We start from the raw sequence: 62,744 nt of genomic DNA, 5'->3' as shown, positions 1-62,744 counted from the left end.
AACAATAGGCAAAAACTTTGAGTGTGCCAGGATTGTATGTGATCGCACTGGGTAAAAACAGGGTATAAAGTCACCCTGAATACAAAAGCAGGGGGATCCCCAGACCAGAGCAATGTTGTTGATGCTTTATGGAGGTAAAAGATGACCAACATGAATATATCCCAGTGGCTCCTGGCATAGGTGGAAGTGAGCCAGCCACTTGTTATTGGAACAGCCATGGAGTTGGTTTTATATTACTGAAAGGCAGGGAGCTTAGTGAGGAAATCCATTATGAAGGTGGCCCAGGGAAACTGAATGCTTGGCAGTGGGCACAAAAAGTCTTTGGCTTGCCTCTCCCAGCAGGTGTTTGTTCTTGCATATGTGTTGTATATCGTTTCACTGTTTGACCCGCGGTTATCAAAAGTCATGAGTTAAGGTAAATAGAACCTTAAGTTGGCTGAAGGTAACAAATGAGCAGAGGGCAGAATTCAAGTTAATTTTCTATGACATGCGCGTGATTTGCGAGAGACTTCTTTCTGAGGCCAAGTAGAGGATTTACTTGGTCTCTTCACATATTATTTGACATTTCAGGATGAGAGACAAGAGGTCCAATACAAGCTAGAACAGAAGATGAAACATTGTGGTGTCACAGAACCCTGTGCCCAATGGAGGTGGTGAATCAGATTGTTGAAAACAAGGAGGGGAAGCATTTGCCAGGTACTGGCAGAAGGGACTGGTATATGGATTCTGTACAGTATCTAAGAAGCAAGTGTTATTTCTGCAGAAAGAGCTATTTGCAAAATGGCATTGCCTGGTCATATTTTAATGTGGGGTTGCTATAGCAGAAAACAGCGTTGACCTTAAAAGTGGATAGAGCTAAAAATGCAAGCACTTAAGTGGATGCTGGTGTGGAGAGGTAATAATGATTAAGAATCAGATAGGATATGGGTGCCTGTCCAGCTCAGTTGGAAGAGCGTGAGACTCTTGATCTCAAGGTCACAAGTTTGAGCCTGACATTGGGTGTAGAGATTACTAAAAAGTAAAATCAATCAATCAATCAATCAATAAATCAATAAAACTTGGATAGGGTAATGTACATTTCAGCAGCTTTCAATTATAGCACTTTAATTCCTCCTGGAACCTTGTTGAGAATTCTTAGAATTGCATAAAGAGTTCAGTGAACAAGAAATGCTCCTGATAATTTTAAAAGTCATTTTGAAAATGCAGGCAAATATTAAAGTTTGAATGGCACAGGGTTTGAAACCAAAATCCAATCAGCACCATGTAAAATGCTGACTTCTGTTTCCCATAAAACAATGGCATTTCCTGAGCACCTGGGTGGCTCAGTCGGTTGAGTGGTTGAGCGTCTCACTTCAGCTCAGGTCATGATCTCTCGTTTTGCGAGTTTGAGCCCCGCGTCCAGCTTTGTGCTGACAGCTCCGGAGCCTGGAGCCTCCTTCGGATTCTGTGTCTCCCTCTTTCTCTCTGCCCCTCCGCCCTCCCCACCCATGCACACTCTGTCTCTCAAAAATGAAAACACGTTAAAAAAAATAGTAATAATGGCATTTCCTCAAGCCATCCACAAAATTTATCAGACTTCATTTTATTGCACACCTATTTTCATCAGGAGTTTATTCGGCAATTTCAAAATAGCTACTGAACAGCTGAAAGAGAGAGAGAAAATTATAGGCCATTAAACTGTTAAATTGGAGCTCTGCAGGAATCTTGTTACACCCATTATACCCTGCCTATAGGCATGATGTTTCAAGATAACAAGATCTTGGTAAGAATCTTATTACAGCAACTGATAAGGATGGCAACCTGTACAATCAAATGTGAGATAAGGACACATCTTCAAAAGGAAGAATTTTAAAATCAATTTAGAGATAAGAGCAGAATACGAAAAAGAAAGAGATTGGGACTTTATAAATTTGGGCGTAAAAAGGGTATGTTAAAAATAAATTGCATAGATGCTAAGAAATTTGATACCCACTGTTTATAAAGATAACACTTTCCGTTCTAATGCAGTACTGATTATTTTCCCCTTTATACTTGAACCCAAATCCACACCCTTCCCTCTGGAAGAACCAAAGTCTAAGACATTTTTGTCTTAGTGGTTTGTCTAGCCCAAACCAGAGATAGTGGGCTACTTTGGAGTTCTTGAGGATTGGCTCTGAGGAATGCCACTCTGTCCTGCAGAAGGCTGATGTCACAAGCTCCATTGCGGGGAAGGGGAGCCAATTTGTTCAAGGTTGATCCCAGGAAACCCAAAACAAATAGGAATCAACGTTAGTATGGGGCTAGACTAGACATCTCTAGCATGGTTCAATGACTTAAAACCCCAAGTAGAATAAAGCCTAGGAAGAATTTAAGGTATCTTAAAAGTCCTGCTACTTTAGGGCCTAGATTTTTATCACAACGTTTAATGCTTCCTGGACCATAAATAGGCATGCAATCAATATTCATGCTTCGCATGCATGAGTATTACCTACTTTTAAAGATCTAATCACATAAGGACATTTCGGCTGAATTTCGTGTGAGTTAACTAATAAATAAGGATGTTCTTATCTGCATGTTAATATTTCCTTTGAAAAGCAAAGCAGCCAAGCAACAAGGAATGATAGACCCAGGAACAACTTGTTCTAGGATCTGCTTTATCTTGTCGTAGGTTTATGACACTATTCAAAGGACTTTCCTGGCCCTTTAGATACCTAATCCAGGAGAAGTTATCAAATATCTTTTTTTAAGTAGTTAGCATGTATACTGTTGGCTCACATGAAGAGGAAGTGTATTTCATCTTTGCAAAAGACATTTCTGAAAAGTTATGTATAATGTTTTTTTGCAAATTAAAGCATTTTTCCATTTGCTTATACTAAGTGCATCTGAAATGTTTGATTACATTTGTGCTTCTTTGAATTGGAAACGTCAAACATAAGCTTTTTAAAAAAGTTATTTAAGTAATCTTTACACCCAATGTGGGGCTCAAACTCATGACCCCAAGATCAAGTCACATACTCCTCCGACTGAACCAGTCAGGCACCCCTATAATGAAAGCTTTTTATAAAACTTTGTGCTTCTATTTTATAATTAACTCTGTATCAAACCATTTAAAATCAGTCGGGCAATGGTATCTTTAAGACTTTCTAATGAAGTAATTACATTTATGAATGATTATTTGTTTTTGAATTTCAGACAAGAACGTATTACATTTTCCTAAAAGATAGTACAGAAGTAGTATTTTATTTATTGGAAGTTGAGTCAGTAATTTAGTTATGACAATGATGATTTAAATCAGAAGACTCAAGGGCGCCTGGGTGGCTCAGCTGGTTAAGCGTGTGACTCTTGGTTTCAGCTCAGGTCATGATCTCATGGTTCTTGAGTTCTAAGCTGGTGCTGGGCTCTGTGCTGACCGCGTGGATACTGCTGAGGATTCTCTGCCTCTCCTTCACTCATGTGCTCGCTCTCTCTCTCTCTCTCTCCAAAAATAAATAAATAATCTTAAAAAAGAAAGGAAGACTCATTTTACTCTAGTACAATATATAATAGCAGTCAACTTTATTTTGCTCATTCAGAAGTCCAATTTGGAGTGGCACTTCTAAATTATCATCTGTACTATTTGCTAATAATTATAGTCATGATTTTAGAAGTCATTGGGCATTTAATGAAGACCTACAATATATGAAGCCATTACTAGGTATTATGTTATAATGGTTCAGATGTGTTTCTGTTCTTCAAGAGATTCACTACAAAAGAATTAGGTAAGTATGTAAGTTAAAAGGCATATCAGATTGTGGTATAATATACATACTTTTAAAACAAAGGCTTGATGAGATACTTTAGCTTTTTTTTTTTTAAAGCTTATTTGAGAGAGAGAGAGAACAGGTGTGCACAGGGATGGGTTGGAGGGGTGGGTGGGCAGGGGAGGGGGGAGGGGAAGAGAGAGAGGGAGAGAGAATCCCAAGCAGGATCTCTGCTGTCAGTGCAGAGCCCAACCCACCCCAGGGCTTGATCTCACAAACCCTGAGACCATGACCTGAGCCAAAATCAAGAATTGGAAGCTTAACCAACTGAGCCAGCCAGGCACCCCAAGGTACTTTATGTTTCAAATTTGAAAAGCATTTTTATATGTTTAAATGGCTGATGAAATTATAATGTCCACAGTTTTCCACTTCCAGTATGTTTTACATTGGTTTATTAACTACTATTAAATAATGTATGTAAATCACCCACCAAAAGAGGTGGTCTGCTCCATTATCTTTTCCTGTATTTTCCAGTGTTCTACATAATGAGTGTATATTAATTTATTACCACAAAAAAACAAAATCCAAAAACTGAGCAATGTGAAAAGAAAAGGACTTGACTTCTCTCTCTTACAAGAACTGCCAGCTGGGGCCATCACTCAGGCAGGAAACAGGAATTCGGCAAGTGGGCCAAAGGGAGACCTAAGCTTTCAAACAGGAAGCGACATGGAATCTGCTTCTGGCTGTCAGAGATTGCTAGTGTAAAGCTCCGGGGGAAAGCCGATGCCTGCCTTTGTAGTCTAAAGGTCATTAGGGGCATTAAGCTGAGAGGCTAGTTTTGTATAGGTGGAACCAGACTAAACCAGCTAATTTTAGTCTAAATGGTGGCATTTAGTGCCCCTATGTGATCTAGAACAGTTCATTGGAACTTGCTGGGCCAAATTTCTTTCCTGTGCATATAATCCAAATGTCTTGGCTCCGTTAGACTATGCAAACAGATGAAAGTAACATTTCCGTTAAATAGCAAAATTACATTGGAGGAGACACTGCCAACTTGATTACTAGAAATTAGCTCACTAAAATGTCCCCTGGGGACACGTGAGACATTTCTTGCTCCTTGGTACAATCTTAGGTGCACTTAGACAAAGCCTGTGTTCTCTGACTGGTCACACACTGCCTTGGCTCCTTAGTACTGGTCTTCCCCTCTCCACATCACCTTGTGTAGGGAGCATGGGAAGGGGACACTTGTGGCCCCTCCTACACCATCCCAGGCCTAGAACAAGCTTTCCATTAATTCCTCTTATAACAGGACAGATTTGGTTTATACCATTTATCAAGACTTTACTGAAGATTCCTAGTATTAAAAAATGATTAAAGGAAACAACTTAGGTGATACAAATAAACTTTATTTCACACTTCCTTAAGTGGACAGTTTCCTTTGGAGAACTGCAAAATGGGGCAGAAGTCGGGAAGCTTTTATAGACTAAAGAAAAAAGAACAGGGAAAAGGAAAAGTGGGAAATATCTGGTTGGGGCCACATTGTCAACTTTGTTTGCTTGTTTTTAATTTTTTAATGTTTATTTATTTCCAAGGCAGAGAGACAGAGCATGAGTGGGGGAGGGGCAGAGAGAGAGAGGGAGACACAGAATCCAAAGCAGACTCCAGGCTCTGAGCTGTTGGCACAGAGCCCGATGCGGGGCTTGAACTCACAAAACCATGAGATCATGACCTGAGCCGAAGTCGCATGCTCAACCGACTGAGCCACCCAGGCACCCCAGCTTTGTTTGGAGTGAGAAGAAACAAATAAGCATAGAGCCTAGAGTTGGCTTGGTTTGGGGGGACTGGCTGACTGGATATACTGTGTTTTTGGTCTAGTGGAGCATTTACACAGACACAAAAGTTATTTAAGCTTTGGTTTGCTGAGGTGGCATCCTGGGCGGGAGCAGCTCCATCTTGGGCCTAGAAACTTATTTCAACACTAGCAAGGGAAGGAAAAATAGAACACAGAATAAGCTGTGAAGATACCTCCCTTCCCCCCTCCCCTTCTTTTTCCTTCCTTCCTTCCTTCCTTCCTTCCTTCCTTCCTTCCATCCTTTCAATGAATAGATAACAAGTAATGAATAACACTTACTATGTGCCAGGCATGTGTAAGTAAAAATAGATGTGGTTCCTGCTCATGGATTCTACGGTCTAGCAGAGGAGAAAGACCAAATAATCACTCAAATCAAAATCATTCTAAGTTGCTAAATGCACTGGAGAAAAAGTAGAGTCCAGATGGGGAGGAGCTTACCTAGTCTGGGGAATTAGTACAAGAGTTCTTGAGTTCTTGAGAGTACAGCTGAATGCTGAGGGATTCTCAGGCATGCAGAGGCTAAGGGTGGACAGAGAACACTCAGTGCTGAAGGAAGATCTCGTGGGAAGGCTCCAAAGCAGAGAGGATCTGGCCCTATTTTGAGGAAGTGGAAAAAAAAAAAGACTTTCTGAGAGAGAGAGAACAACAGAAGAGAGTAAGAAAGATCATTGGTGGAATCATAAGAAGCCACTGAAGCCTTTTAAGCAGGGGGATGACACTGTCAGATCTGAGCTGCCAGAGTAGAAATGCCAGCCCTGTGGGGGAAGAGAGCACACAGTTCAAACAGCAGGCAAGAAAGACAAAGCCAGGAGCCAAGTAACCGTGCTAGGAAAAGAAATATAGACTTTGTAAACTGGGTACGTTTTATCTTTTAAAGTATTAAAAAAGAATAACAAATGTCCACACAAAACTTAGACACAAATGCTCAAAGCAGCACTATTCCCAAGAGTCCCAAAGTGGACACAACCCACATGTCTATTAACTGATAAACGGAATACAATGGAATCATCATTTGGCAATAAAAATAAATGAAGTACTTATACAGGCTACAGCATGGATGACCCTTGAAAACATTTAGCTAAGTGAATGAAGCTGACACCAATGACCACATAGTGTACAATTCCATTTATACGAAGTGTCCAGAACAGGCAAAGGTAGGGACATAAAGGAGATCAGTGGTTGCTTCGGGCTGGGGAGGAGGTGGGGATCGACTGCTAATGACTGTAGAGTTTCTTTTAGCGGGACAAAATCGTTCTAAAATTAGATTTTGGTGATGACTGCACAGCTCTGGGAATATACCGAAATATATTGAATTGTACTCGTCAAGTGGATGAATTGTATGGCATGTGGATTATATCTCAATAAAGCTGCTAAAGCAAAATAATTTTAAAAAGAATCCAGGAACTAGGGACATCTGTAGAAATGGATCTCAATCCTAAATTTCTTCTCCCTTCATGTTCGTTGTACTCTGACTAATTGTAGCTAGCAAAAGATACCACAAAGACTGTCTTGCTAAGGGTGAGTTGGGAGGATTTATGGCTCTATTAATACATGTTAGAATGACAGAGTTGAGCCCGTTGTTCATCTAAATTAGCAGTACTACGCAGCTGGTTCGGTTAATCATCATGACTGCAAACAGCACTCAAGAGTGCTCCATTTTTTCAACATTTTCAAAGAATGGTCTTAATTTGTTAAAATAAGAACTTTTCTCTTTTTAGCATTTTTCCTTTTAAAAAAGAACCCTGTAATGTTCCTTGAAATCTTATTTTCATTAAAATTAAAGTGCTAGCCTAACTTTAAAATGTTGCCTCAGATCTCTTAAATATTTTCCATTCCTTCAGTCTTGATTAGGTACATGTGAACCATTATTTATTAAATAGTACATAGGTTCAAAATAGCTACAGGGAATATGAGGTTGAGCAGGTGGCAATGCTTCCGTTTTCACACTCTGAGAAGGCCAAGATTTCTTAGGGAAGCATTCCTGGTATCTGTATTAATCAGTTTCATAGCTCCTCAGCTGGTGTGTGTGTGTGTGTGTGTGTGTGTGTGTGTGTGTGGTGTATGCGCACACAAATCCAATTTCATTTGTCTTGTGCTACGGACCCTCTTAGATTTTATACAAATTTATCACATTTCCCTTTCCAGCTTCCGTGTTACTGGTGCGTGCATGCCAAAGTGTAATTCAGGCTTAACCACTTTGTGTGTAGGCTAGTTAAATTGCCTTGTTTTATGTATGAGGAAGTTGAGACTCAAGAATGATAAGGAACCTTGATTTGGTTGCTTTAGCAGTTAATGAGAGGTCTTCCAGTTCAAACTTGTTCCTGATTTCTGTTTTTTAGTGAAATACCTTCATTTTCTAGCCTTCAACTTCTATCTGTTTAAATCTGATACCCAGGAATAAATATCTACATTGAACATCACTTTATGTTTGTTTTTCTTAGATCTGGCTTTAGGAATAGACAGAAGAGGTGGTTATCTGTGTGGTATAAATGGATGAGAAAAAAAATCAAATGTGACTTTCTTTTCAGGACATTCATGTGCCCAAGTAACAAAAAATTTCCATTTATTTCTTTTACTGTCATTAAATAGCAGTAAATGAAGATGTAGCCAGATGTTTTTAACAGAAGGCATTAAATGGCACCAATGCTCTGACCAAATGGATAATGTCAAGGTCATTGGGAACGAAGTCTTTCAGGATTGTGTCTGTCTTGGACTACAAGTCTCAATCTCCTTGCTTCCTCTGAAACCTAAAAGGTTCTGAAATCAGTTCAGATTCTAAAAGGTTCAGAACCTAAAATCAGTTCTCTGCAGGGAAGAGCTTTAAAGATAAAAGTACAGCATAGGTATCTCTTCCCTCTTTAGAATTCTCCACCGCTTTCCATTGCATTTAAATTCCCAACAATTACTTTCCTAGCTTACAAAATCTTACAGGATCTGGCACATATTTATTTACTTCTCCGACCTTATTTCTTCTTACTTTCTCATCTTTTCCCCTCAAATCCAATTTAAGGCCTTTGAATTAGCTGTTTCCTTTGCCTAGAAGGCTCTTCCCTCTGATGTTTGCCTGCCTCTTAGGCAAATCACTGCTTACCATCTCCTCCAAAGGTCGGCCCCTCTAGCAGCCACCCAATCACAATCACCATCACATCATTTACTGTATTTTCTTTGCATTGAGCTTAAGGCAAACAAATAGTTTTTCTTTCTGCCTCCCCCCATAAGCTCCCTAGAACCTAGACTCATTTGTCTTCATCACTGCTCAGAAGACAGATGGAGTAGTGTCTAACATTTGTACTAGCTCAACAAAAACTTATTGAAGGAAGAAATAAAGTATGTATGCACCCTTTGTTCCCTGTCCCCCTCTCCCAAACAGTCCAAAACTCATAATGAGGATATACTTCAAAATGCCTTTCTCATCTATCAGGTATTTCCACCTTTTAATAGATGTCCATGAGGAGACGGTGCAACTTGACTGGACCAGCCCTTCCGATTGCAAATGTAAATAATCACACATTAGATTTTCATCTAGGGCTTGGTTTCTCCGTGGCCAATGCTTTACTTCCTGATTCCGATGCCGCGTAAATTGGTAAGGGTGAGCACTAGGGCCCGGAGATCCCTTGATGCCAATTGTTGAGGTTCGGATAGGGCCGTGGGCCTGAAGCGCTGTGAGTGGTCCTCCCTAGAGATGCTGGAGAGAAGGGGCGGAGCCACCCCCAAAGGATGAGCCTTACTTGGGCCGTCAGATCTGGTGGGGCTGCCGCTTTGGGAAGAACCACGGCGATTAGAACAAAGCGAGGCTAGCCTGTGGCGAAGAAGCAGCCCAGCTGACCCCAGGGGTAAGACCAAGGGTTCGAAAGAGAGGAGTAAGGGCCTGAAACCAAACCTGCAGAGCCAGCCACAGCTTGGGTATTTTGCCAGAGGAAAGGGTTAAACCGTTTCCATGGTAACGGATCAGGAAGCGCGCAAGACGTTCGCCGCAGGTTCGTAGGTCAGCCTGGAGTTTAAAGCTCCCACGGCGGAGCGGATCCTGGCCAATAGAGCGGCCGCTTGGACGTCACGAGACGCGCGGGGCCGATCCGCTAGCCGCCCCAGAGCACGTGGGAAGGTTTTTCCTGTTCGTTCTTTCATTTTTTAAAAGCCCACCCACTTTTGCGCGGGCTTGGTCACAGAGTTCTTCTCGCGAGAGGCGCCGCACCCTCTCGCGAGAGTGAGTGGGAGGTGTGGGGATTAGGTGGTGTTGCGGACTGGAACTGCGGCGGCGGAAGCCGGGGGTGGGCAGGGCGGGGGCGGGCCCGCGGGGCGGGGAGGCGGGGAGGGGGGAGGGCCGGGGGCTGGTGCGGGAGGGGGCGCCCGCCTGCTCGGCGGCTCGCGCGACTGGTCGTTGCGGGCCGGTGACATGCCTGTGAGCTGCGGAGGCTGCGGCCCCCAGGTGAGGCGGGTGCGGATCCGCCCGCAGCAAAAGCCGCGCGTTGGCCGGGGTGGCGGCGTGGTGCGGGGCCGCGGTGGATGGGGCGGCCCGGCTCGGGCGCCCCAGCCTCTCTGTCTGCAGTCCCTACTCTGATTGCGGGGCTGCCCAGAGCTGCGCCTTCGCTCGGCGGTGGGAGGAGAGCGGGAGGAGCGGGGCGGAGGGAGGAATCCCATGGCACCGGGCCTCGGGGGGAGGGGGCATCCTCGGGCTCGAGACGGGGCTTGTGGGTCCGGAGCGTGGGGGCCGAGTTGCATGCAGCCCCTTTGAATGACAAGCTCAGTTTCCATCCCCAGAATGGTCTTCCCAGCCGGGTCTTTTCGGTGCGTAGCGGTGTGTGTGCTTAGTTTGTGTTCGTGGTGCGCGCACAGGAGCGTATACCGGAGGAGGAGGACGTTGCACTTTGTCCCCGAGCAGCATCCTTCACTGTCAGAACCTCCGAGCGTTGGAACCAGGCGCAACCCAAGTCTTGTGACAGAAACGGAAGGCGTCAAGCAGCTCCTCGGAGTGTTGATGTTTGGATTTGCTGTCAAAATTTCTCCGAGGCTGTTTGTTGATGGTTTAAATGCTGGCCATCCATATTGCGAATGGATTTGGTGTACTTTTATAACTCCAGGCACCTACCTCGCTTTACACAAAAATAGGTAGATGTGACCGAAGTATTAAAAAACGTTCGTAAAATGGCAGTGGCAGTAGAATCTAAACCACTACCGTGGTACAGCTTGGTAACAGTTCTGCTTTCCCTCTCCTCTAAAACCTTATTAAACTGGAAGTGGTTTAGGCTTAAGATGTTCAGGATGAGAAATACAGCTGACACATACATACCTGATGGTATTAGTGCAAACCAGAGTTAAAAATTTTGGTTCTCTTTTCAGCATCATAATTATTCAGTCCCTTGCAAAACATACAAGCTTTTCTTAGCTTCTTTCCACTTTGTTAGGGATGTTCCATTGATTCATAGTGATTTTTAAATGTCAGGGAAATGTATAGAAAATACAGAGTATTCAAAATATAAGGCACTCAGTAATGCAGAAGTGATTTTAAGGTCTTGTTTATGATTTTAGAGTAAATGACAGCACAGTTCCCAGCACGATTAGTGTCAGTTAAAATAGTGCAATTTAACGCATCTTTTTAAACACCTAGTCCCCTTTTCAAGTAGTAACATGATTTTTCTTACTTTCTTATGTTCTTTTTGGCAGAACTACCCAGGGTTGACCTGGAATTTCACTGTTGGTTGTGGCTGTAACAGCTTGGTTTATGAGAGATCAAAGAATGTAAGGCAGTCAGAAAAACGGATTCCCAGGCTGAACTGGTAACTAGTGATTAGTGTATATACCTAAGTAACTGCACTATTGCTGAGGGCCTACAGGTATACTCCTGGGCTAGTGATATTTCTCGGTTGTTGAGGATAGGGGACCTCCTGAAGACCCTGAACCACAGTGAGAGCTTCTTTAGCTTCTAAATTCCTGGGATAAATCTAGAATCTGAAGAATCTCCTTTACCTTTAGAGATTGGAAGAAGGATAGTACACTTTTTTTTTTTTTTTTTAATTCCAGGAACATACTGTCTGGAAAAAGAAATCAGATCAAATCAGATGATACATTTTGGTCATTTTTAGGGAAATTTCCACTTGTAAATCGGCAGTGGAGTTCTGTTCCATGCTTGGAGAAAATGTGAAAAACTTAATGGGCAAAAGAGACTGGTCTAGATTTTATTTTATTGTTTCATTTTTTAAAAACATTTATTTATTATTGAGAGACAGAGAGAGACAGAGCATGAGCAAGGGAGGGGCCGAGAGACGGGGGGGGGGGGGGGGGGGGGGGGGGGGGGGGGGGGGGGGGGGGGGGGGGGGGGGGGGGGGGGGGGGGGGGACACAGGATCAGAAGCAGGCTCCAGGCTCTGAGCTGTCAGCACAGAGCCAGTCGCGGGGCTTGAACTCACAAACTGAGAGATCATGACCTGAGCCGAAGTCGGACATTTAACCGATGGAGCCACCCAGGCGCCCCGAGACTGGTCTAGATTTTAAAAGACCTCCCATTCCTCTTGGCAAACTGGTTTTCAAGGACAGAAAAATAAATTTTTTTTCCTAGTCTTTATATCCTTTTGGTAAGGGTTTCAAGCTTTTAGGATGTAGATATTTGTTTTGTCTTGCCTTTGAAAAATAATTGAAGTCGTTTTGGGTAGGGTAATTATTTAGGCAAGCCAAATTTGTCCTTTTTCTGTCAAGTGGCCTGCATTTTAGTAATAGAGTCAGTCATTTGGAGGGAATGAAAGTGGAACGAGTCCAGGAAGAGATCTACACTTAGCTCGGGCTTGACTTAAGGCTGTACCAACTGGTAAATTTGGGAAAGGAAAAAAAAATACTGTATCAGTTCAGAAGCAGACCCAACAGATTCAAATGCCTTCATGCTGCCACTCCTCTTTGCATATGAAAGTTCATTTTATTGTTAAATACTTAACTAGAGTAAAGATGTTTGAAATGAATAGATTAGAAACTGAACAGGTTAAAAGGAGAAAGGTTAACATTTTTGGCTTAATCCGAGAATGTTTCATGGGAAAAAGTAAGGTAAATAAATGGTGTGGTGGTCTGGAACAGATTGGATGGAACTAGAATGAAAGTGAGACAAAATAGAAAGAGTTTGGGTTTTGGTGTCAGGCAAATCTGTTACTTAATATAGCTGAGTCTCTATTTCCTCATCCCTGATGGTGAGAGTCAAAATACCTCAAGGTTATTTTGAAGCTTATAGTAGCTGCTTAGTCAATGTTTTTCCTTTGACCTTTTTAACGGCTTGAGGGTTATTTGGCTGCAAGGGTCACAAACCCGTTTGAATGAACTTAGTTAAAAAAGGCGTTTGTCAGGGGCGCCTGGGCGACTCAGTTGGTTAAGCTTCCAACTCTTCCTTTTGCCTCAGGTCCCCATCTCCTGGTTCCTGAGTTCCAGCCCTGTGTGGGGCTGTGCTCTGGCAGTGCGGATCCTGCTTGGGATTCTCTCTCTCCCTCTCTCTCTGCTCCTCCCCTACTGGCACTGTCTCTGTCTCTCTCAAAATAAATAAATAAACAAAAAAGTATTTGTCAACACATTTGGTGGGTTGCTTCTGAAGCCCATTGCATGAAGTCCAACTTAGGGTCCTGGGAACTAGAAAATCTTCAGACAGTTAACTCTTCCAGTTTTTCTCTGGGAGCACATTGTCTTCTGTGTCTGCTCCTCCGTTCTTTGGCACTCTGGACGCTATTATGTCTTTTGAAGCAATTCCTTTTCGATTGGCTCTCTTTAAGGCTCTTGGTTTCTGCTTCCCCCTGGCTTTGGCTTGCATGAAACTTTGGTTTGCTGTGGTGCCAACACCAGACTCACTTTGCTTTTGTAGCATGAGTCTCAACGAGTATCTGCATCTCTTAATTCTGAATTTCTAGAAGGATAATCCTGTGGGTCGAGTATGCACTCGTAGTCCAGTTGGCTGAGGACCGGCGAAGAGGAGAATGGTAAATGGATGAGGAGGAGACTTAGGTGCGTCTCACAGTTTGTACTTTGTTATACTGAGTACCGCAAGTTCTTGAATAAAGAGGGGATGGACAGGGAGGAATGACGGGAACCTCTGGTGTCCATTAACATCCTGCGGTTGGCATTTTCCCCTCTAGTACTGCATTGAACTCTCTCTCAGTAATGGTCTCTTTCAGGATGGATTCTTCTAGGTTTCTGAATGAAGGCAAATTATGTAAATGCTTCGTGCCTCAGTCTCTCTATATGTAAGATGGGTATATTAACAGCAACTTCTGTTGTGAGAAATGTGAGTTCTGTTCAACAGCAATTAAGCAGTACCTCACGGGCACAGTGTAAGGATGTAGTATGATTACTACTAAGTGCATTCTGTGTAGCAGGTGCCACGATATGGACTCCTGCAGCATTCAGAGATGAAAGGAGTGTCATTTCTACCCTCAGGAGTTTAGTATAAGCTTAATGCTGACCACTCTAGACATAAAACTGTCTCTTGACTCCAGTGACACTAAAGTTTTCTAAATCTCTACCTTGCCTCCTTTTCAAACTGCCACTTGTTTGTGGTTCTTTGTTTACCTGCCCGGCAACCTTTTATCATGGTTGCCCCCTAAGATTCTTTCTTGATCTTCTCTGTGCTTTCCCAGTCTCTAGGATCAGCTTTCAAGCTCTGTATATATAGATGACTCCTGGAGTAACATCACTAGTTCTGACCTCCCCAACTAAATGTATATATTTTAGGTGACTTTGGATGTTACATTGACATAAACACTGTCTTCCAGTTACCCTGTAATTGGCAAAGGCTCCACTTTTCTTCCACATCCCCAAGCTTGAAACCTTAAAATTATCTTTCACGTTCTTTTTTTTTAATGCCTTATATATCCTATCGGTTGATAGGTTCTGCACAGGTTTTTAGAATGCCTCGTTATGTGCCAACCACTGGGCCATTTGCAAAGCAGATCCATTCACTCATTTCTGCTACTGGTGGGTTAGGGTGGAGTTTTATCACTATTTGCAAGAGCTACATAAATGTCTTTTCAGCAGTACAACTCTTTGAGTCATGGCAGAATAGATGTCACTGATAAAGAGAAATGTTTTCCTAGGTTAAAATTCTGAACATATTTTTTGTTAAAGTAATCTTGTAGATGGGGGTTATGTAGAAGATTAAGAATATTGCTTCAACTTCTAAGCTGTGTATTCACACTGAAAGCACAGCCTGAAGATTTTAGGGTTTTTTTTTTAGCTGTATTTATTGTTGGTGTGCAGGAAATTAGAGAAGCAAATATCTTAGTAGATAGTCATTTAGGTCAAACACAAATTAGGTCTTTTTATATGATTGATTATTGTTTTGAAAGGAAAAACAAAATAGTAACTGATAGCCGTGGTATTTTTAGATATTATAAGCTAAACAGCAAGTCTGTTCCTAAGAAAGAAGCAAACGTTTGAATTCCCACTATATCAATTCCTGCTATATCAGGTACTGTTTTTACATATATTATGTAATTGCACTCTTAGAGAATCTTGTGAAGATTAGCCTTAGCTTCCTGATTTTTGCAGAAAGGAGAGATGCTTCACCCTAATGCCACTGTTGGCCTGTCAGGTGTTATTGTTTTGTTTTTAATGGTTGCTCTGGGGTTTACAAGATAACTTTAACTTATCAGTATCACTTTTGGTATACTGAAGGAACAGCATTTTTCTAACTCCAGCCTGCCACACTCCGTTTTATTTGTAATGCATTTTACTTGTGTATGTTGTAAACCCCATTCATACATTGTTATCACTTTTAGTTTAAATAGTTTTTTTTTTAAGGGATTAAACAAAAAGAAAATAGCTCTGAAACAGCTTTTATATTACCCTCATATTTACCCTTTCAGGCATTCTAAACTTATTGTTTAGATTCAGACTTCTGTCTGGTATTGTTTTTTGTTTTTTGTTTTTTGCCCATAGAATTTCTTTTAACGTTTATTCCACTGATGGTTGGCGGGTGGTGAGTTCTCACGGCTTTTTTTTTTTTTTTTTTTTTTAGCGCAAATAAACTTATTTTGCCTTAATTTTTAAAAGATACTTTTCTGTGGGTATAGATATCTCAGTTGACACATTTTTTTAGATGTTGCTCGGTTTTATTTATGGCTCCGCATAGTTTCTGACAAGAAGTCTGCTGTCTTTCTTTGTTCCTCTTTATGTAATATATACTTTTCTCTCTGGTTGCTTTTAAGAATTCTCTATCCCTAGTTTTCAGAAACTGGGTTATGATGTACCTTGGTGTGGTTTTCTTTATGTTCATTTTTCTTAGGATTTGTCGATCTCTCTTGTATCTGTCAGTTTATGGTTTTCATCAACTTTTGGAAATTCTGAGCCATTTTATCTTCATAGATTACTCCTGTCCCCCACCTTTTTGGGGATTCCAGTTACTCACCTTTCACAGTGAGTCACTGATGCTGTCTTGTTTGTTTGTAGGCTTCTCTCTGTGCTTCAGTTTTGATTGCTTCTTTTGCTATGTCTTGAAGTTCACTTTCTGTTGCAGTGTTTAATCTGCTGTTGATTGCACCCAGTATGGTTTTATTTTAGATTTATTTTTAACTCTAGAGGTTTGGTTTGGGTCTCTTATATTTTCTGTTCTCTCCTTATGATCATGTTTTCCTCTTCCCTTTTGAGTATATGGAACATGCTCGTAGTATAATTTTGACATCTTTTCTGTTCATTCCATTTGTCATTTCTGGGTCTGCACTACTTGCCTTGTTTCCTCCTGCTTAGGGGTCATATTTTTCTCCTCCACGGGTAATTTTTGACTGTGTGCTGGCCGTTCAGGTTTATGCTATTGCTTGCTCGATTTTGTTGTGTGTGTGTGTGGTTTTTTTTTCAGTTTTGTTGTATTTTTTAAGTGTTGGGTTTAGTTGGGGTTCATGGTTGTTTGGAATCTGTCGGATTGTTTTGAGGCTTGCTTTTGAGCTTTGTTAGTGCGCCTGCAGAAAAGCCTCACTGTAGTGCTCCCTTAGTCCCCCAGCTAAGGTAAATTCCGTCTGAGGAGCCCATCCATTGCCTGATATATTACACAGCTTTTTTTTCCACTCCGGTTGGTGGGGGTGCAGATTATTCCAAGCCCTGTCTGGCTCCAGGTATTGTTTGGCCTGCTGCTGTTTGGTGGTTATTTCCCCAACTTCTGACACTTGGCATAGATCAGTATTTGACCAAGGTCCCTAGAAGAACCCATCTGCAACTCTCTGATGCTCTCAGTCTTTGTGAGCTCTCTCTCCAGTGCTGTACCCTGAGCGTTCTAGCCACCTTGGCCTTCCCAGACTCTCATCTCTGCCTCTGCAACTTGCTGAGAACATCAGAACACTTGGCTTTCTCCTGTCTGTGCTGTGACCTGAAAGTAGCCAGCGGCCAGTGTTTCCCTTCTTTCGGCAGTCATAGGCCTGGGTTACCTGTTGCCTAATGTTTGAAAACTAATGTTTCACGTATTTTGCCCTGCCTTGTTGTATTTATATTTAACAGAATATTAATTTTAACACTTGGCCATTTGGAATTCGGCCAACACGTGTTTTTGGAGCATTTACTGTGTTATCAAATATTGTAAAATTAGAAATTATTGGAAGCTGATAATGATTCATTAAATGTAGAAGTACCCATTGAAACATTTGAAGGTATACTTGCCTCTTCAAAGACTTTTTATTTATTCAGCAGATGTTTGATTTGCCTTCTGTGTTAGAATGTAAATACAATAAAACATTTTTGTCCTCCAGAAATTCACAAAAGGAAGGAAGCAGGAAAAAAATGGACTGGGACAACCCACCTTGGGAGAGCACAGAGGTGGTGGCTACTGTTTGGGCAAGGAGGGATTGGTAAGATGAGCCAAGTCTTCCTCAAGGAGGGAGGTCCTTCAACTGATGCATGAAGAGTAAATGACAGTTTAGCTGATGGAAGAGAGGGTAGGTTTGAGGGAAGCTTAGGAGGGTGACAGGTCAGGATTTGGTGACTGACTAGATGTGGTAGTCTATAGGGATTGAGGGAAAAGCCAGTTTCCAGCTTAGCCTGCTGGCTCAGTTGGTTTACTGGCTCTACGGAGAGAAATTGTTTAGAGAGAAAGTTTTATTCAGTTTTTGGACGTACCAATTTTGGAGTAACTGGGATATTTAGTTAGAAGTATTGAATAGAAAATTGGACCCAAGGAACTGAAACACAGGTACAGGAGTTGAACTGGAGATAGACATTAGGGACTTATTTGCACAGTTAAAATCAGAGGTAGAGATTGAATATCCTTGGAAAACTAGGTAGACTGAATACCACAAAGGACAAGGATGAAGGTTAGAAATATTAGCGTTTGAGTAACAAGTTGTGAAAAAATTTAGAGGAGACTAATGTAGTACCTAGAGAGAGAGAAATGTTCTCATTCAGAAATCACAGAGGGTACTTGTTAAAGGTATAGATTTCAGGATTCCATGTAGACCTCCTGAATCTGGACCTTCCGGGGTGGAATCGGTTAGAAATAAGCTGATCCACACCTGTACTGAAGTTTGAGAACCAGTGCCATAGGAAGAGAGTCAAGATGGGACGATAGTGTTGATAGAAGACAAGGAAGGGGTTTCAGAGACTCCTTGGTTTGGTTAACTCCTGCTATAAAAAGGTCAGGAAATAGATGATGCCAACTTGAAAATTTCTTCGGCCAGAGGAGAGGAGGAAAGACGTGGGAAGTACTTATTTTCTGATTATAAAAGAACTTCTATACATCCAGAAGAATAAAACCGGCATCATTGCATCTACTTAGGTAAAAAAACAATGTTTGTACCCATCTAGTACATGTTCTCTTTTATGTCGCATATACAAATAACACACGTGCAGTTATACAGATTTTACCCAAAAATGGGATACTGTGAACATGTGGAAACTTATTTTACTTAACAGTGTATCATCTTCCCATATTATAGGTATGTGACATTTCATAACATTAAAAAAAAGTCCCAGTTGTCATGAATGACCACTATCATGAGTTTAGTCTATATCCATTATGGTATTTCCGAGGCCTGTACAAATATACACACAGAGTTGGCACATGTAATTTTTTTTTTTTAATGACAAGTAAAGAGCGTACTGTTTACACTGTTCCGCAATTTGCTTTTCCCCTTAATATTTTGTGGTAATGCTGTCACATCAGTGTGTATTCATCTAATTCCAACAGCTGGTAAAAATCAGTCATATGAATGCAGTATAATTTATTTGAATTGATGGGCTTCTAGATTATTTTTAGTTTTTTTTTTTGTTTTAGTGACTATTCTTTCACATATATATTTATGAATTTTGTGCAAGTGTATATGTAGGATAAATTTTAAGAAGGGGAATCACAGGATCCTAAGATAAGTGTAATTTATTCAAAGTGCCCCATATGTGTGTTTTCTGTACTCTTCATAATTGTTCTCCAATGCTTTCATCTGTTTGTATTCTGTGATATTCCTTAAGATTCCCTCGGTGTTCCGATGTCTTTAGCAATATCCATTCTGCCTTTTGGTTGCTTCTGGGGGGATTTTGATTATTTCATGGTATTGTCTATATCCTGTGTCCTCAGTGAGCTGTAGCAGCTTACTTTTCAGTTGTCTGCCCTATCTGTCTGTACTTTCTTCTCTCTGATCTGCTTTCAAAAAATGGTCTGGATCACTCTAATTTCTTTGTAGAGAAACACACTTAGTTATTCCCTGCTTAGGACTCTTGTTTATTTACCTGTGATAGGGCGCAAATCAAAAAAGCATTCAGTGAAAAGTTTATCATCATAACACAAAGGTGTTTAGGGGAAAACACTGTAGTTTTGCTCCTCTTGTGAAATCTGGCTAAAACTGCATTCCCTCGAATTATATAAGGTGGTGAAGAAACCGTGCTCTGTTGCTTTTCCCCCCATCTGTCTTCACATCATTTCCAAAGATACATTTTTTTTTTCTTTGCTTTACCAGAGGTATGAGTCACACTGTCTCACGTTGGATTCACTTGGATAGGCTGTTGCAAAGATTATTCTCTGATAGGTTTTTCCCTTAGTGAGATAATATTTTACTCATGTGTTACGTTAAATACAAAGAGATGGAGTAGGGTTCAGAAAATGAGTGAAGATACAGAACTAAATATGGTGTCTTTTTTATTAATATAAATTCTGAGGTAGTGGTCTGAAAATAGATTATATGGGTTTTGGGTGACATGATTATATTTGTCTGGGCTTTTTTTTTTTTTTTGTCTTTAGTGTATTTTTACTTTTTTATTTTATGTTTTTAATGTTCCTTCATAGGTCTGTTAAATACTGGATTCTATTTGCTTTAGTACTGCACTGTGAAAAGAGTGTTCTGCCCCAGTCTGCTATTCAGGAGTATTATAGGTAGAGCACTGGGGTAATTAGAGGTGTCAAATCCGGGATGTTGTCTCAGAGCACCCTGGCCTCCCCCAACCTCCTTGTCAGGGGCCTGGCATGTCACATCACCTGCCGGTAAGCGGCTCATCTAGATAACCAGTCACCTTCTTTCCTGAGTGTGTAATCTTTGCTCATTATTGACTTTGGTTAGCAGCTGCAAAGGTGATTGCTTTTTCCCATCTCTTTCCCCAACTCCGCCCTTTCAGGAGTCAGAAGGGGAAGATGCCTTGTGCACTGTTCCTCTGTCCTTCAGTGTTGTAGTTATTTAGGAAGAGATGTGTTTTTTTTACACTTTTGTTTTTAATGTTTATTTTTGAGAGAGAGAGCGGCAGAGAGGGAGACAGAAAATCCAGAGCAGGCTCTGAGCTGTCAGCAGAGTCTGACGTGGGGCTTGAACCCGTGAACTAGGGGATCATGACCTGAGCCGAAGTCAGACGCTTAACCAACTGAGCCATCCAGGCACCCCCTTCAGTGTTATTTTTAACATGATTGCATCAACAGGGAATGCATCTCAGTTACTCAGTCACTCTCCCGTCTAGCATCTAGAGTGTTTCTTATTTCTCTCCAGTATAAAGTGTGTTTGAATACCTTTTCAGACCTTAATACTGGTGTTTGAACACCTTTTCAAACATTTATACTGGTTAAGACCCGGGGTGCTAGAGTTTGAAGGTTTGGATTTGAATCTCAGCTTTCCTGCTTACTGTGTGGGCCTGCACGAGTTGCTTAACTCATCCTTGCCTCAGTTTTTTTCATTGTAAAACTGGAGTAGTACTACTGTACCAGTCCTAAGGATTAAATGAGATCTTCATGTAAATCTCTTAGTAAAGCACTTGGAGCCTTAGAAGCTCTCGCTAGGACCCTAGATGCTCTAGGATCATTGTTTTCTTTGATGAGTTCCCAAAAGTAGAATTATTGTATCATAGCACAGGAATATTTTCAGAGTTTAGATTTGCATTACACTTTTGCCCACCAGAAAGATGCTAGTTGACTCAGGCGCCGTGTTTGAGAATTTTCCTTTTCTGGAACCCTTGTGTTGGCCTTTGTATTTTATATGGTACTTAAGGCAAGTCCCTTTGCCTCTGAGGGTTTCTGGCAGTTGAAGAGAACTCTGTGGGTAAAGAGGAGTAAAAAGGATTATTGTCTTGCCTTGGCCACATAAACTTTTATGTTTATACCTCATTTTGAGAATTTGACCCCCTTGATCATTTTGGCCTGTAAGTAAATATTTTAATTTTTTCTTTTAGCTATTATTTATAGTTTCCAAAATGCCTCCTATAAATTATTTTCCATTTCATTCTTACAATAAACTTCTCCAGTAAGTAAGTTGATATGTACATTGAGGAAATAGATCCAAAGATACTTCAATTTACCGGAGGAAACAAAGCTAATGAGAGGAAGAACAAGGACACAAATGGTACTCTTCTGAGTCCTGGTATGTTGCTCTTTATCTTGTACTGTCGAGACCTCCCTTGCCTTTCTCACAGTCCTACTTCAATTCTAGTCATTAATCACATTTTATTATTAAAGAGACCACTAGGATTTATCCTAGTTCAGAATAGAATAGCATCATAATTCTTTATTAAGAAATTAGAACCTAGAGGCACCTGGGTGGCTAAGTTGGTTAAGCGTGGGATATTGGCTCAGATCATGATCTCATGGTTTGTGGGTTCGAGTCCCAGATTGGGAGATTCTCTTTCTCCCTCTCTCTCTACCCCTCCCCCACTTGCACACCCTCTCTCTCTAAATAAATAAACTTAAAAAAAATTAGAATCTATGCGCATGCATACACACTTTGGTTTTATCTCTACGGTGAAAGAGTATAAAATTATAACTCCACTGAAATTTAGGGGGTTTTTTTTGCAGTTCTGATGGAAACTAGTTGATGTTTGATTTTGTGTATAAATCTTTTCATAGTGTAAACTTAACATTAATGAGATGCCTTGAAAACCTCAACTAGGTTAATTCTTGGTAAGGCCAGTTTGGTTGAAACTAACCATTTCTTAAGTCTTTATTGATTCAAATTTTTTAGTTATTTAATGATTTAGAATTCACTTCCTATTCTCATTCTCTACTATAATAAAATGTTTTTCTTCCAATGCTCTAAACCCAAAGGCCATATTGCATAGCATCGAGTCCAAGTAGATTTTAAATGAACAAGGTACTGTGGTCAGATGTGAATTTTGAATGGTTAATGCCCAAGTTGATTTAAACTCTCAAAGGTACTGCCTTAAAACATTGATAAAAAGTTTAAGTCCTTTAGTTTCAGAGTTTCTTCCAAGAGGGGTGTGTGTGTGTGTGTGTGTGTGTATGTGTCTGTATGTGTATACACGTGTACATGTGTTGTAAGTACTCTTAATCATTTAACTTGGATTTTTTTTTAACTCTAGTCATTGGTATGCTGTTAAGATGGCTAAATAAGGAATTTGTTATTGTTTATGTGATTTTATTTTATCTACACAGATTTCATATTCTCATTTGTATATTATCAAATATTTCTACCCAAGAAATAAGAAGGTGTAAAAAACATTCACACATTCACGGTTGCTGTAGGGTTAGAGTGACTTTTGGGAGACAAGAAGGCTCGGATTTTTTTGTAATCTTCACTATTTTAGATTTTAAAAGGTTTTCTAAACACTTCTTATTAAGACTTTCAAGTATTTTTGTATTTGTAAAAACACAAAAATAAAAAAACAAAAAAAACCTCACAAAGGCAGTGAGATTGAATAAATAAGGGTAAACTACTTTATAATAATTGTTTATGTCTCAGAATTTTTGTTTGTTTTAATTTTTTAAATGACTGAATTTAAAGACCTTATTTTAGGACAAAATGCTTGCCTGAATCACTGAAATCAGTAGTTTTCTTTTAATGTGTTTTCTTTAGGTGTTTTATGGACTAATTCTTCATTGATTACACAGAAAAGCAATATAGTTATGGCAGCCGTCCAGACTTCGAGAAACAGTCACGTGAAGACTAGAGCATCTGTCAGAAAAGTAAGTTCACTGTGTTAGATTTCTTTTAGTGATAGTTTTAATAAAAATGTTGATCATTTTTTAAAATCTCGTTAAGCAGCTGTATGATATTCTTATTTTTAAACGAATCTCAATATTGTAATTAGTAATATTAAAATCTTGCAGAATTGGCATATATGAAAATAGTGTTATGAGGTAATGGAGACAGTCAACTTTATTTCCCAGAGATTGCAATGCCTTCCCATTTCTTCCCAACAGATAGTTTTCTGTTTTTTATTTTCTCAAGATCTTCCATCTTTTAGGAATGTAAACATCAGCTATAAGTTTTCTTACGTACCTTTACCTTTGCCCCAAAATATTACCATTTACTCATTCATTCAGCAAATGTAAATTTGAGTGTTTATTATATTCCAGGCGCTGTGCTAGGTATTGGATAATCAGTAGTGAGCAAAATAAATATGATTCCTGATCCTTTGTTTGTAGTTGGTGGAAGAACCCTCCTTTTTCCTCTTAAGACAGTTTGGTTACTCTTCCATTTCTTGACCTTTTTTTCCCCTAACATTTTATTATGAAAAATTTCAAGCATAAAGAAGAGTTAAATTCATAGCACACCTACACATAAACTTTCATACGAATCAACCATATTCAACAGTTATTAATAAAGTAAACATTGAACAATTTCAGAGTTAGGAGCATCAACCTCTGTGCAGTCAGAAATCATGTACAAATTTTGGTTCCCCAGAAACTTAACCACTAACAGCCTACTCTTGATGTGAAGCCTTAACAATAACTTAAACAGTTGATCGACCCATATTTTGTATATGTATTATATTCTGTGTTCTTAAAGTAAATTCTAGAGAAAAGGAAATATTAAGAAAATCATAAGGAGGAGAAAATACATATACGGTATCGTACCATGTTCATTGAAAAAAATCCACATGTAAGTGTACCCATGCAATTCAAACCATGTTGTTCAAGGGTCAGTTGTATTTTGTTTTATTTACTCTGTGTGTGTGTGTGTGCGCGCGCGCACGTGTGTGTGTGTGTGTGTGTGTGTGTGTGTTTGTGTGTACACGCATGTGTCTACTTTGTGGCAGAACCAACTTGAAAGTTATGGTCTTAATGTCTCTTCACTCCTGTATACTTGAGTGTGCTTCTCCCAGGGATCACAGTATCCTCCCACATAACAATAATACAGTTATTGTATAAAAGTAGTGCGAGGATCACATTCAAGAAAATTCAGTATAATTCCCTACCATCCAATACCCAGATGTACTCAGATTTCCTTTATTATCCTTGAAATCTCTTTTGCAGTCCTCCTCACCCCCAGTTTGGATTCAGTCTAGGCTTCTAGGCCTTAAGTTGCACTCGATAATTATGACTTATTTATATTACTTTTGGTCTGAGAGTTTCCCCTCTTTTTTTTTTTTTTTATTTATTAAAATTCAAGACTGACTTCTTGAACAGGCTGGACCAGTTTCTTCTATAATGTCCCACATTTTGGATCTGTCTGGTTGTTTTCTCACAGTGGTATTTAACTTATTCCTCTTTCTTCTCCATTTCATAGATTCTAGAAGTTAGGTGTAAATGCTTGATTAGATTCAGGTTAAACATTTTTGGCAAGAATAATTTGTAGAATGATGTGAAGACAGAATTTCAGGTTTTCCTGTGATCAGTGATACAAAAATTGATCAGTTGATGAAGGTAATCACTCTGCCAGAACTGTCCATTTTAAAATTTTTTTTTTTTTCAACGTTTATTTATTTTTGGGACAGAGAGAGGCAGAGCATGAACGGGGGAGGGGCAGAGAGAGAGGGAGACACAGAATCGGAAACTGGCTCCAGGCTCTGAGCCATCAGCCCAGAGCCTGACGCGGGGCTCGAACTCCCGGACCGCGAGATCGTGACCTGGCTGAAGTCGGACGCTTAACCGACTGCGCCACCCAGGCGCCCCCGGAACTGTCCATTTTAAAAGTATATTTTATATTTTCTAGTTATCACATAATCTGTGAGGGTGATACTTGGCTCTGTGCAAGTATCTTGTTTTTTCCAGCAACCTTTTGTCTAATATATTTGGCATCCTTGATGACCCTTTCCAGAATCTTATTTCCTGGAAGCTGCAAAATGATGATTTTCCAAATGTTATCATTCCTTTTACATTTATTAGCTAGAATTCTTTTATTTTTTTTTTTAGCTTTTTGAAATGTTTATTATTTATTTTTGAGAGAGAGAGAGAGATAGAGAGAGAGAGAGACAGAGCATGAGGTGGGGAGGGGCAGAGAGAGAGGGAGACACAGAATCCGAAGCAGGCTCCAGGCTCAGCTGTCAGCACAGAAGCCGATGCGGGGCTCCAGCTCACAAACTGTGAGATCATGATCTGAGCAAGTCAGATGCTTAACTCACTGTGCCATCCAGGCTCCCCAGTTAGCGAGAATTCTTAAAGAAAAACTTTCTCTCATTAAGGTTAAATGAACTACAGTATCACCTAAAAAGACATGGTAAATGCCCTTGAATTACCAATTTTCAGATTAGTGATTTGGTGTAATATGCAAGTGAGTTTATTCTCATTCCTTCATTCATTCATTTGTATTGCTCGACGCATGGATTTAAAAATTCTCTATTTTCCAATCTTTTATTTATAGTCATTTATTCATTTACTTATTAATTTAAGTTGCTCAGAGGGTCTCTAACTTGGTCCCTGGGAGTCCCTCTAAGCTGGTGCCTGTGTCCTTTTGTCTCAGGCTCTTAATTCTTTGATTGCTTCCCTACTTTCTAGTATAACAGAGTGACCCAGTTTCACCATCTACTTACCCTTCCTCAGACCTGAAATTGGCTATTTTCCCAAAAAACCCTGAATAGTATTTAGGAACCAAGTACCCTGGGTACTAGGAGTACTCATTGTCCTTTCAGTGTCATGAATTTATATCAATAGTTCAGGTTCAGATTTCAGATTTTTTTCTTTTTTTGAGTTGTTTGTACATTATCCTGAAAACCTCCACTCATTAATGAAAACAGAATCATTTAAAACTTAGAATATTTTTTAAAGTTTATTTTTACTTATTTTGAGAGAGAGAAAGAGAGAGCAGGAGAGAGGCAGATAGAGCAAGAGAGAGAGAATCTACACTGCCAGTGTAGAGCCTGATGTGGGCCTCGATCTCACAAACCACAAGATCATGACCTGAGCCAAAATCAAGAGTTGGATGCTTAACCGACTGAGCCACCCGGGCGCCACATAGAATATTTTTAAGCCCATAGAAAAGCTGAGGAAAAAAAAATCAGTACAATGAACACTATACATACTCTTCACTTAGGTTCACCCTCTGTTAACATTTTGCCAACCCATTCTGTTTGTGTGTGTATATAAATACACGTGCACACACAAACGTACTTCCCTTTTGAAACCATGTGAGAGTATGCTGCAGGCATCTCTTAGGAACATCAGCATCATGAGAGCCCCTCAGAAAATTATTAATTCCGTAGCATCATCTAACATGCAGTTCATATACAAATTTCCCTAATTGTCTCAGATATCCTTGATATTTTTACTTTGTTCTTCATCTAAGTAGGATCCAGTCAAGATTCACACTTATTTGGGTATTGTGTCTCTTTGGTCTTCCCCCAGTATCACCAGATATCACCAATATAAAGACATGTATCCTTTGTAATTAGTACAGTTAAGTAATCTGTAGGATGATGCTGAGAGAGAGTATCCTGTTCTCCAGTAGCTTTTAACCCAGTGATTAAGATACATTGATAATTTTTCCCTAAATCACTAATTACTTTGGGAGTTACAAATGGCATTTTTAAATTTTGTTATTCTTTCCATATTTGTCATTCAGCCTTCTTATATATACACATATTTTCCCCCAACCCCCATCCTTTTATCTGTCTCTTTTAATGGATTCATAGATTTTTTTTTTTTTAATCCAGTTGTTATGATCCATTAACTATTTTTATTCTTTAGATGCCCAAGTTTGGCCAGTAGGAATTCCTTCAAGTTGGCTTCTGTTTTCTTTTTTTAATTCCAGTGTATGTATGTATGTACATACACTGGAATTAAAAAGGAATTAAAAAGTAACATACAGTGTTATATTAGTTTCGGGTACACAATATAGTGATTCAACAATTCTTTGCATCACTCAGTGCTTCTCACAACAAGTGTGCTCTTAATCCCCTTCACCTATTGCTTCTGTGTTCTTTTGAAATGACCCATTTAGTCCCTGAGGTCTTCATTGCTTTCTGTCACAATTAAAATGTTCCATCCATACATCATGTTTTCTCTGCCTCCATCTTGGAACCAGCCATTTTCCTAAGGAGCTCTAGTTCTTTTATTAGCAACTGGTATTTAGAAACCAAAATCTGGGTGCTGGGTATGCTCATTACTACTGAGGGTCATTGCTTCTGTGATCTTTTTTTCTTTTTTAATGAATTTATTTATTTAGAGAGAGGGACGGCACGAGTCTGGGAGGGGCAGTGAGAGAGGAAAGAGAGAATCCCAAGCAGGCTCCTCACTGCCAGCTTAGAGCCCATTGTGGGGCTGGAACCCACGAATCTGCAAGACCATGACCTGAGCCGAAACCAAGAACCAGACCCTTAAACAACTGAGCCACCCAGGCACCCTGCTTCTGTGATCTTTTAATGGAAAAATGTAGTACATGTGTTTAAAGAATCATGAGTTCATATTGATAATTCGTATTCAAATTTAACATTACGTTATTTTCTTGACTGCTTTGGTTTCATATTACGTGTATCTCTTAAACCGAAGATTTCCACTAATTTCTAATTTATTAAAATTAGCAAACATTTATTGAGTTCATATAGTACGTGAGGTACTGAAATCTGAGGAAACATTGAATAAAATGTAGTCTCTGACCTTAATAATTTAGTTTAATGGTAGGAAAGACAAGTACATGTAGAGACAGTAATGGTGATGTGTTATGATATGGACTTCATGATCTCAGTGTGCAGACAATACAATAGAAACTTTGATAATGACTAAGGGGTGAGAAAATCTTTATAGGTCTTGGACTGGGTAGGATTTCTACAGGGGAAGATTAGAGAGTAAGGACATTTCTGATAGAAGAGCAGATCAACAAATCAGTGGAAGGAGAATATGGTAGAAGGAAATTAACGTTCTCTTTATGTCTGACTATCATACTCATTATTTTCTTTATATAAATTTTTCTTCCATCTGTTCCTTTGCACTTGTGACCTTTCTTCTACCAAATCTGGAAAGCCTTATCATCTAGTTGTGTTAAGACCCTGAAAAGCCTTAGTTCAGGTTACTCTCTTTCTTTTCCATCTCCAACTTTGTTATGAGAATAATCACTTTTGTTAGCATGCCTTATTACAGTTTCCACATCATCTCACTCCTTATATAAATTGTTGCTTCTGTTCTGCCAATGACTAGGAAATCAGGCATGTAGTCTGTTGGGTTTTAGTGTAGGGTAAGAGTAAGTGTACCCATTGTGAGGGCCTCATGAGCTTCTAATAGGTCGAATGCCTGGGCTGTGGTGTGTGTGTGTTTTGATCACTTGGAACTCTACTTAAATAAGCCTTTTGTGTTCTTTCTTCCTCTCAGCTCTATTGAATTCTGTAGATATTCTGTAGATATCAAATGCATATTAATTGGAGAGTTAGTGACTGTACACTTAAAAGTAGAATATCTCCAGGATCTTTTACCTTGTCTTAGAATTAACTAAATTAAGAGTATCTTTTATTTTCAGAGTTTCAGTGAAGATGTGTTCCAGTCAGTCAAGTCTTTATTACAGAGTGAGAAGGAACTATGCAGTGTATCAGCGGAGGACTGTTTAAAGCAGGAGGAACATGCCAATTTGACTGAGGTTTGACATAATACTTTCTATATCTTTTCCTAATAAAACACAGTGTATCTTCATGCTATTTTGTAATACTTTCTATATCTTTTCATAATAAAACACATGGTACTTTTGTGTGTTTTCATCCTTTGTAAAGCTGCAACGTCTATTTTTAAATTGTTTAAAATCTCTCTATATTAATTCAGTATGAGAAGTACCTGTTTTAAATATCCACCAACATAATTGTCTTAGTGTATTATAACGAGCACATTTAATTCAGTGCATAGACATTGTTGATCACTTATTGGACATTCAGCACTATGTTAGATGATTCCTGCTGTACTCTGAAACATGAAATATATACCATTTTCGTATATTCATTTTTTTGGCTATTGTTAGTTTTCTTGGTTATTTAAATTCAGCACTTTGATACAAAATGAAAAAGCAGTGATAAATTTATTTTGAAATTACTATATATACTAAAGATATACTAACTACTTGCTCACCTATTTCTGTGCTACATCAGTGTTTCCAGTCTTTGTTTGGATTTATTACTGTGAAAAGAAGTAAATTTTTTCTTGCATTACAGCTGTAGTTAATCAACACATTCATGTTACCAATGTTACCAAATGAGAGAAGTAAGATATTAGGTTATTCAAGCTCAAAGATGATAAGTATGTTAGTTAAAAAAAATTTTTTTTGAAACCAAGGATCTAATAAAAAATAGGGATTTTCTTATATATACATATATATATATATGTATATATATATGTATGTGTGTGTGTGTATATATATGTGTGTGTGTGTATGTATACATATATATACATGTATATGTATATACATATATATTTATTTATATATATATAAAATTTATTGTCAAATGGATTTTCTTATTTTGGGGAATGCTTTTCTTCCATACTCCTTGAGAAACTATACTTAAGATAGTTCCACAGGCTGATGAGCATACCTTTTAGGCCTAGTGTTCTCTGACCCAAGCCTTTTCTATTTGTGTCTGCTAATTTCTGTGGCTCTTGCCTGTTATCTTCTTTGTTATCCCTCCTGCTTTACTTTAGTAAAGCCCAGCCACCCTTAATCTCTTCAGTTGTTGCCAAGTGTGACAGGTCTCCTGTGTCCTTCTGCCCTCAGTTTTCCAGCCTGTTTTCTCTAGCTGCTGACGTAGTGCCTTTCCGAGCCCACATTCCTTGGCAAGGCCTTCCTTGGTCAATGGGAAATATAAAACTACTGGCATCTTCAAAACCCCATGTCAACTTATTTTCTTTTTTGTATACAGTAAAAGGAAACTTGAAAGAATAGCAGGAATTTCTGTCTCACTTGAGGGTGTGCGTAGCTCAAAGTATTTTTTCGAAGAAAGGAAGTTTGTTTTTAAGTGTCTCTTTGTTACTGAGTGCCTGTGCTGTGCCAGGCACTTTCCTCCACATTGTGTTGTTAACCCTCCCAACCGTGGAAGAGGAGTTGTATTGCTTTAAGTTTTATAGATGAGGAGACTGGCTCTTGGAGCCAAACAGTGTACCTAGAAACCTGGAATTAACTGAACACTTTTGGGAAGTAATAACCATATCAGAATAAGGATCCCGGGGTAATAGAATATTGTGACTTGGTTATAACTCATCAGAAAGGGATCAAAAGTACATTGAGTGTTGCTTTCTGTTTTAACTATGCTGCTTTCCCATAATTCTTGAGAATTGATTATCCATATTGCTGTCATTTAAGTATTTCATATTTTTAGTCACAGTACTTGTTTAGTAGATTTTTGTCTTCAAATGGAAAATTTTGCTTCCTATGATGTGGCAGACCTAAAGATAATATAAATTTTAAAAATAATACTTTTTTGGGGTTACAAAAGTAGTATGTAATGCTTATAGAAAATTAAGAAATACTGAAATCATGAAAAAGAATGCCTGTAATTAATCTTACGAATTCAGGGAAAAGAAAAACATGGTGAAAAAAAGTAGCAAAAAATAAGAACACTTATATAATTCTACCATCTAGAGTTAATCACTGCTTACTTGGTGTGTCGCCTTCCAGTATTGTTTTTCATGTGTATGTTTTTAAAAATAAGGTTGAAATTGTGTATATACCTGTGTCATCTTTTCTGTAACTTGTCCTTTTTACGTAATGTGACATTTTCTCATGCCATTAGATATTCTTTAGGAATTCAATTTATATAAACTTTTGCAGAGAAATCTCTATTATATGGGTGTTGAAGGAAACAAGTGATAATATCACAGGGAGTCAGTAAGGAGTCTTGGGGCCTACCCAGGGAAGGCCTCTCTGAGGGGTGACATTTAAGTTGGCTCTTGAAGAATGAGGAGGAGCGAGGCATGTAAACATCCGAGGAGCAGTGATCCAGGTTGAGGGGGCATTACTGCAAAGCCCTTAGGCATGTTCTAGACCCAGAAAGGGGACCCATGTGTATGACTGTAAGCAAGGAAAGGTTGAAAGCACCAGCTAACCCAGAACCTTGGAGCCTCAGTTAGGACTTTGCAGTGGGAGGTGTGGAAGGGTTTTGACAAGGAGGTGACATCATTCCTGAGACCGGGTGGGACAGGACTGTAGTCATGCAGGGAAGTGGTGGCAGGGGCATGGAGAGAAGTGGACGTATAGGAGATGGGTGTGTGGAGTAGAACTGATTGAATTTGCGAATGGAGTGGACGTGGGGAAGGTTGAAGAGCTGCATTATGGAGCCACATCTTTGGTAAAAATCCTTTGTGGTGATCTTTGAAAATTTGAATCATTTTGTCCATGACATCATTTAAAAAATGTTTTTAATTGAGGTATAATCAATCTGTAGCATAATCAGTTTCAGGTATATTACAGAATGATTCAACATTTGTATATAGCAGTCAGCATTTTAACATTTTATGTGCTTTTTTCTATTTCTCAGCTCTGTCAATAATTGAGATAAGACTTAAAAACTCAATGGAGATTTATTCCTTTTTTATTCAGGTCACATTTCTAGGTTTTAATGAAGAAACAGATGCTGCTCACATACAGGTATGGTTGATTTATTGAACTGGAAAAGACCATGAGAGATTATTTGGAACAAATTTTGAGACCATGAAATTTGCCTTATTTGCCTAAAATGTACATTCAACTCTTCTGTTATCATTCCTATTTGAAGCTAAAAGATGACATTTTGAGATCTGCTTTTGAGTGTGCTTTGGGCATTTTCACTTCTAGCATTTTCAGAGTATTCTTGTTACAGAGAGCAGTTTTAGGTTAGGAGACCACAAGTGTGATATATCTGAGAAGGCTGCAAGCCACAGGCTAACTTTCCTTCCATTCTGTGCATAACGTAGAAAGTAAGACTTCTTTTTTATTTTGGATGGCCTTAAAATCTGACTTCCTCAGATTATTATATTTTTAATTGAGATAGTGTTAAATTTAGAAGGTGAAATTTGTAAAAACTAATGATTAGCTAATGCAAAAATTTTAGCCTGATTTTGGCAGGTATTTAGAGAGACTGGTAGTTGAGATTATGATCAGCAAAGGAAAGTTTCACAGTTACATAAAGAGGGTTGAAGCTCTTGCAGATGTGGTAGGCATACTTTTTTTTTATACCTTAGGCTGCTTCTTAATATTTGTGGTTGCCACGTGTTTCCTTTTGTGGTAGTAAAATGTCTCCTAATAGAAGAGGTAATACCGTTCACTTCTTTATGAATAATGCATATCAGGCGATAATGAAAATTCTGCCGTGTGTTTTGATTGTGCCCTTGCCTGAAGGAAATAGTTTATTTTTATTTAATTGTTGAAAGTGTATTTGTTTTGAGAGTGTGTGTATATGTGTGCACACGTGTGGGGGAGGGGCAGAGAGAGAATCCCTAACAGGCTTCACACCGTCAGCCCTGATGAAGGGCTTGAACACACCAACTGTGAGATCATGACCTGAGCTGAGACCAAGAGTCAGACGCTTAACTGACTGAGCCACCCAGGCGCCCGTGAAGGAAATAGCTTAGACAGAAGGCGCAAGAGAAGACATATTCCTGAGAACATAAGGCTGAAAAGAGAAGTGTTCTGAAGTTTTTTTTTTTTTTAATGTTTATTTATTTTTGAGACAGAGAGAGACAGAACATGAGCAGGGGAGGGGTAGAGAGAGAGAGGGAGACACAGAATCCGAAGCAGGCTTCAGGATCTGAGGTGTCAGCACAGAGCCGCACTTGGGGCTCGAACTCACGAACTGTGAGATCATGACCTGAGCTGAAGTCAGATGCTTAACCGACTGAGCCACCCAGGCGCCCCCTAAAGTATTTGTCTCGTACTCTAGTTCCTCTTTAAGAGTTACTGATAAAGCCATGTTTATAAAGGAAAGTACTCTTTGAGGGGTCAAAGACATTAATAATTCTTTCACTGGGTTAAGTATTTACATAAAAAGGACATAAGTAAAATAATAAAATCTATTTTCTTTATATCTTCATACATTTTTCAGTTAAAATCTAATACAATATGTTGGAGAGGAAAGGCCGAAAAATAGATTTGTATTTTGCAAATGTAAAACTTAAGCTCCAAGAAGTACATTCTATTGGGAAGAATCTCTCTATATGTATGAAAATTCCATGGTTAACCTGAAGATTGCAGGTTGATATTTGCAGCTAAAAACTCTTAAAAGCCTAATTGTCATGGATTCAGGAGGTACCATGTAAAAATGCTTTGTAGCTTGATATCAGTACTTGAAAAGGCTGCAGAAACAGCAGGTATTACAATATTTTAGTACATTTTATTTTTAAGTTAAATTGTGTATGATAAACTATATTAACTATTTTGAACTGGAAATTATATTAACCAGTGGACCTTATGATTTTCAGACAAAGCCCACATTATAGGAGTCTTAACAAAAGTGTTATGGGGCAGCTGGGTGGTTCAGTCGGTTAAGCGTCTGACTTTGGCTCTGGTCATGATCTCACGGTTCATGAGTTTGAGACCTGAGTCAGGCTTTGCACTGACAGTACAAAGCTTGCTTGGGATTCTCTCTCTCTCCCCCTCTCTCTGCCCCTTCTGCATGCGTGCTCTCTCTCTCTCTCAAATAAACTTTAAAAAATTTTTTTCTTAAAGTGTTATTTATTGTATCGTTTTAAATTAGGATTTAGCTGCAGTTTCTTTGGAACTTCCAGATCTTCTGAATTCACTGCACTTCTGCAGTCTAAATGAAAATGAAATTATTTGTATGAAGGATATAAATAAATCATCAGATGGAAACAATGGTTCTCCAAGTCAGGTAACTTTTATATATAATTTCTAATGAGTTTTTCAGGGCAAATTTTACAGTGACACTTGATGGACAGTATTAAACTTTTAAATGCTTCAAGTGTCTTTTTTTTTTTAATGCTGTCTCAAGGAGATACTATTTATAAGAAACATAACTCATGAAGCTTTGAAATTACTGAAGGATTGAATAACTTTGGCGATAGCTTTCAATTAGATTTTTCATGTGTGAAGTTCCCTAAATGATAATGCCCAGTACATATTAATTTGTTTTAGAAAATACATTTCTGGGTTTCTTGAATTTCTTCTACCTTCGTATAAACTATAGGCACTTTCCCCTTTTATGACCATTTCCAAATTTATATAAATATTGTGTTTTAGAGAACATACTTTAACTTGTTTTCTGGCTAAAAAAATTCAGTGTAAAGTGGACATTGGAAGACATGTTCTTTATTTGTATATAAAATGTCACCATTTCAGACAGGTAGGTAGTTTTATAACCTTCAGCTTTCAGTTCTTTACTAAGTATTATTTTGTTAATAATACATCAAAGATAAATGCTTTGCATTTTTTACCTCCTAAAAATTGAGTTAGTGGGTTTAAAATTTGAGTTACTTATTATTCCAAGTATTAAAAAACTACAGTGTTCATATGGAGGTCTACAGATAACAATAGAACTGCTTGCCTCATTTCCTTAATTATATTCTTCATTTATATTTACTTTGTTTTATTTGCTAGGATTACAAGAGGTGATTAGCTATTTAGTTTCCACCTTTTCCAATAAGTCATTTGTCAATATTTGCATTTTTTAAGATAATATATATGGAAAAAATCTGATGACTTAGATTCCTAATCAAAGCTGTAAACATCATGCATGGTAAATGGTAAAACTAGGGGAATTTAGGTCAAAGGAGGGGAAGATTCTTTTATAATAGGAGAGGAGGTGGTATCATGCTGGAAGCCACTGTAAAATGGGATACAAAAATAGAACAGAACCTGGTTCTTGCCCTCATGCAGTTTACAGTGTAGTTGGTGAGCTAGGTTAATGAGCAAGGGAACTCCTAGGGCTTATAGTAATATAGGAAAGCATAATTGCCAAGGGTATGGGTGGTAAGTTCTGTAACATTTAAGGAGCTAGAGGAGGTGGAATTTGAATGCCGGATGGGAGAAAGATTGGGAGGAAAAGAGATTGGGAAGTGAGAAATGTAGAGAAAGAATGAAGAAAAGAATTAAACAGTACAAAATCAGGGAGCCTTCCAGGATCCATGCATTTCTTTTTTTCCCGAGATTGTGTTATTTCTAGACTTCACTTTCCAGATACTGTGCTTTGTTTGTATAATACGTGTTGAAATTAAAATTATTTTTTATCATCTTTCATCTTCCCCAAGAGTCACCATTCTGGAATGCTCTGTGTCATGAGAGTGTCACCTACATTACCAAGGCTCAGAATTGATTTTATCTTTAGCCTGCTAAGTAAATACACTACTGGTATAAGATATACCCTGGACACATACTTGCATCAGAAGCGCCAACTTGAGACTGCTCAGGAAGATGATGACGACACCAACCAGTCCGTGTCTTCCATAGAGGATGACTTTGTCACTGCTTTTGAGCACTTAGAGGAAGAAGAGCCCTTAAAGCCATTTACTGATGGTTTGTTCTTTACTAGACTTTCTCTTGAAATAGGAAATTAAAGTCTGATGTTCGGTTTTAAAAGTTTTAAGGCTGCCTGTTCCAATGAAATTTATTTTGAAATTTGATACCGTTTAAGCATTTTACCTGTTTGTTTTTTTGATTGTGCAAGGAATTTTTCTTATGATTTTTAAGTTCGTTGTTACCTGGTTTTTAGTTTTGCTATTTCTGTTCTTATTTTGGTAGTACTGTTCAAGCAGTGTTTGCTTCATTACATTAAGTGTTTGGACCATGCCTGGGTTCAAATTTGAGAAGGGTTAGCTGGCAGAGGGACGATATTAGTGTTTCTAACACACAGCGACAAGAAACTAAGCATTTTGTAGACCCAGATATTCCCATGTGTGAGGTAAAATGAAATTATGTTAGTGAAAGGTGTATTTGCTCTCAAATTCATTTGGGAGGAATCTGCTAAACCACAGAGTGTAGAAGTCATTTATGTTACAAATAAATATTTCATGCTTAAAGTCTACTTATTCCCATTGATGTGAATTAATTTTTAAAAGATTCTGTTCAAGAATAATTTGATCACTTTATTCTTTTCCTATAGGAATAAACATTGCTGCACTAAAGAGCCAGTGTGATGCTGCTTCACAGACTTCTTCTGGTCACCATCTAGAAACCCATGATTTAAGAATTCTGGTTAGCTCTGGGAGGCAGAAGTCATTGGCTAAACCTTCAACTTCCTTAATAAATATGCTGGGACATAAAGAACTACCTTCTGTGAAAACTTCAGTCACAACATTAATTTCTGAGCCTTGGATCCAAAAGAGTTTCTATAGATCATCTAATGCTTCAGATAAAGGTAGTGATACACAGAAAATGTTTTTTTCTTCTTCTCCTGCCTATTCCTCTGAATCTGAATGCTCAAGTCCAAGTCCTGTTATTTTCTTGGATGAAGAAGGATATCAAAAAAGTTTAAAAGCAAAACTTGAGTTACCTAAAATTCCCGTGATGAAAGATGATATAGAGGATTCAGACTCAGAAGTAAGTGAATTTTTTGATAGTTTTGATCAGTTTGATGAGTTAGAACAAACTTTAGAGACTTCTTGTCCATTTCTAAAAGATCCTGTTGTAGGGAAGCCGTCGCAAAAGAAAGGACACAAACATGAAAAATCTTGTTCTGTAACTACTACTATGAATCCTCAAAAATTCAAGTTTGAGCGTCCAGCTCTCCCAGCTAACGTTAGAAAGCCAACTCCTCGTAAACCAGAATCCCCTTACAGTAATCTGTGTGATGCCCCGGATTCACCTCGCCCAGTGAAGGCGTCAGGGGAGGACAGTGGTTTGTTTAGCCCTATTCGATCCTCTGCCTTTAGCCCTCTTGGAGGTTGTACTCCTGCTGAATGTTTCTGCCAAACAGATATTGGTGGAGATAGGATTCATGAAGATCATGATTCTGTTTATTACACCTATGAGGATTATGCAAATAGCATCTCATGTAAGGTTCTGGGCTCTGTTCTTCATACCCAACATACTAATGCCACATCAAACATTAATAGCATTAAGAAGGGAGAAAATAAAACCATAGCTCTTCACAGTGGAAACCTTGATCAAAAAAGTAAATCTAAAAGTAAATCCTTGATGATTAAAGATACTATTCAGAAATTTGCCTCGGACCTTGTGGAAAAAAGTTTTGGCAGTGCATTTAAAGACTTACAGAAAGGAGTCTCTTCGTGTACCAATGCGTTGTGTCACCTGGCTATCAAATTGACATCCTCTGTTTTTCAGATGGCATTTAACGAACTGAGAAGGCAGTGTGTGTTTTCACTGAGAGAACGTGCTGTTAGTGGTCTGGCTAATTTTTTGGTGAGTGAAGCTTTATCAAATGCTTTCAGGGATTTACAGTATGTAAAAAAGCAGATATTCACAAACACAGTCGCTCGGTTTGCTGCGGATCTTGCTGAAGAGCTTGTTTTTGAAGGCATCATGGAGGTGTGTCAGTTTTCCTGTCCCCCAACACCCGCATCTCCACAGTGTTGGCCGTTTGACTATGAAGACAAAGCAGTGAAGTCCTATGCAAAAGACCTGTCTGAGTCTGTATTACAGGAAGCGTTCATCGAGCTTTCACAAGCCGGCGTGACCTTCTCAACCAAGGCAGCAGTTAGTGTTTCCACAGATACCATAAAGGATGCCAGTGCAGGAAATTTAGCGCCGCCGACACAGACCTCCACGTTTTCCCCTGCTTTTAACAACCAGACCCTTACGGAGACAAAACCCGTGCAGGAACATAAAAAGGAATACACAGTACAGCAGGCCTTGTTTTGTACTTCTGGAATTGTTACTTCGATACCAGTACCCTTGGCAGGAAGTGCCCTTCTCCCATATCATATTTCATCTAATGTATATCAGTCAAAATCTCGTCAGTCATCGGATGATAGTAATTTGAATGGCGATTCTATCCAGACATGTGTTACCACAAAAAACAAAGACGAGGAAGTAGCGTGTCTCAGAAATATTTGTTTACCCTCAGACCACAATCCAGGTAACCAGAATGATTTTAAACCAACTAATGATGCTGCTGAAGTGCAGAGCTCTTCAAAATTAACAAGTGATCCTGTGATTATTAACAACTTTTCTGCAGCAATGGTGCATACGATTGTAAATGAAACTTTAGAGTCAATGACATCATTCAAATGTACAAAAACAGTTGATGAACAAACAGATGGTGTAACTAAAACAGTAAAGGGAGAAACCCTTCCTTTCTGTTCTGATCAAGCAACAGTGCAACAGAGCGAAGTTAGCAATAAGGATATGTTTGCTGATCGATTATCTAAATCTATTATTAAACATTCCATCGATAAAAGCAAATCGGCGATCTCAAATGTAGATAAAAATGCTGAACGCAAGGAAGACTTGCTTGTTCCTGGAGAAGAGTCACAGTTGACCTTGGAAAAGTTCCCCAAATTTCTCGATGCTCAAGATCACTTAACTCCCTGTTCACTTTCAGGAGGAAAGGACTGTGTTCCAGAATGTAAAGGTTCTATAGCTCATGGATTTTCTTTAGAGACACCGCAACCTTGTCCGACAATTGTGGGTCAGAAACCTGATTTGAAGGAAGTTGCTAAAGACAAATCCATGAAAAAGGATAATTTGAATAATGCAGCACTTGAGCCCTTGTGTTTTGGTCAAGACCACCATTATCCTCATTCACATACTTTCTCCTCTACAGTGCTTACGTGTGTAGATGGTTTGCACGTGGAAGATAAACAGAAGATTAGAGACGGCAATGTGATACCCGATACTCCTCCATCCACTCCTCTAGTACCATCCCAGGCTGGTTCTGAATGGGATATCAAGAAGTTAACCAAAAAGCTCAAGGGGGAATTGGCAAAAGAATTCGCACCTGCTACACCACCCTCTACACCTCACAACTCATCTGTTGGTAGTTTGTCTGAAAGTGAACAAAATACTATAGAAAAAGAAGAGTTCATGTTGAAACTCATGCGATCTCTTTCAGAAGAAGTGGAAAGCAGTGAAGACGAAGAACATCCGGAAGTGGATGTGAAGTCAGAGCACTCAGGGAAGAAAGTTCAGTTTGCGGAATCGTTAGCTACGCACATCATTTCTCTGGCCACAGAAATGGCAGCTTCCCATTTAGATAATAAAGTAACTCAGGAACCCAAGGTTAAAAGCCCTTGCTTAACTGTGAAGAGTCAAAGAAGTGTGTCACCTACTGCTTTAAGTCACTCAGAGGAAAACTTACAAATATTACGCAATTTTGCAGGTGACCTGGCAGCAGAAGTCATTACGGAGGCTGAGAAAATAGCAAAAGTTAGAAGCTGTGTGCTTTTCAGGCAAAGGAGGAATAGTTGTTACGTGGACGGTGGCCGAGACGATAGATCAGAAGAGAAGTTGGAGATGGAGGCTCTGGCAGACCCCAAAGAAGTAGATCCGTCCAGTCTTTCATTACCACCAAGTTCTTGTGTGTCTGGTCTGACGTACAAGTATCCCAGCTGTGAAAGCGTGACAGACGAATATGCAGGTCACATTATCCAAGTGCTCAAACAGGAAGGTGGTAATAGTGAGTTAATAATGGATCAGTATGCCAATAGACTTGCCTATCGATCTGTTAAGTCGGGGTTACGAGAAGCAGCGAAGGCAGCCCAAATGAAGTGCAGCTCAAAAATGTTCTCCGTGCAGAGCTCACAGGTGACAACCAAGAACGACCTCTTAATATTCTTGAATAAAGAACACCACCAAGAAGTAGATCACGAACGACAAAGTAAAAGAAGTGGAGTTTACCTTTGCAAAAATAAAACTTGTGAATGGACGCTGGATACATACAAAAATGACTGCTCTGAACTGTATAGTTTTTCAGCCTCTCTTGCTCACAGCATAACAAGAGATGTTAAAAAAGAGCTGACAGTGTCTACAGTTGGCTTGCCAAAATCCTTAACAGATTCTTGCCTTTATGAAAAGTCTGGACGTGATGAAGAAACCAGGTTGCCCGCTGAGCCAGAATTTCCTCAGGCTCTTCAGCCTTCCCCGCAAAATCACAGATTTTACCACAGTACAGGCAGCTTAAATGGGTTTGGTTATGGAGAGAGTGTGGTTCAAGCTATAGAACAGTATGCGAAAAAAGTAGTGGATGATACCTTAGAGCTTAGTTTAGGATCTGCAGTTTTCCATGCATCTGAGTCCACAAAAGCAGCTGATAGGGTCACTTATGCAGAAAAGTTGTCACCTCTTATAAGTCAACCCTGCAGATATTGTGACCGTAAAGAACTGCATGATTGCACTGGAAATTCATCTCAACATGTTTCCAGGCAGGATTCACTTGCTACTAGTCAGCCAGCTTCTAAATCAAAACTTAGCAACATCTATCAGGAATCTAGAATTTTTCATCTTGATGTCCCACAAATTCATGTTGGTCTTGATAAGAAGACAGTGCTTGCTGAGAAGATAGTTGCTGAAGCTATTGAAAAAGCAGAGAGGGAACTGAGCAATACCAGTCTGGTGGCTGATAGCGGGATTGGACAGGATGGCGTTAGCTTTGCTGAAAGCCTTACCACAGAAATAATGACGTCGGCGATGACCAATGTTGGACGTGCTGTTAGCAGGTGAGTCTCAGATTTCTTTTGGGTCTTAGGATAAAATGAAACGTTAAACTTGATCATATGGGTCTTAGGTCCTGTTCCAAAAGGTACAATTATTTTTAACCCCTAAGTTAACAAAAAATTTTCCATACTACATTTGTGTATTGTTTCATATCCCGTACGTTACTCCTCGTCTATGTTGTCTCATTTTTTCCCCAGCAGCCCTCTGAGGGGAGGTGTTAACCATCTCCCAAGCTGGAAAAAGAAGCTTAGGGAGGATGGTCACCTTGCCTCGTTCACAGAGCTACGAAGTAGGTAAAGCTGGATTGAAGGAACAGCTGGAGGGTTTTATACAGCAAATGTATAAAGCAAATGATAACCAACTACTCTGAGATTAAATTTTTTTATAGTGTTTTATTTTTTTCTCTTCACAAAGGTAAGTTTTCTTATAAAGAACATAATTTAACCAATTGCTGTGAGGAAGAAAGCTTTAAAAACTCTCCAAAGATTTTCACTGCTGCTATCACTTCTTTTTTTTTTTTTTTTTTAAGATTCTTTTTTTAATGTTTATTGTATTTACTTTTGTTGGGGGGAGACAGAGAGTGAGCAGGGGAGGGGAGAGAGAGACAGACAGACAGACAGACAGACAGAGACAGTATCTGAAGCAGGCTCCAGGCTCCGAGCTGTCAGCACAGAGCCCAACACGGGTCTCCAGCTCACAAACCGTGAGATCATGACCTGAGCTGAAGTCAACGCTTAACCCACTGAGCCACCAGGCGCCCCTCCCTTCTCTTGATAGGCCCCTATCTAAGGGGACATTTCTAAGAGCCTCACAGGGTCTTGTGCTGTGTCTTGTGCTCAGAGACTCTGACACCTGAGTTCAGATTTGCGCTTTTAACCTTTTTTGCCTCCCTGGGAAGCATCAGGATCATCACTGTTATTAGTTGGTAGGATTTTGTTAGTCCCACTGAAAAGAGAAAGTTCCTAGAGTCGGGGTGGGATTTAATGGAGTCACAGGATTTTCTCAGATTTTTTAGTGGCTTTTGTCAAAGCCGTGGCAATGTCTGTCTCTCTTCTTAGCCATCTTAAAATAGGGAGATGGTTTGGTGAGGACCTTGGACTGCAGTTGTTTCATAGCATCCTCTTGAGCTGTTTCTGGGCGGTCCCTACCAGGCAGCCTCCTTTCTCCTAGAGCAGGAGTTGGCACACTATAACCCACGGGCCAGATCTGGCCACTGCTTTTTGTTTTATTTGTAATCATCTGTGAGCTAAGACTGGTGTTTACATTTCCTCGGTGGTTGATAAATCAAAAGAATACTATTTTGTGACGTGAAAATTATATGAAATTCAAATTTTATGTTTCTCAATAAAGTTATGTTGGGACACAGCTGTGCTCATTCATTTATGTATTGTCTGTGGCTGATTCTATGCTTTAGTTGCAGAATTGAGTAGTTGGAATAGAGATCTGTGGCCAACAGTGCCTAAGTGTTTGCTCTTTGGCCCTTTACGGTAAAAATTTGCAAACTTTTGTCCTAGACCTGCACTTTCTTTGTTCGTGATTACCTATCAGTTCTTAATATGATGATAGACATATAAGAAGTGGTTAATAAATATATGGATAAACAAGTTGTAGTAAACTAGGCTTTTCTACCCCTGTAGCAACCTTCCTCAAATAAAATTAGCCTCAGACTATTTTAAATGTTTCTCCCTGTGCCCCTCCCCAGGCCTGTGGGAGAAAAAGAGACTCACCTCTAGATTGGAGTCTCTAAGACATCCCTCGAGGGCCTGGCAAATGCTATTGACAGCTCAGTATTTTCACTTTCCCTTCCTACTCCCTTGGGTGAGTAAGTCAGCCCTTGGACTTGTTCATATAAGTTGGTGCTGTCTATTCCAACGTTTTGTCAAGGCCAGTGGAATATTGCTTTGTCTTTCTTTTCCCTTTTCTCTTCTTTTCTTAATAACTGGGCTAGGATTCTGTAAGTGCTGATCGTTAAAAGTTGACTCTAGTGTGTATAGTGTGCTGTTTCCCAGTTTCTGTTTCTGATGTTAAAATGGTTTGCCTTTGAAGCTTTAAGGGGGATTCATTCAGATGGATTATTTTTAAAGGTATCGTTTGGATTCTTTCACTAGTGTCCCCTTTCTTGCAAATGTTTGATTCATGAAAATAACCATAAATATTTCACAGAGTTATAATGTACAGAAGGGTGGTATGTGAGTATTAAATGGGGAATTATATGGTAGTGCATTTTTAGAAGAGCAAACATCTAAACTGTATTCTGAGCTGTTATTTATGAGCCAGAATAACTCAGCAGTCATTAAAACTCTTCTCTGGACCTCATCTAGTGGGTCATTTCAGCCAAAAAACCATTAGATTGTGGCACATTCCAGAGAAGTGTTAAAAAAAAAGAACAAAGGAGTGCTCCATTATGGCTCAAAACTGTAATGTGCCTGTCCACTAAAATTCTGGTTGCTGTATCTTAAATATAAAATGAGGATAGCCCCCAAGGGGGTGGGCAGTTCAGGATCTATCCCAGGTACTGGGAATACAGAAATAAGTAAGACGGTCAAAGATACATGTTCTCTGGAGCTTATGTTCCAATGGAATAAGACAAAGAAGTAAAATACGAAATATGTCACAGAGTGATAAGGGCTTTGGAGGAAAACTAAAAGAAGAGAGGTGGGTAGAGGTGGGGTGGGGTGGGGTGACGATGGATGGTGGTGGTCAGTGGCAGCAGGTGGGGATGGTGGGCAGTAGCTAGGGAAGCAACACTGAGTAACATTTGAGCAAAGAGCCCAGGGTGAAGAGAGAAGAAGTCATGTGGGAATTGGTACCAGACAAAGGGGTAGGATTGTGCATGTTGGGGAAATAGCACAGAGGCTGCATGGCTGACGTGGGTGAGCTGGGGAGAGTAAGAGGTGAAACAAGATGGAGGGAATGACGAGAGGGAATCATACCAGCAAGTATAAGGATCTGGACTCTGATCGGTGAGAGGCCACCAGAAGGTTTGGATCAAAAGACTAACATTTTTCCTCATCATCTTTAAAAATAGAATTTTTAAACTGTTAAGTTGAGAACAAAATATAGAGTGGGCAGCTGGGGTAATTGAATAGTGAATGGCCTTTCTTGTGAAGATGGAATAAAAATGTTAATGTCTCTTCTTCATTGAAAAAAATAATGAGAAGGGTTATGATCCATGCTCAAAATTTTAAAGAGATCTGGCTGGTTTGACTGTAGGCTTGATTGACAGTAGTTGAATTCCTCAAACTGCTTTTTTGTTCTTTAAGCCAGAAAGAGCTTCCTGTCAGTACAAATAAAAGTACAGCCTTAAAAGTAGGTGGTAAACTTAGGAACTTGTGCTCCTCTATAGAGGTCCCAGTTAAAATATGAACTGCTTTAAAGACAATTTAGATAAATGTAGCACTTGGGGTGGATCCATAACAGATAGAGCTCAGTTCACTTTGAAATTAGTATGCTCTCCTTCAAAGTCTCTTCATTAGCAGACACAAAGTGTTGGATGGGCCACTGGTGTGGCTCTGAATATTGTGTCTTGTTTTTGTCCTCTTTATCGTCAAATTGATAGCCTTAGAATTCAGAATCTGATGCTTTCGGATTGGTTTTCTTTTTCCCCTCCCTCTCTCCCTTCCTTCCTTCTAGTCCAAAAGAAATAGAAGACTTTCAGTCAACTGAGTCTCTGGGCAGCCAGCAGCTGAACCTCAGTATTGGTGATGACAGCACTGGCAGCTGGTCCAATTTAAGTTTTGAAGATGAACACCAGGATGAGAGCAGCAGTTTTCATCACCTAAGTGAAAGGTAACTGAAGTTGTACATGTGATCCTCAGACCTCAGAAGTAGCTTTACACCGGGGGGTTTGAGAATTATGAATTTGAAAATTCTGCCATTGTTTTCAAAACGTATTTTATTATCCATAGTATGGTTCTAATGGTTTTGCACATTTATTAGATACAGTAACAAGCCAAGCTCATTTTCTTTGGGTGTGCCAGTAGTTGATATGAACAATACTGCATACATTTGGATTTATACCCTGAGGATTTTCCCAGACTTTTGTGAACTTTTGATGGAAAAAATGTATTTCTTACTTTAAAAAGGGTACTTTTTTTTTTTCTTTCTAGTCTGGGGTAAAGGACAGTTATCTGTAAAAGGTATCAAAATGGCCCTGCAATTTTCTTGTTATTAGTTAAAGTAATATCTTCCTGGAGAAGGAGTTCTCACTTAGCCTGTATTGAGGAACAAAATGACCTAGAGCATTTATATGTGACTGACTGGAAATAGTACATAAACTCATCATAAAAATATGGTTTTGTACAGCAGAAGGCACTTAACCTCATATATAACTTTTCTTAGTTAATTTTGTTCATAATAACAGTCCTTTGAATATTTTATTAATTGCAGTACATTTTTTTCTTACATTCTTAACTCTATAAAGGCACTCCTGACTAAACTATAAAATGCCCTAAATTCTGACCCACATTAATTGATAATTAGAAATAATAAATGCCCTCCACAGCTGAGTGTAGGGAGAGGAAAGGGTTCTTAGTTTCAGCCTGTGGAAGGGACCCTGTGAGGTTTCAGTTGAACAGAACCCTTGGAAGTGACTGAGCAGGAGGGGGAGGCGAGAAGACCATGGAAGGAGGGGAGGAAGGAAAAGAAATGGCTTTTCACCTGTTGGAACACATCATCTCAGAGCATTTTGTTTGATGCTTGGATTAACCAGTATTAATATTTTTATAGAACATCTGTTCTGTCATAGTTTCTTAAAATGCTATGTAAACCACCAATACATCTTAAAATCGAGTTCCCAAAAGGCAGTCTTTAAAAGTTTTAGTGGGACGTAGGGGTAATATCACAAACATCATGTGGCCTTTTCCATGACTCTAACCTGGTATAGGAAGTTAACACTAAAATTCTTCTCTCATCTTGGAGAAATACGGGTTTCTAGAATTTCCGTGAGGGTTGATGTTGTTGCTTTGGAAATCCTGGGGTTAAAATGAGAGAACCAGGGTTAGTGGCCCGTGGCATTAAGGGGCCCGTGGCCAGTAGAAGAACCCTGCAGGATATTGTCCGATTTGATGGCTCTGTCCTTGGTTCTGTCCTCTTTTGCATTTTCTTAGTGCTGGAGAGTAAGGAGTCCTTCCCCACTTCCTTATCTGTGGTTTTGCTTTTCCATGGTTTCAGTTACCCGCAGTCAGTCAAGGTCCAGAAGAAGATAGCCCTCCTTCTGACATGTTGTCAGAAGGTCATTGTAGCCTAACATTATGTTACTATGTTACTGTGCCTGCATCATTGGCTGCACTTCATCTCAACACGTAGGCAATTTATCTTTTCACCTCATCACAAGAATAGTGAGTACATACAATAAGATGTCTTGAGAGACAGGGACCACATTCACATAACTTTTATTACCATATATTGTTATAATTATTCTAGTTTATTGTTAGATTTTGTTAGTCTCTTACTGTGCCTAATTTATAAATTAAGCTTCATCGTAGGTATATATGTAAAGAAAAAAACCATAGTATATATGGAGTTCAGTACTGTCTGTGGTTTCAGGCACCCACTGGGGCTCTTGGAATGCAGTCCCTCCACAGATAAGAAGGGACTACTGTGCTCATTATGTGTGAATGACTTAAAACGAAAATTAAAAAAAAAATCTCTTTAACAGAACCAAGCTTCAAAAAGACCAAATCAGGCTGAGACTAAAGATTATGTTTAACATGGGTAAATACATTTGGCTCAGAAAATTAACTGTTTGAATTTGGGATGGGAAAAACTTGGCTTGATAGCATTTTGTCAGAAACACACCTGTAGTTTTAATTGAGCACAGTTTTTTTTTTTTTTTTTAACGTTTATTTATTTTTGAGACAGAGAGAGACAGAGCATGAACGGGGGAGGGTCAGAGAGAGGGAGACACAGAATCCGAAACAGGCTCCAGGCTCTGAGCTGTCAGCACAGAGCCCGACGCGGGGCTCGAACTCACGGACCGCGAGATCATGACCTGAGCCGAAGTCGGCCGCCCAACCGACTGAGCCACCCAGGTGCCCCTGAGCACAGTTTTAATAAGAACTCTTATGCTGTGTGGTTATTAAGGTTCAAGCACAAAGAAAAACTAGGGCCTGTCCAGGGTTGGTAGAGTGCATGTTGAATATACAGGTTCCAGGGCCTCACCTCCCAGAGATTAAGATTCATTAGGTCATTGGAGGTCCCAAGAATCTGCATGCTTGGTAAGCACCTCAGATGATTTTAATGCAGGTGCTTCAGAGACCACGCTTAAAATACATGATTTCACATGTTTTGTCTTTGATGACATGTGCTGTTTTCTGGTACAGAGATCAGATAGGAGATAAAAGACTCCAGTTTGGACACTCTACGTGCTTTCACTCTAAATAGGAAGTTTAGTAGAGGGCAACAGTTAAAAAAAACAATAATTTCAAAGTACACAAGTGTTTATGAGGAATGTATAGTTATTTGATCAGGAAGAGACCTGGTACATGCATCTCTTCAAGTACTTCAAGCAGTCTGTGAATCTTAGTAGTTATATAGTGGATTAGGTAAGAGGTGGGGCCGGGCTTGCAGAAGTTTTGAGATCATCTTTATGAGATATGTCAAAGTCGATAGTCATCTTCATATGGCTGAAAACAACAATAAAGAATTTTAGCCCTAGACTCCCACTGGTTGGAGGTATGCCTGTTCTAGACATTGGAAATATGAAAAGATGTAAAAGGAAAATACACAAATAGGAATAGATAGGAAATAGGAAAAGATATAAAAGAAAATTATGGAAACAGGACAGTGTTCAAGAATGAAATATGAAGACTGTTAAGTGAAGAAATTAAGTTGTTTTGTGTTGGATTAATGTCAGATGATCATTGCTCAGGACAGTCCTGGTTTGCTCCTGCTGTTCTGGTATAGTTATTAATGGTGACTTCTTTCATTTCCAAAAGTGTCCTGGTTAGATGAAAAATTCTATGGTCACCCTATTTAGAAATGGCATTTTATAAATAACTAACTTTAAATCTGATCCATTTTGAGGGGCATCAGAGGTGAGGGAATGAGGTTAAATAGAGGGAGTTTGAATTTTTGGTCTTTACATTCTTCAGCTGTTATTTCTTTTCATGTTCACTTAAAATCTAGGTGATGGGTTTTTATTATTAATTAAAAGGAGGGGTCATTGTTGTCAGGGAATGAGGAAGAATTTTAATTTTGTAGTATTTTTCTTTGTTTAGAAAAATCGTTCTATTGGTAGATGTAAATGCAGTGTTTGAGATATCAATTTTTTCTTTCTCTTTGGCTCACAGCCGTCTGTCCCTTCGGTATCTCCATGTTTTTCCATTCTCGATTTGTTTGACAGCAGGCTACATAGGCATAACTCTGGTTGTTTTAATGGTTTTATGATAGAGCTATATTTTTTTGAACATAGGTTGAAAAGGCACTGCTCAGTTTTAGCTTTTATTTTCGAAGACATTATAGTGTGTGACAGTGTGATAGTGCCAGAGTAAAGATGGATATGCAAATTGTTGAAATTGCTTGGAAACTCTTTATAACGTTTAAATAATTGTCCCTTTGTTGGTAACCTTGTCAACATCTACTGATGCACAGAAGATGATTTTGTGTTAATTCACTTTTTAGAACCAAAATTTTGGTTTGTATAAATATTAATTTTTATAATTGCCTAGCATAATGTGGGGAAATATAAGCTGCTTATCACTGCGAACTAATGTGCTTACTAATTATTTTAATGATTTAGAATTTTAAATTGCATGTTTAGGTTTTAATCTGAAATTTTTAATTTAATTTTGTTTCTGAACACAGTTGCTTTTTGTGTTTTATTGCTTTGCTGCAGTTTGAGAATCTCGTTGCTTTCTTCTTCTAGTTAGGTAGTTCAAGAAGTTCTCTGTGTGGCACTGGTGACTGGCCCACCAGACAGGTGCATTGCTTAATTGAGCCTTGGTTATTCAATATTCTGAAGAAAGTGTATAATATTTGCCACCTACTGAATTATACATAATGTATGAAATGAAGGTCATTGACATAATAAGAGTATTTTAAAATCAGAAAACATCTTTTCTCCAAGTAGGTACAAAAGGTCTGTTCGGGGCTATGTTTTTGTGCCTGTCATTTCATCCCCACCTCCCCAGCCCATCAGTGTTTGTGCTGTCTAAAGAGCTGAGAGAATGTTAACCTACGGTCTTTTTAAAATTTTACCCAAACTGAAGGGTATTGGCTTTTTACAAATTATATCCCGAGATTTGTCATAGACATTAATTAAATCATGAAGCTTCTTACTTTGTGCATCCATTTGCTGTCCTAAAAGTCTTTCTGTTATGTTCATGTGTAAAATAAATACAGGTTTAGAATAATTTTCTTGATCTGTTGAGGGCAAGTAAGAAAACTTTCAATGTCTGAAGCTGTCAAGTACCTTTTCCAGTAGCAGTGATGGTCTCTCCCTCCAAGGATGCCCCACTCCGCCGGGGCAGCTTCCGAACCTCCCAGTTACCACTGACAGAAGCTGTTCTAAGGAAAACCGAGGTCTTCTTTACTATTCATTTTCTGGTTCAGCTCTGTTCTTTTCTTCTTCTGGCAGTAATGGTAACAGCAGTAGCTGGAGCAGTCTTGGTTTAGAAGGAGATTTGTATGAGGACAATTTATCCTTTCCAACAACAGACAGGTTGGTCCAGTCCAGAAACTTAAAAACTGATGAGTCTTTCACACTAATGCATGATGTCATATTCTTAAAAGAATGTGGGTTACAGTGCCAGTATGTTTCAATCTGCTTTTCTCCTATATTTGGACGTGATTCTGCTTGATAATTTACATCTAATGAAAAAATTCAATTATGCTAAGACATGACTGACATCTAATTGCAAAATGTGTTACGTCTATGCATGTGTTGCTCTGCTTGTTCTTTTTCATTCTACCAATTATTATTTCATTAAAAAGAGCTTGCTTCCTACAGGATTTCTGGGGTTTGGGTTTATTGTTTTATTTTGTTTTTGTAAGTAATTTTATTTCATATATAAGAAAAGTGTAGGAAAAAGGTGTTTTTTACCCTGTGAAAAATATGTACGTGGGATCAGCAGAAGCATTAATAATTATTCATGGCATTCTGTGATAATTCAAATGCTGTGTTACCTAAAACCAAATTAGTAGAATATTTCAGCTTTAAGTTATTTTAAAATAAGTTTTATCATGAAATTACTTGGTGTTCTGTATCACGGTAAGGTAAAACCTCTTAGTTATCGATGACCTATCTAGGCATCATTTACAATTCAGATTTTAACATGAAATGGTGTGAGAAGCAAAGCTTCCTTTTTTATTGGCATTTCTTCCCTTTTTAAGTGTCACATATCATCGTAACATTCATTCTTTACCACGTTTTAAGAATTAGTTTTAATACTATTATTAACTAAAGCCATTTTTTTTAACTGCTTCTGCTCTTTTTATTTGAAAAGTGATGGGCCAGATGATGAAGATCATGAGGATGATGTAGAAGGTAATTGACAATTTGTTTTTCAAAGTGTTTGCGTGTTTTTTTGTATAAGGTTCTAGAAGAGTCTTTAACCTGTCCATTTTTGTCAGTCTCCAGTTTTATTATAAATCGGGGTATTTACATTACAAATCAGGATATTCTTGTACTAATGTATCCAATGTCAGGTCCTTTGTTAAACAATTTGTACTATTTGATTGCTAAACTAATGAAGTGCCTGCCCATTGGTGTAAAGGCTGACATGCTTTAAAAGAATTTATTATTGGAGAGGGAAATTTATGATAATCTCTATAATTATCTTTTTAAAAACATAAAACCCTTACATTATAAGATATAATTTATTATAATTATGGCATATGCCCTAGTTTTTTCCTCCCAAACTAGTAGCTTCTAGAATTAGTGTTTTAATATTGATCTTTCATAAATCAATAAATAAAAATTAAAAGATATTTTAAAATAAATTCTTCCCTCTCTATCAATTCTATTCCTAAACTCACACATATACATATTTGAAGAAAATACTCAATTCTTTCTTTGATGAATATAGTTCTAAATATGTAAATACTGGACACCATTGGCCACAGAGTTCTGGACCATCATTTATAATGCTTAATTCAAATATATTAGAATATCTGAGCAAGCATAGAAACTTTCCGTGCCGAAGCTGAATTTTCATTGTGATTAGATGGCTATTGATTTATTTTCCAAAAATCTTTATTTTTTTTTAATTATGAAAATACCAACAATCTCTAGTGACACCTAAAAATATTCATACTGTTTGAGATACTGTTTTTGAACTAGTGATTTTTTTCATCCTTTCTTTCCAAGTAGACAAACTGAGAAAATTTCCCAAATGAATTTCTTGAAATGTACATTCATAACACCTGAGTTTCCAATCAGTTTTGTCACCAATTATGCCTTCCTTATTTAGGGAGGTCATGTACTGGTTTTTGAGATAAAATCCTCCAAACTGAGGTGATTATTTTTTAGTGCCAATGCTTCTGCTAAATAGACATTCTTCATATCGGGCTTCTAGAAGTAAGTTTTTGTCATCAGATATGAAGTAGGAGTAGGACAATACTTTTAGAGTCACAGATAGGCTAGGTAATAATTTGCTTTATTTTTGTTGACTTAAAGAGTGTTGACTTTGTCTAGAAAAATTGTATCCTTTTTCCCAAGTCATGCCTGTGAGCAAAGTTATTCCAAAGGCAGTGCATGGTGTAAATGCGTGTGGTGAAATATTTTCTCTAATGAACAAGTCATTACTTAACTGACTTTACTGAGGAATGAATAAGAGAAAAGAAGATACAGGTGAATATAAATAATGAAATTCATTTTCAAAGTTTACTTTTGGCACTAGCAAGCTCTTTAGGGTTTCTTTTGTGAGTAGATAGAAATCAGAAGAATTACATGTGGATATATGCCATGCCGTCACTCACCTTTGAGATCCCAGTCTTCTCATCATGTAGAAAATTGTGGCCAACTTTCAATTTTGTTAAATTAGGAACTGGTAAATTAGGAGATGGATTGAAACGAATTTATAGAAAGATTCAAAATTATGGAAATCCTCCTTTTCATTGTTGTTTATAGTTGCAGTAGGTCAGCTCCTTCCCTTTTCGCTGGAGTTTAGTAACCTCTCCAAAGAGCCAGGAGCTCTGAGCTGAGAAAGCCAGTAATACAGAGAAGTCTTGAGGTGACTTAGCTTCCGACCCCATGACCTCTGCAGGATTCACTGAATGGCCCTGAGGCCACGCCTGGTATCATAGTGCACTAGACCCGTTTTTGATTGAGAGTCAGTGGGGGGAGAGGAGGAAAAAGGCAGTACGTTTATCTTAAAGCGTGACACGGATCCGTTTTTTTAAATGAAAAAATTAGGAACCAACACATCCTAAAAATGATCAGTGGTAGTCTAGAATGCCCTCCAGTGCTCTCAAGAAGAATCAGGGCCATCCACCACCAAATTTCCATTGCTGGTACAAACTGGCGTGATGTCTTCCAGCGTGCCCACCGTGCATCTCTTGTGTGGGAGGGCCCTTGTCTCAGCTCGGCTTTTTGCTCAGCCATCGTTAAGCAGGAGTGGGTAAACACTTGGTATGGGTCCACAGGTCATTAGTTTTATCATCAACAGCGATTCATCCTTCCTTATGTTGAAAACGTACTTTTCATTAAAAGAAACTTGAGAGCAGTATTTTATTTATCAAGGAGTGTGCCAGAAAATTCCCCAGTCTAGCGCTTGGGATATTAAGTGGCTGCATATGACATTTTTTCCCCCATTCTGCCTAAAGAATGAAGTGATTACACAGAGCATGGAGCCAGACTTCCTGTGTTCACATCCTGGTTCAGCCACCTCCCCACTGTCATACTCTGGATCTCTTTTCGCCTCACATCTCTCACGTAGTTCCCACCTCATAGGGTGGGTGTGAGGATTCCAGGAGTTTGTATAGCAGAAGAGCTTAGAACGTTACTTATGATGTAATACGTGTGATACAAGGGCTTGCTGCTTCCTTCTCTCAGTTCAAGCAGCTTTCTTAAAGTCCATTTAATAGGTTTATTTATTTGAGATTGTATTTTTGTGTTTCACCTCTATTTTGGTGGTTATTATAGCTTTATAGTTTGGTTTCTCTTTCTTTACCTGTGTATTGTATTTTGACACAAATTATGGCATTTATAAAGGATCTGAATTCAGTGCCTCAAAGTAGAGTTTTACATCTGTGCTCTCAGTAGACGATCAGTGTTACTCCTTTGTTGTAGAATTGTTTTACCCTTTCAAATACATGTTTTAGTTGATGTCAACATAGGAGTAAGAAAGGACGGATTTTTTTCCAGCATTGGCTGGAATCTTAAGAAATGGAAAGTACCTGTCCTGGGAAACCAGAGGTGTTGAGAATCGAATTGATGAGTTTTACTTTATATTGCTTAAATGTCAATATTAGGTTTGGAGCAAGACCGAAAGATTCTGCTCATTACAAATATCGACATGGAGCCGTGCACAGTAGACCCCCAGCTAAGGATTATCCTTCAGTGGCTCGTCGCTTCGGAGGCTGAAGTGGCAGAACTTTGTCTTCATGACTCTGCGAAGAAGGAGTTTATACAAGTAAGGACCTGCCGTACAGAGTGTTTGTGAGGATACGTTTCGCTGTACGTGCTGCTCTGTGTCACGTGGTTGGTCTAGTAAGATGCCCCTTGATAGCAGAGGGCGTAAACGTTTAGGTGGTAGAGTCTCATAGTTGGGTCCAGATGTCCGCTGTGTCATAACCACAGGCAGGCTCCCCAGTCTCCGTGTCCTTAACTGCACTGTGAAAATGACTATGGAGTTTACCTCACAGAGCTTTTGTGAGGATGTAAAAAGATGCTTAATCTAGTGTCTGGCACATCCTAAGTACTCCAAGTTAGGTGCCGTTAATAAACGTGTTCGTATGCAAAAACTGAGTTATTCTTTGTTTTAAATTGATTCATAATTGTGCCTTGTAATTAGTATGTCTCCTACTCTGTTAATCTAGCCTCTCTAGTGGGAGACACTAGCATACTCAAAAGCCAGTAAAGGTTTAAACATCTCATAAGGGATCATGAACCACTTTGAGGACTTAATAGGGCTCTAATAATAGAACAGTCAGATTCGATGCATTAATAGGATGTCTTTATTGAGAACTTACTTAACTGTTTGCCAGGCACCTTGTTAGTCAAGAGTTTTGGTTTATAGTGTTAAGGTTTTTGGCCCAGAATTTTCCTTACCAGAATTTTAGTTTAATCTTCCTATAGGTATAGAATAGTCAAATGAGTAACCAGTATATATTGATCTGTAATAACAAAAAAGGAACAATCCAGTTACTCTTGATTCCTGGTTTAGGATTTACAAAAATATTGTTGAAAGAAGTATGTGAAAAAGGCATTTGGTAAAAATAATTTTTTTTGGCATTTTGTAATTTGTTTTTACTTGGACTTTTTGGAGTTTTCTAGTTTAGGTTTCTGTTTGTGAGCAGAAGGAGAAAATAAGACAGAAAGAGATGCTCAAGGAATGAATTGTCAGGGAGAAGGAATGGGTAGGAAAAGTGTTAGAACTGACTGTAGAGAGGCAAACATTTTCAAGTCATTTAGTCATGGATAAACTGAGGGCTAAGGAAGGCCTGCAGTAGAACTGAGCGTGAGCATGTTAGTGCTTGGGGCAAGGGACCTCTTCCCCAAGTAACCTAGGAAAACTTTCTGGAAGTTCCTCAAAAAGTTAAACCTAGCATTATCCTATAACCCATCAATTCCACTCCTAGGTATATACCCAAGGGGAGTGAAAACACATGTCCACGGCAACATTATTCATAATAGGCCCAAAGTGGAAACATCCTGGAATGGATAAATAAAATGTGGTAATATATGCAGTGGAATATTGTCTGTCAGTAAAGAGGAAGGAAGTACATGTATGCTGCACCATGGAGGGACCTTGAAGTCATGTTAAGTGAAAGAAACTGGTCGCCGGAGAGCATATGTTTTATGGTTACATTTACATGAAATGGCCAAAATGGGCAAATCTATAGAGACTGGAGTAGATTAGTGATTGCCTAGAGTTGAGTGGTTTGTGACAAATGGGGTGTGTTTACTAATAAGTAGAGCTTTCCTTTTGGTGTAGTGAATGAAACATGTTTTAACATCGATTGTGGTAAGAGTTACATTCAACGGGGGGAGTATACTAAAAACCATTGACTAGTAAACTTTAAGTGGATGAAGTGTATGCTCTGTGAATTATATCTCTGAAAGGATACTTTTTAAAAAGGTTAAGCGTATTTATATTACAAAATTAGTTTTTATAGGACTAAAGAGAAAAAAAAAATGAGTGAAGACGTGTTCTGATTCTGGTGGCAATAGAGTTTATTTAAACCTGTATTTACTTTTTAAAAAAATTGAGGTGTAATTGAAATATAACATTATATTAGTTTCAGGTATACAGCATAATGATTTGATATTTGTATATATTGTGAAATGATCACCACAATATTTATTTACTTTGGTTGGTTTTTGTCGAAACACTAACATTTCTTAACTTAGAAAGCCATGTTTCCATTGAGGCCAGAGTGTGTATTCCAGAAAAAAGCCACACTGCATGTTGTGAAAGGAAAAATCCACATCCTTCTATTAAGATTGACATTATCTTTATTATTTTATGTTCCTGATTGAGGGTGTGGCAGATGTATTTAGTTAGGTCAAGAATTTGGTGTAGAAATGGAGACTAGACTCCCACACAGACTATCTGGTGGGTGAGGTTTGTGGAGTTCTGTCTCCCAACAATCCCAAAGTGTCATTCTGTGAACCAAGGAGATGTGTTTGTCAAAGGCAGGAAGCAAGAGGGGTGGTGATTTAGTGGAGAAGAGACTTCATTATAAAACTGGGGAATAATATTTGAACCACAGGCAGCAGGATTCTTACAGTTATCTGATATTAAAAATAAAAATGAAAACTTGATTGTTAGAAAATTGTCTTTGGTTAATGTTGGACATGTTTTTCTTTCTTCCTAGCTTTCAAAACGACTACAAGGAAAGGGATGGAAGGTGGGGGACCTCCTGCAGGCTGTGCTGCGGTACTATGACATGCGGGAGAAGACGCCTGGGGAGGAGAGGTGCAAGTCACTGTTTGACTGGCTCTTGGAAAACGCATAGAACAAACTCGCAGCCGGTCCATTTTATTGTTTGGGGAGAGGAAGTAACAGATAAGGATGCATAGGGTAAACTGTTAACACTTACCGTGAACCGGGAGGGAAGTAGATAGAGCTTTTTAAAAGCGCATTCCGTCATCCCACGTTGTATATATATAGTTCATACTTTTGTAATCTCTGTCAAATATGATCTTCATTTATTCTTCTAGACACGTGCATAGTGTGTTAAGATCCTAAGAACACTGATTTGACGGAAGGTCTGACCATGACGTTTTCAGGGACACTGACTGACAGCATTCTTTTTGCATCCAAGTTAGTGCTGCTATGAACCGCACCCAGGCGGCCAAGGACGTTGCAGACAAATGCTATCCTGTTAAGAACTAATCTGACAAAATAGCTTTGAGGCTAAGGGTTTTTCTTCCCCCAATAGAATTTTTTTCTTATTTTTAAAAGTCATTTTTATTTTCATAGCTCAGCTATTGGTAGCTTTTTGAATCCCCCCAAACTATTTAATTTCTTAGAAACGTTAGTATTTTAGGTTTCTCTAAATACCGTAAATGATAGTTTCCCCAGCCTTTCATTAAATGACATTATTTGCTAATGTTGCCAATCCATCTGGCATGAAAGTGTGTGTGTGTGTGTGTGTGTGTGTGTGTGTGTGTGTGTAGAGGAATACTTTTGACTTGCCTAGTGGGTTTGTGCCCTTTTTTATTTTACTGTTTTCTTGGTTAGAAACCCACTGTTGACATTTAAAAGGTGCTTTAAAATAAAATGTCTATAAAGATTGTGCAGTAAGAATTTTTATTTCTTGGTTTTTTTTTTTAACTATTTTGCGTCCCTAATTTATCCTTTAAATGAAAATAAAGGTGCAAAACATGTTAAAATTTTAAAAATTAATGTTAATATGGAAATGCATTTAGAGAAGCCCAATAATGATTTTCATTGTTGGATTTTTGAAAAACAAACAACTCTCTTCTTAGCAAGGATGAGCTTTTTCTAGAAAAAGAAGGGATGCCCAGGCTCCCTCTCCCTGATAAAATAGTATCTGCACTGTTTTGTAAAGTTGACTGACATGATTTTTCTGGGCTCTGTGTTTTTTTACTTCCTTGTCTTTAGAAACTGCAAGTTGACTCGAATAGCGCTTGTGTCTTGGTATTGTACGTGAGGGTATGCGCGTGTGAGTTTTTGGTTCTTCCATTAGTGGATTTTATAATCGAGAGTAAATCACCTTTTGGTGGAGGTTTGGTTTTACTCCATTACATTTTCTTTTTTCCTGCCATTGCATTTTCTTTTTCCCTGAGCACTGACTGTTCTGGAAGCTGCACAAAGTGTAGAAGACATAGCACCCACCAAGGGGCAAGGAATAAGGGCACTTACATTAATTTGAATTAATAATTATGGTAGAGAAATGCATTTTGTAATGAGAGAGTAAAATTTGCTTTTTAAGAAAAATACCAAAAGCCACTTAAATATTTTGAGATTACATCGTAAGCTTTGGTTTTTCTCAACTTAAGATACAGAAATGGAGTGAGCCTTAAAAATAAATTTGCCTAAAGTTTCTTCAAGTATTTTTTAAGGTGGAGAAATGCAGGAAATGTATATAACCAGAATTGTTTCTGTCTTTTGCTTCTCAGAACTTGAGATTTAGCAGCACTGGACTGGGTTTATACATGCTGGCACCTGGGTTGTTGATGATAACACAGATTTACTGCTTATTAAGCTTGGATTGAATTTTTACAAGTATATAACTATCAAGTTGTGTTTAGTAACTTGGATATATGTATGGGTGTGATTAACAGCCAAATTGTGTTCTGACTTTCTTTGCAGCTAAAGTGAAAATATATTAGTTTCGTTAAAACTTTCTGTGCTTGAAAGTGTTTATGTTTATTTCTATTATGGTAGAAATCATTTTGAAGATTTTCCTCCTGTCTCTGTTTTCTCTGCATTTACCTGGAGCTTTGCTGGATTCAGAGTTCCCTGATTTAGCCACGACGTAAGGACAGACCAGTCTTGAGATGTTAGTTAGCATGCATGGTAAGAATCCTAGTGGAACTCTACCCCTGTATCAGTTTCACACAGGGGCATAGAGAAAAATATTAAGTATTGGCAGATGTGAAAAGAAGCGTGAGTTAAAGCTCCTTGTAGGGAGAGAAGTATCTTTTAATCAAGTGCAGTCTAAACTCACATTCTTTAAAGGCACTTTGTGATTATTCCAAAGACATGTTCCGTCTGTTTGGTTGCCCAGTCTTCAGAACAGCTCTGTTTGTTGAGGACTACCCGTCTTATTTTATTACAGATCTCCTTGACCTATTTGTATTATATAACATTGTGATCTTGCCATTCTGTGCATTTTGGCTCTTATGAAATTACCATGTCTTATTCAGAACTGTTAAGTTGTGATGTGTGTTGAGTTGAATTCTGTTTATCAATTTCAGAACCCTTGAAGGATCTGTGGGAAGAAAGTGGACGAGGCCTTCTGATAGGTTTTTTTTTTTTAGAACATTATTTTAGACCGAAATGTAGCAATTCTTTGATAGTCTTTTCCCAAGCCACGTTTAAACTACATTTATATTTTGGATGTTATTAATGTTGATTTTGAAAATACTTCCTGATTTATACAAAATGAATGATTCATTTGTAAATCACAGAAGAAAATTAAAATATCTATTGGGATGGTTGATAGAATTTAATGAAGTAATAAAACCTCTGAGTATTCACTCGGTGAATATATGTGATAACATCTTTATACTTTGAAAAATGTTCCACTTACCCTTTCAGATATTTGACGTGAATTAATTCAATTCATAATACTTCCATTTTGCTTAAATAAGGGTTTTATGTTGCTGGCAGGAGAATTTAATTACTTATTAAATGTACCATGTATAAAGTGAAAGATCATTTACTCACATGGCTTTGACATCAGTGCACATTTCCCAGTCGCAGACCTTAACCCTGACTCATCATCAGAGTCCAGAGTCAGATGTCTTCTTAGTTAATTATTTAGCTAGTAGTATTCTTTCACAAATAACTATCACTTTCCCATCAGTATATTGCTTTAAATTTTATATTTCTCAAAAGAAACTTTCCACAGTTTTAAAAAAATATATTAATGCATCCACACTCAGGGTGTAGGGAAAATGCTTTCCACTGAAAACCCTGCCCACCTGTCACCAGCACAAGACAGTTAGAGCATCAGTGGGAATTACATGATTATACTAAAGTGAAAAGTGAAATGCATTTTTGTTTCCATTTTTAGCAAAAGACCCTGCACACATTTACTCACTTACTGGATTCCTGCTCTGAAGACGCAGATGCAGTGTTGGTCACTCTTGTCACTTTATTTATTTATTATTGTTTTTTCCATCCCTGTACATTCCTTTCACATGGGTAGGATTGTAGTTCTAGAAGTTCATTGTTTTGTTTTTGCTGTAATGTTTGAATACTATTTAATACCAGGTTTTAATATTGCTGGATTTGCTAACTTTGGTTACTTGTGTAGTGTTTGAAGTAATTCACATTCTTGTTTAATATATATATAGTAAAAGCAGCTTTGAGTAATCGTAGCTGTTTATTTGTGCAGAATTACTACATTAAGATCTTGTATAACAGTGACTTTTTTTGGCTTTTCAGTCATTTAATATGTTCATTTATCAAAATATGAACTTCAGGATGCACTATAATTTTGTTTTTGCAGTGGCTCAAAATAAACATTTCAGAAATTACTTTTGTAATAATTTGCAATTAATTGTTCTTTTTATCTTTTATGAATTATTTGTCTGTGATCTTTCCTCTCCCAACTAAGAATTCTCCAATAAACTTAAGAGATGCCTGGCCTTCGTTTCCATTCTGTAATATCTTGTTAACTTCCCTGTTCTGAACTAAACAAAGGCATACAAGTGGAACTTGCACGATAGAAGACTCATTGCACGATCCTTATGCTTCTAACATGGTTTCCAAGAACGAGAGAGGCTAGGTATTTTTAGTCGGACACTAGATTCTAGCTACATATTCAGGTGCCTCTGATGCTGACATAAGTGACTTCAAAGGCTGTTGGCCCAGTCTGTTCTGTATTTGAGTGCCCCGTAGAGTATTATGCTTGCGTGGTAGGGAATTCTTCTGACCTGGATCCAGCACTCCTTCTGTAGGGTATAGAGAGCATATTTGTCATGCCATGTAGCATCAGGCGCTTAAAAGTTAGATGCTAACTGTTTGTTGCTAATGGAATTTGACTTAGGTATATAAAGACCAGAAATTAGGGAACGATTTTCTAGCTTTGTATGTTGCAAAATGCTAGGAGGTGACGATAGCAGATAATGACTTGGGCATGAGTGGATCCCGGTCACCAAAAAAACAATTCAGAAAATGCTGAGAAAAAGTAAGCAAGATTCCTTAGCCTGTAATTCCAAAAAGGAGAAAGGGCTCAGTTTTGCACATTGGGCTCATTTGCAGTCTGTCTTGGCTGGGACAGGGAGGAGGGTGAGGGATGGGACCTGAAGAGTGAGTGCAGATTTTTCAAATTCTGAAAGGTGGAAAGAGGTCACATATCCAAGGACGAATGCTACTGTGCGAAAAGGGTAAGAGAAAATCTAAGAGCTTTTCGCAGCATTGTGTTTACAGCAGGAGCAAAGAATGTGTGAAGCTTACTCCTTGGGAGTGGTGGTTACATTCTTTTTTCCTTCCTTGGTAGGCTTGTAATCACCTCCTTTTACTTTTGTGCTCTAGGGCAAGGAGGGTAATATTTTAGATTGGAAAGATAAAAATAAACGTTTTTTCAAGAGAGAATCAGAGCTCCAAATTTGACTTTTTGGTACCCGCCCCCCCCACCCCCCCCCACCCCCCTTTAAACAGACACCTAAATAGACTTGTTAGCTTAGAGTGAGGGTTTAAACGATCCTGTGTACGATATCTGCCCATTGAAATGGTTTGGCCCAATGTGAGAGCTAATTATTAACACTTAAAAATAAGGAGATGTCACATTTGGGTATGTTTTGTATTTCAGCTTCTCTTGAAATTTAGCTCCGGAAAGCTCTGAAGCTCTGGAAACACCCATTGGACTTTGTGGTGACAGTTTGTCAGGAGCCGAATGATGGCCACTTTAGTCTGGGCTTAGGGTTTGTTGCCTCCAGCATGACCTGCTGCACTGGGCGCGTTTCTGTTGCCCATTGGGACCCTATCAGTGTTTGTGATGCAACCTCTGACTTAAAGCAGGGGAGATAACATGCTTAGCAACACTGAACAATACTCTAGCAACTCTTCCATCCTCCAGGATTGCTCAAAGAGGAGAGAAAGGTTCTAGAAATTATAAACTTGAGTTGATTGCTCCTGAGCAAAAGACAAATCCTAGTTGTTTAAAAGCACAGTTCTTGGGGCGCCTGGGTGGCGCAGTCGGTTAAGCGTCCGACTTCAGCCAGGTCACGATCTCACGGTCCGTGAGTTCGAGCCCCGCGTCGGGCTCTGGGCTGATGGCTCGGAGCCTGGAGCCTGCTTCCGATTCTGTGTCTCCCTCTCTCTCTGCCCCTCCCCCGTTCATGTTCTGTCTCTCTCTGTCCCAAAAATGAATAAACGTTGGAAAAAATAAAAAAATTAAAAGCACAGTTCTGCTTTGTTTTTTTATATAGACAAGAAAGGAGGGGAGAGATCACAGGTTTACCGAAAGCAGATTGTATCAGATGTCCATTTCTTTTTTTCAATAGAATTATGCAACTGGCTATTAGAATACCAGAAACCTAGTATCTGTATTTTAACAAGGCATTTTATATGGACAAAGGAATGAACAATTGTGGCTTCTTGACATTTTGCGAATGTGTTGCCAAAGACTTGTTAAATAGGTAGGTCACTGTTTGTCTAGAGGGTCAGCACATGATGTACCACAGGCCATTGGATGTAGAGCTGTTTTATACCACCTTGGGTGAAGATTGTGTTGGAATATACAAACCAGGGGTGTCTAAGAGCATTGTGAAGCATTACACAGTAACAATTCCATTTCCAAGGATGGTATTCAAACAATTGCAATAAACTAGGACAAGGAACTTCTGAACCTGTTTTTCCCCCCCTTGGTCGTCCTTGTGACTGAACCATGACTTGACATTTTCCTCTAAATGTGGGGAGGTTCTGTTTTCATACTTCTACAAATTGAATATTTTGGGCTCAAATGGTTTCCTCCAAATAATTTTTTTTATGACTTTCTTGATATTAACTTAGTTTTCTCCCTGTTACATAAATCCTATGAACACAGGAATTGGTGCTTAGAGATCCCATAAGGGCTGACAATGATGTAGACTTCTGAAGAGTCAGAGCAAGGCTTTAAAAAAAAAAAGGAAGAAGCTGCCAGAATTCCTTAGGTATGAAATCAACCTCATCTCTTTTTCTGTTTATAACAATATGGGTAGTTGTGGGGCATGTGGATTCTGGGGAGACTAAAATGTTGCAATAGCTTTTCCAACCTATATGTCTTCGAATCACCTCAGAAGCATTGTGGCAAATGTTGGGCAAACTTAAGTTGCCTAAGTTTGGGCAAGCCAGCTGACCTCTTCACTCCCTTGAACCCTAAGAAGCTGTGGCTTCCAGAAGTGTTCCCTGGTTAAATGGCAGAGTCTGCAATGGATACAGAGCTGGGGAGATAGAGTCAGTATGTTGAATGAGTCTGATCCAGTAATGCCCCAGTAGACCCAAATGGCTAAGTGCTCTAGTAAGGCAGGAGGTGAATATTAGTTTTTAGATTTTTAAAATCTTGATTTATTTTTGAGAGAAAGAGAGACAGAGTACGAGTGGGGGAGGAACAGAGAGAGGGAGACACAGAATCTGAGGCAGGCTTCAGGCTCTGAGCTGTCAGCACAGATCCCGATGCTGGACTCGAACTCACAAACCGTGAGATCATGACCTGAGCTGAAGTTGGACGCTTAACCGACTGAGCCACCCAGGTGCCCCAATTAGTTCTGTGTAAGTAAGTACAGGGTAGTGGG

At 38.8% G+C, this 62,744-nt stretch overlaps 1 protein-coding gene and 1 long non-coding RNA gene across 11 annotated transcripts; one reads left to right on the top strand and one right to left on the bottom strand.

The window, feature by feature from the left end:
• Nucleotides 1-5,437: 5,437 nt before the first annotated feature.
• LOC122483063 lies at nucleotides 5,438-9,667 on the bottom strand. The gene is made up of 3 exons (XR_006297290.1): nucleotides 9,452-9,667; nucleotides 6,010-6,165; nucleotides 5,438-5,697 (listed from the first exon to the last, which is right to left on the bottom strand). It is a non-coding gene; the product is annotated as an uncharacterized LOC122483063 (long non-coding RNA).
• AKAP11 (A-kinase anchoring protein 11) lies at nucleotides 9,276-59,615 on the top strand. 10 transcript variants are annotated; one of them, XM_043579539.1, is made up of 15 exons: nucleotides 9,898-9,997; nucleotides 11,233-11,345; nucleotides 17,267-17,365; nucleotides 21,212-21,340; nucleotides 22,790-22,899; nucleotides 28,604-28,720; nucleotides 31,661-31,708; nucleotides 33,792-33,926; nucleotides 35,302-35,566; nucleotides 36,153-40,665; nucleotides 44,297-44,452; nucleotides 49,242-49,325; nucleotides 50,110-50,150; nucleotides 53,078-53,238; nucleotides 55,646-59,615. In XM_043579539.1, exons 4-15 carry the CDS (start codon nucleotides 21,238-21,240, stop codon nucleotides 55,784-55,786), a joined length of 5,874 nt encoding a protein of 1,957 aa, XP_043435474.1. In that variant the 5' UTR covers nucleotides 9,898-9,997; nucleotides 11,233-11,345; nucleotides 17,267-17,365; nucleotides 21,212-21,237; the 3' UTR covers nucleotides 55,787-59,615. The 10 variants fall into 10 exon arrangements, with proteins under 10 accessions (XP_043435512.1, XP_043435541.1, XP_043435483.1 ...); XM_043579528.1 differs by lacking the exon at nucleotides 17,267-17,365; XM_043579557.1 differs by lacking the exon at nucleotides 11,233-11,345 and having other exon boundaries at nucleotides 9,920-9,997.
• The last annotated feature ends 3,129 nt before the right edge of the window (nucleotides 59,616-62,744 follow it).

This window comes from Prionailurus bengalensis, chromosome A1, assembly GCF_016509475.1.
Source record: "Prionailurus bengalensis isolate Pbe53 chromosome A1, Fcat_Pben_1.1_paternal_pri, whole genome shotgun sequence".
Taxonomy (NCBI): domain Eukaryota; kingdom Metazoa; phylum Chordata; class Mammalia; order Carnivora; family Felidae; genus Prionailurus; species Prionailurus bengalensis.
This window is presented reverse-complemented; position numbering and strand designations above follow the sequence as displayed.

Excerpts from the sequence above, each read along its gene's own strand:
- AKAP11 (XM_043579548.1), top strand. The coding sequence starts at position 21,238 with ATGTACATTGAGGAAATAGATCCAAAGATACTTCAATTTACCGGAGGA. Across the intron at positions 22,900-28,603 it reads CTAGAGCATCTGTCAGAAAA|AGTTTCAGTGAAGATGTGTT; the intron begins GTAAGTTCACTG and ends TTTTATTTTCAG. Across the intron at positions 33,927-35,301 it reads ACAATGGTTCTCCAAGTCAG|AGTCACCATTCTGGAATGCT; the intron begins GTAACTTTTATA and ends ATCTTCCCCAAG.